The following is a 72,089-nucleotide window of genomic DNA, read 5'->3' as shown; positions in this document are numbered from 1 at the left end:
CACACCGTTTCACTTCACTGGTTCAGCCTTCATTGTCAAATTGTTTTAAATACACAGAGAGAGAGAAATAGAAAGAGTGTAAGCTGGTGGGAGAGGGTGAATGAGAGAGAATGAGAGATGAGAGAGAGAGACCAGAGCGAAAGGGAGACCAGTAGAGAGAGAGAGAGAGAGACCAGAGGGAGAGAGAAACCAGAGCAAGAGAGAGACCATAGAGAAAGAGAGACCAGAGAGAAAGAGAGACCAGAGAGAAAGAGAGACCAGAGAGAGAGAGAGACCAGAGAGAGAGACCAGAGAGAGAGACCAGAGAGAGAGAGACCAGAGAGAGAGAGACCAGAGAGAGAGAGACCAGAGAGAGAGACCAGAGAGAGAGACCAGAGAGAGAGACCAGAGAGAAAGAGAGACCATAAAGAGAGAGCCTCATGTGACCCCATATCCTATAGTTTAGTAGTGACAATAGTCGATGTGACCCCATAGATGTGCAGAAGATGAATGTGCAAGTAGAGGTACTGGGGTGCAAAGGAGAGAAAATAAATAAATAACATTATGGGGATGAGGTAGTTGGACGGGCTATTTACAGATGGACTACGTACAGGTGCAATGATCTGTAACTGCTCTGATAGCTGATGCTTAAAGTTAGTGAGGGAGATGTGAGTCTCCAGCTTCAGTGATTTTTGCAATTTGTTCCAGTCATTGGCAGCAGAGAACTGTAAGGAAAGGCGGCCAAAGGAGGAATAGGCTTTGGAGGTGATCAGTGAAATATACCTGCTGGAGCACGTGCTACGGGTGGGTGCTGCTAAGGTGACCAGTGAGCTGAGATAAGGCGGGCTTTACCTGGCGAAGACTTATAGATGACCTGGAGACAGTGGGTTTGGCGACGGCCAGCCAACGAGAGCATACAGGTCGCAGTGGTGGGTAGTATATGGGGCTTTGGTGATGAAACGGATGGTACTGTGATAGACTGCATCCAATTTGCTGAGTAGAGTTATAAAATTATAAATTATAAAAGCCATGTACACAAACAGCAAGTGTGCGGTTAAAATTGGCAAAAAACACACACATTTCTTTTCACAGGGCCGTGGGGTGAGACAGGGATGCAACTTAAGCCCCACCCTCTTCAACATATATATCAGTGAATTGCCGAGGGCACTAGAACAGTCTGCAGCACCTGGCTCAAGCTACTCTAATCTGAAGTCAAATGTCTACTGTTTGCTGATGATCTGGTGCTTCTGTCCCCAACCAAGGAAAGCCTACAGCAGCACCTAGATCTCTTACAGAGATTCTGTCAGACCAGGGCCCTGACAGTAAATCTCAGTAAGACAAAAATAATGGTGTTCCAAAAAAGGTAAAGTTGCCAGGACCATAAATACAAATTCCATCTAGACACCTTTGCCCTAGAGCACACAAAAAACGTTACATACCTTGGCCTAAACATCAGCGCCTCAGGTAACTTCCACAAAGCTGTGAATGACCTGAGAGACAGGGCAACAAAAAAAAGAAACATAACATTTGACATACCAATTAGGATCTGGCTAAACATTCTTGAATCAGTTATAGAACCCATTGCCCGTTATGGTTGTGAGGTCTGAGGTCCGCTCACCAACCAAGAATTCACAAAAGATAAATACCAAATTGAGACTGCATGCAGAATTTTGCAAAGATATATTTTGTGTACAAACTATAACAACATATAAGCAGAATTCTCGCTAATTATCAAAATCCAAAGAGCCGTTAAATTCCACAACCAACTAAAAGGAAGTGATTCACAAACCTTCCATAACAAAGCCATCACCTACAGAGAGATGAACCTGGAGAAGAGTCCCCTAAGCAAGCCGGTCCTGAGGCTCTGTTCACAAACACAAACAGACCCAACAGAGCTCCAGGACTGCAACACCATTAGACCCAACCAAATCATGAGAAATCAAATAGATAATTACTTGACACATTGGAAAGAATTCATAAAAATAAACTGAGCAAACTAGAATGCTATTTGTCCCTTAACATAGAATACACAGTGTCAGAATACCTGACCACTGTGACTGACCCGAACTTAAGGAACGTTTTGACTATTGATACCTATGCAGACCAGGCTGTCAATAGAAGACAGGCTGCACTTCCTAACCTCCTGCCACATGTATGACCATATTAGAGACACATATTTCCCTCAGATTACACAGATCCACAATTTTGAAACTCCCATATCTACTGGGTGAAATAGCAGTGTGCCATCACAGCAGCAACAAACACCATTGTAAATACAACCCATATTTATGTTTGTTTATTTATTGACCCTTTTCATACTTTAACTATTTGCACATAATATAACATTTGAAATGTATTTGGTCTTGTGGACCTTTTGTGTTTACTGTTCATTTTCATTATTTAATTCACTTTGTTTATTTTCCACTTCACTTGCTTTGGCAATGTAAACACATGTTTCCCATGCCAATAAAGCCCTTGAATTGAGAGAGAGAGAGAGAGAGAGAGAGAGAGAGAGAGAGAGAGAGAGAGAGAGAGAGAGAGAGAGAGAGAGAGAGAGAGAGAGAGAGAGAGAGAGAGAGAGAGAGAGAGAGAGAGAGAGAGAGAGAGAGAGAGACAGGGAGAGAGAGAGAGAGAGAGAGAGAGAGAGAGAGCTTGTGTCTACTATAGTTGTTTCGTCCAGTTCTTAAAGGACAAAATAAACATTTGTTCACACTTTCCACGATGAAGAATCGTATCTAAAAGGACTCCACATTGATTCATGTGGATAATTCAATCACTGTCCAACAGTTCTGTGAGTCGGCACGCAGTACTCCAGGTTCTGGGGTGACAAAGAGCAGAACAAACTGTTTAAAAATGAGATTAGAGTCTCGGTTGGCTAGGTGAGACAGGGGGCTTCCCAATTATCTCTCCTTTCTCCTGAAATGTGCCTAACAGGTAGACAGGTGTGTTGTTCACTTCCATTCATGGATTTAAAGGAAAATTACTGATACAGTTGAACTCTGGAAGTTTACATACACCTTAGCCAAATACATTTAAACTCTGTTTTTCACAATTCCAGACATTTAATCCTAGTTAAAATAAAAATGTCTTAGGTCAGTTAGGATCACCACTTTATTTTATGGATGTGAAATGTCAGAATAATAGTAGAGATAATTATTTATTTCCGCTTTTATTTCTTTCACATTCCCAGAGGGTCAGAAGTTTACATACACTCAATTAGTATTTGGTAGCATTGCCTTTAAATTGTTGAACTTGGGTCAAACGTTTCAGGTAGCCTTCCACAAGCTTCCCACAGTAAGTTGGGTGAATTTTGACCCATTCCTCCTGACAGAGCTGGTGTAACCGAGTCAGGTTTGTAGGCCTCCTTGCTCGCACTCTCTTTTTCAGTTCTGCCCACAAATGTTCTATGGGCTTTGTGATGGCCACTCCAACACCTTGACTTTGTTGTCCTTAAGCGATTTTGCCACAACTTTGGAAGTATGCTTGGAGTCATTGTCCTTTTGGAAGATCCAGTTGCAGCCAAGCTTTAACTTCCTGACTGATGTCTTGAGATCTTGCTTCAATATATCCACATAATTGTCTTTCCTCATGATGCCATTTATTTGTGAAGTGCACCAGTCCCTCCTGCAGCAAAGCACCCCCACAACATGATGCGCCACCCCCTTGCTTCAAGGTTGGGATGGTGTTCTTCGGCTTACAAGGCTCCCCCTTTTTCCTCCAAACATAACAATGATCATTATGGCCAAACAGTTCTATTTTTGTTTCATCAGACCAGAGGACATTTCTCCAAAAAGTACGATTTTTGTCCCCATGTCCATTTTCAAACCGTAGTCTGGCTTTTTTTATGGCGGCTTTGGAGCAGTGGCTTCTTCCTTGCTGAGCGTCCTTTCAGGTTATGTCGATATAGGACTCGTTTTACTGTGGATAGAGATACTTTTGTACCTGTTTCTTCCAGCATCTTCACAAGGTCCTTTGCTGTTGTTCTGGGATTGATTTGCACTTTTCGCACCATAGTACATTCATCTCTAGGAGACAGAACGTGTCTCCTTCCTGAGCGGTATGACGGCTGTGTGGTCCCATGATGTTTATACTTGCTTACTGTTGTTTGTGCAGATGAACGTGGTACCTTCAGGCATTTGGAAATGGCTCCCAAGGATGACCCAGACTTGTGGAGGTCTACAACAACAAAAATTCTGAAGTCTTGGCTGATTTATTTTGATTCTCCCATGATGTCAAGCAAAGAGGCACTGAGTTTGAAGGTAGGACTTGAAATACATCTACAGGTACACCTCCAATTGACTCAAATTATGTCAATTAGCCTATCAGAAGCTTCTAAAGCCATGATGACATTTTATGGAATTTTCCAAGCTGTTTAAATGCACAGTCAACTTAGTGTATGTAAACTTCTGACCCACTGAAATTGTGATACAGTGAATTATAAGTTAAATAATCTGTTTGTAAACAATTGTTGGAAAAATGACTTGTGTCATGCACAAAGTAGATGTCCTAACCGACTTGACAAAACTATAGTTTGTTAACAAGAAATTTGTGGAGTGGTTTAAAAACAAGTTTTAATGACTCCAACCTAAGTGTATGTAAACTTCCTCCAGTAACACATCAGTGTTTCTCCTGTCCTCCAGTAACACATCAGTGTTTCTCCTGTCCTCCAGTAACACATCAGTGATTCTCCTGTCCTCCAGTAACACATCAGTGTTTCTCCTGTCCTCCAGTAACACATCAGTGATTCTCCTGTCCTCCAGTAACATATCAGTGTTTCTCCTGTCCTCCAGTAACACATCAGTGTTTCTCCAGTCCTCCAATAACACATCCGTGTTTCTCCTGTCCTCCAGTAACACATCAGTGTTTATCCTGTCCTCCAGTAACACATCAGTGTTTCTCCTGTCCTCCAGTAACACATCAGTGATTCTCTTGTCCTCCAGTAACACATCAGTGATTCTCCTGTCCTCCAGTAACACATCAGTGTTTCTCCTGTCCTCCAGTAACACATCAGTGTTTCTCCTGTCCTTCAGTAACACATCAGTGTTTCTCCTGTCCTCCAGTAACACATCAGTGATTCTCCTGTCCTCCAGTAACACATCAGTGTTTCTCCTGTCCTCCAGTAACACATCAGTGTTTCTCCTGTCCTCCAGTAACACATCAGTGTTTCTCCAGTCCTCCAATAACACATCCGTGTTTCTCCTGTCCTCCAGTAATACATCAGTGTTTCTCCTGTCCTCCAGTAACACATCAGTGTTTCTCCTGTCCTCCAGTAACACATCGGTGATTCTCTTGTCCTCCAGTAACACATCAGTGATTCTCCTGTCCTCCAGTAACACATCAGTGTTTCTCCTGTCCTCCAGTAACACATCAGTGTTTCTCCAGTCCTTCAGTAACACATCAGTGTTTCTCCTGTCCTCCAGTAACACATCAGTGATTCTCCTGTCCTCCAGTAACACATCAGTGTTTCTCCTGTCCTCCAGTAACACATCGGTGTTTCTCCTGTCCTCCAGTAACACATCAGTGTTTCTCCAGTCCTCCAATAACACATCCGTGTTTCTCCTGTCCTCCAGTAATACATCAGTGTTTCTCCTGTCCTCCAGTAACACATCAGTGTTTCTCCTGTCCTCCAGTAACACATCAGTGATTCTCCTGTCCTCCAGTAACACATCAGTGATTCTCCTGTCCTCCAGTAACACATCAGTGATTCTCCTGTCCTCCAGTAACACATCAGTGTTTCTCCTGTCCTTCAGTAACACATCAGTGTTTCTCCTGTCCTCCAGTAACACATCAGTGTTTCTCCTGTTGTTGTTCTCCAGGTCTAGTAGGGGTCTTGTCTGTCAGCGAGTGGTTGTTGTTCTCCAGGTCTAGTAGGGGTCTTGTTTATCAGCTAGTGGTTGTTGTTCTCTAGGTCTAGTAGGGGTCTTGTTTATCAGCTAGTGGTGGTTGTTCTCCAGGTCTAGTAGGGGTCTTGTTTATCAGCTAGTGGGTGTTGTTCTCCAGGTCTAGTAGGGGTCTTGTCTGTCAGCTAGTGGTTGTTGTTCTCCAGGTCTAGTAGGGGTCTTGTCTGTCAGATAGTGGTGGTTGTTCTCCAGGTCTAATAGGGGTCTTGTCTGTCAGCTAGTGGTGGTTGTTCTCCAGGTCTAGTAGGGGTCTTGTCTGTCAGCTAGTGGTTGTTGTTCTCCAGGTCTAGTAGGGGTCTTGTCTGTCAGATAGTGGTGGTTGTTCTCCAGGTCTAGTAGGTGTCTTGTCTGTCAGATAGTGGTGGTTGTTCTCCAGGTCTAGTAGGGGTCTTGTCTGTCAGCTAGTGGTGGTTGTTCTCCAGGTCTAGTAGGGGTCTTCTCTGTCAGCTAGTGGTTGTTGTTCTCCAGGTCTAGTAGGGGTCTTGTCTGTCAGTTAGTGGTTGTTGTTCTCCAGGTCTAGTAGGGGTCTTGTCTGTCAGCTAGTGGTTGTTGTTCTCCAGGTCTAGTAGGGGTATTGTCTGTCAGCTAGTGGTTGTTGTTCTCCAGGTCTAGTAGGGGTCTTGTTTATCAGCTAGTGGTGGTTGTTCTCCAGGTCTAGTAGGGGTCTTGTCTGTCAACTAGTGGTTGTTGTTCTCCAGGTCTAGTAGTGGTCTTGTCTGTCAGCTAGTGGTGGTTGTTCTCCAGGTCTAGTAGGGGTCTTGTCTGTCAGCTAGTGGTTGTTGTTCTCCAGGTCTAGTAGGGGTCTTGTCTGTCAGCTAGTGGTTGTGGTTCTCCAGGTCTAGTAGTGGTCTTGTCTGTCAGATAGTGGTGGTTGTTCTCCAGGTCTAATAGGGGTCTTGTTTATCAGCTAGTGGTTGTTGTTCTCCAGGTCTAGTAGGGGTCTTGTTTATCAGCTAGTGGTGGTTGTTCTCCAGGTCTAGTAGGGGTCTTGTTTATCAGCTAGTGGTTGTTGTTCTCCAGGTCTAGTAGGGGTCTTGTCTGTCAGCTAGTGGTTGTTGTTCTCCAGGTCTAGTAGGTAGTGGTCTTGTCTGTCAGCTAGTGGTGGTTGTTCTCCAGGTCTAGTAGGGGTCTTGTCTGTCAGCTAGTGGTTGTGGTTCTCCAGGTCTAGTAGTGGTCTTGTCTGTCAGATAGTGGTGGTTGTTCTCCAGGTCTAATAGGGGTCTTGTTTATCAGCTAGTGGTTGTTGTTCTCCAGGTCTAGTAGGGGTCTTGTTTATCAGCTAGTGGTGGTTGTTCTCCAGGTCTAGTAGGGGTCTTGTTTATCAGCTAGTGGTTGTTGTTCTCCAGGTCTAGTAGGGGTCTTGTCTGTCAGCTAGTGGTGGTTGTTCTCCAGGTCTAGTAGGGGTCTTGTCTGTCAGCTAGTGGTTGTGGTTCTCCAGGTCTAGTAGTGGTCTTGTCTGTCAGATAGTGGTGGTTGTTCTCCAGGTCTAATAGGGGTCTTGTTTATCAGCTAGTGGTTGTTGTTCTCCAGGTCTAGTAGGGGTCTTGTTTATCAGCTAGTGGTGGTTGTTCTCCAGGTCTAGTAGGGGTCTTGTTTATCAGCTAGTGTTTGTTGTTCTCCAGGTCTAGTAGGGGTCTTGTCTGTCAGCTAGTGGTTGTTGTTCTCCAGGTCTAGTAGTGGTCTTGTCTGTCAGATAGTGGTGGTTGTTCTCCAGGTCTAGTAGGGGTCTTGTCTGTCACTTGTTTGTGAAATATCTCACCTCTTCCTCTCTCTCTGTGTGTGTGTGTGTGTGTGTGTGTGTGTGTGTGTGTGTGTGTGTGTGTGTGTGTGTGTGTGTGTGTGTGTGTGCGTGTGTGCGTGCGCGTGTGCGTGTGCGCGTGCGCGTGCGTGTGCGTGCGTTTCATCCCTAGTGTGTGGTGATTGGTGACCGCCCCCCCCCCCTCCACTCCTCCTATATTTAACTGGTACCAGAGCAGAGTGTTGATCAGTAAATTGGGTTACTGAGATGTGAAAGCAATTCCAGTCTGGAAATTACCAGAAGAAACACAGCAGAGAAAGTCAATAGAATTAAAGGATACTGATGATTCATCTAATAACAGAGCAAATTCACACACAGTTATTCAGAAGGAAATCAAATGTTTTTAAATAAATTTTAAAAATCAGAGGAAATGATGAAGCGTTCACCTGTGTCTCTAGGCTATTCTCAGCATGAAAATAGTTTAATCTTTGATGTCTTTTTTTTTTAGTAAACGTCGTATTTATTTATGTATTCGTTTGAAAAACTTAGAAATGATTGATGGCAAGAAAAAAAAACAGAAAAGCAACAGAACAGACTTTGACAAAAGGGAAAGAAATGACAGAAAAAATCCAGACAGATTGTAAAACGTTTAACTTGTTCAGTAAAAGCGTTTGGCTTGGATGCACCTGTAGCTAGATTACCTGTAGACCTCCATTGCTTGGGGAGGAACTTGAGGAGTTCAGTCGGCTTCCTGTTTGTTCATTGATGCCTTTTTATGGGATAGAATGAATGAGATTTAGCTGAGAGGAAAGCAGCAAAGAGGAGGCAGGTGAAAGTTTAGCTAATAACACACACACACACACACACACACACACACACACACACACACGCAGAGAAATACACGCACACAGACGTATATATACACACACAGAAATACACAAACACACACAAATACACACACACACAGATGCATATACACAAACACAGAAACAAACACACACACACACAGGCAGAAATACACACACAGACACAGGCAGAAATACACACACACACACACACGCACGCACGCACGCACGCACACACACACACACACACACACACACACACACACACACACACACACACACACACACACACACACACACACACACACACACACACACACACACACACACACAGAGATATCTGTCTGAAGAACAGAAGCAGTGGAACACAGGGATTGTTTAATTAAACAACAACTGCAGGATCACATGAATATGTTTTATAGATGTTACCATGACAACAACAGTAACATGGAGCAATCAACTGCAACATCAGTAGTACTATTACGATCCAATTAAATTGACCTGCAACTATGGTTGGTCTGGGCTAGTAGCCAGTGGCCACACTGTTAGCAGTGAGACAGTGGAGGCTCCTCAGAGGGGGAAGGGGAGGACCATCCTTCTCAGTGAATTTCTAAAAATAAAAAATGGTGAAAAAATTGAAAAACTAGACTAAATATATTCACGTCACCAAATAATTGATTACAGTTTTTTTCAACTGCTTACACTGGCAGTCACCAGTGCTAAGCTACGCTACGCTACGCTACGCTACGCTACACATAGCTCTCCCTCCCTCCGCTGAGAAAAGGGGACACCGTCCCTCCGCTGAGAAACGGGGACACCGTCTTCCAGCTGATGGTGAAACTCAAGTCACACTGCATTATTTCTGCCTCATGGATCAATTCATGGTGTTACTCCTATGACCAGAGAAAGTGAAATATTCCTGGATATTAAAAAAGACACAACAATGCAAGCTTTAATATCGTAACACTTTGCTACACTCATTCATTGCAACTGCAGTGCTGGTTATAGTGTGAGTGGAAGTAGGGAGGACGTGCATTTTATGGCTTAGAAAAGTTTGGAGCAAAGGGCTGACAGGGCTGAATAACAACTTAGACAGGAACTTTCTCACAAAAACAGCAGCTCTTTCCTGTATTCGTTGAGTCTTTCTCTAGTCATGGTTTTAAACGTTTTGAAATCTCACAGTATCAACTTTGCTGTGATGATTCTTTTTACAATCTATGGCTCGAATAAACTGTCATCTGAGCTATCTGATAGGCCAGCGGCAGGCCTATAGGTGCACTTGATTTGTTTTCTGGGCCTGCCGGGTAGGCGGAGTTCTACCTTCAGACACATGAAATAGCTCATCATGGGAACACTTTGCCTTCCCGGCGCTAGAGCAGCTGAATCAAGTGCACCTACCGCCAACAGCGCAAAAACAAAACAATGCTTAGAAAAATGTTTGATGATCGACTAGGAATGCCTTGGAGATGAACCAGTCGACCGGTTGGTGACAGCTGCCTTTGTCATGACATGTTCAGCTTGACAATGACACAGGAGTAGGTAAAAGCACAAACTGTTCTGTGACAACTGCCTACACAGTTGGATGTGTGTAAATAATTCATACCTTACCATCTCATCATTTCTGCAGTGTCTTTGGCTCATCCACCCCTACCAGATAAAGGGGTGTGGACCCTACCAACTAAAGGGGTGTGGACCCTACCAACTAAAGAGATGTGGACCGTACCAACTAAAGGGGTGTGGACCCTACCAGATATAGGGATGAGGACCCTACCAACTAAAGGGGTGTGGACTCTACCAACTAAAGGGGTGTGGACTCTACCAACTAAAGGGATGTGGACCCTACCAACTAAAGGGATGTGGACCCTACCAGATAAAGGGGTGTGGACCCTACCAACTAAAGGGATGTGGATCGTACCAACTAAAGGGATGTGGACCCTACCAGATAAAGGGGTGTGGACCCTACCAACTAAAGGGATGTGGACCCTACCAACTAAAGGGGTGTGGACCCTACCACATAAAGGGGTGTGGACCCTACCAACTAAAGGGATGTGGACACTACCAGGTAAAGGGGTGTGGACCCTACCAACTAAAGGGGTGTGGACCCTACCAACTAAAGGGATGTGGACCCTACCAGATAAAGGGGTGTGGACCCTACCAACTAAAGGGATGTGGACCCTACCAGATAAAGGGATGTGGACCCTACCAACTAAAGGGGTGTGGACCCTACCAACTAAAGGGATGTGGACCCTACCAGATAAAGGGGTGTGGACCCTACCAACTAAAGGGATGTGGACCCTACCAGATAAAGGGGTGTGGACCCTACCAACTAAAGGGATGTGGACCCTACCAGATAAAGGGGTGTGGACCCTACCAACTAAAGAGGTGTGGACCCTACCAGATAAAGGGGTGTGGACCCTACCAACTAAAGGGATGTGGACCCTACCAGATAAAGGGGTGTGGACCCTACCAGATAAAGGGGTGTGGACCCTACCAGATAAAGGGATGTGGACCCTACCAACTAAAGGGATGTGGACCCTACCAACTAAAGGGATGTGGTCTCTACCAACTAAAGGGGTGTGGACCCTACCAACTAAAGGGATGTGGACCCTACCAACTAAAGGGATGTGGACCCTGCCAGATAAAGGGGTGTGGACCCTACCAACTAAAGGGGTGTGGACCCTACCAACTAAAGGGATGTGGACCCTACCAGATAAAGGGGTGTGTACCCTACCAGATAAAGGGGTGTGGACCCTACCAACTGGAGGGGTGTGGACCCTACCAACTAGAGGGGTGTGGAGCGTGAAAAACCTCAATCAGGATAATGTCTGATACTCTGTAGTCTGGTCGTAACTATTCACACACGTCATTTCCATACTATATTGCTTGATTGCTCTTTCTCTCATAAGCAATCATACTCTTCTTCATAGCATGACTTCCCTCAAGATGTTCTCTCATAAGATATCATGCCCTTCTTCATAGCGTGACTTCCCTCAAGATGTTCTCTCATGTGGGAACAGGATGGGAGAGTTCACATCCAGTCAAACTGAAGTGATGCTTTATCTCTCTCCATCTCTGGCTTTCTCTTTTTAACATATTCATCTCTTTCTCTATGTGACAAACACATACTTATTTAATTCCTATTCCATCTGGTGTGTCTCAGGGTGTCTTCATTCCTATTCCATCTGGTGTGTGTCAGGGTGTCTTCATTCCTATACCATCTGGTGTGTGTCAGGGTGTCTTAATTCCTATTCCCTCTGGAGTGTCTCAGGGTGTCTTCATTTCTATACCATCTGGTGTGTGTCAGGGTGTCTTAATTCCTATTCCCTCTGGAGTGTCTCAGGGTGTCTTCATTTCTATACCATCTGGTGTGTGTCAGGGTGTCTTCATTCCTATACCATCTGGTGTGTGTCAGGGTGTCTTCATTCCTATACCATCTGGTGTGTGTCAGGGTGTCTTCATTCCTATTCCATCTGGTGTGTGTCAGGGTGTCTTCATTCCTATTCCCTCTGGAGTGTCTCAGGGTGTCTTCATTTCTATACCATCTGGTGTGTGTCAGGGTGTCTTCATTCCTATACCATCTGGTGTGTGTCAGGGTGGCTTCATTCCTATACCGTCTGGTGTGGGTCAGTGTGTCATTAGAGGACATACAGTGCCTTGCGAAAGTATTCGGCCCCCTTGAACTTTGCAACCTTTTGCCACATTTCAGGCTTCAAACATAAAGATATAAAACTGTATTTTTTTGTGAAGAATCAACAACAACAACTTAAGTCGCTTGGGGTATGTTTCTATCAGTTTTGCACATCGAGAGACTGAAATTCTTTCCCATTCCTCCTTGCAAAACAGCTCAAAAAAACAAAACAGAGAGATACACTCTCTCTCACACACCGATTTGAACCTCCACATTCTGTAGCATTGTTTGGCTGTTTCTATGGTAACCTGAGCAGAGTGTACCTCCTTACTTGGGACAAATCAATCATCAATGACAAATCACATCAATGACCCTACAAAGGTGTAAAAAAAACATTATCCTAAGGAATAACCCACCTGGGGCTCTGAAGGTCCTGTAGTAGTGATAACTAACGCCTCATTTAAAAGGGAAGATTTAAATCCAAGAGGACAGTTTTTAAAAACAATGTATTTCCTCTTTACTTATACAGGTAATTCAATTACAATTATTTACAGTGACAACCTGTCCCATCCCCAAAACAATGTACAACACTGTTCACAACACTACTGCTTGGAAACTACTCCTGACTACCAAGTGCAAGACGTGTGTGTGTGTGTGTGTGTGTGTGTTAGAAACCCAGTGGAACACCCCCCCCCCCTACACACACACACACACACACACACTCATACTCACACACACACACACACACACACACACACACACACACACACACACTCATACACACACACACACACACACACACACTCATACACACACACACACACACACACACACACACACACACACACGCACACTCCCCATGCCTCTATTCCTCAAGGGCCAAGAGAGAAGGAAAACAATCCCCACTAACCTCTCCCTTCCGTTCCCTAATAGAGGGAAGCACATTGGGCTGGTAACGACAGTGGTTAGAGCTGGGAGGCAGGCGACAGCAGAACACAGACATAGAGTCCATACATAGACAGGTGTCTTTGGGCCACACAGCCAATTGCAGTTAAAGGTACAATCTGTGATATGTGAATATGTTCCATGGTTATTTTCATTTGAAACGGCAATGTTTCCACTGGGGGGACATGTGTAGCAGTGGAGGGAAAAGGTGGCCTCCACCCCTTTAGCTGTATACGAAAACATGTGGAGCTGCCGTTTTGTTGAAAGATCAAAATCTGGGATTGTAGCTTTAACCCCCATTATTATAACCTTTATGTGAATGTAATCATTCATAGTGAATGTGCTGGTCTCTCCTGTTCCGTGTTCAATCACATTAATACATTTCCTCCACCTGGATTGAATTGGCCCCAGGGACACAATATGACGAGACAAAGGAAATGAGGTAAATTGCTAGTTATTAATGTGCCGACAAACATCGCCCCACCTGGTTATGTGTTAATGTGTTGAGGTCATTCCCCCAGGCACATGCTAAGTATATGCAGACTCTAATGGCTCACCATTCACTATACATTATAGCGCACTACTTTTGACCAGGGTGTACTATAAAACTATTGCACAATATAGGGAATAGGGAGAGGTTGGAGACAAAAACAGGCAGAGGGGAAAAGGGAGACTCCCCCAACAGGTTATAACCCCCCCTAACAGGTTATAACCCCCTAACAGGTTTTAAACCCTAACAGGTTTTAACCCCCAACAGGTTTTAACCCCCTTACAGGTTATAACCCCCTAACAGGTTTTAACCCCCTAACAGGTTTTAACCCCTAACACGTTTTAACCCCCTAACAGGTTTTAACCCCTAACAGGTTTTAACCCCTAACAGGTTTTAACCCCCTAACAGGTTTTAACCCCCTAACAGGTTTTAACCCCCTAACAGGTTTTAACCCCTAACAGGTTATAACCCCCTAACAGGTTTTAACCCCCTAACAGGTTATAACCCCCTAACCGGTTATAACCCCCTAACAGGTTATAACCCCCTACATCACGGTGGGCATCCACACGGAGTACTCCCAGCTCAGCTCAAGAGACTCTCTTGTATCTCTCAATGACTTTGTACGATACTTTATGATGTGTCGCTCTAGTTTATAAGTGTCAATCCTGAGCCCCAATTCCCTATTTTTAGGTTCCTGCGGTGAGTGGCCTGTCATACAAGTCCTTTTGGATAGTCTCTGATGGGTGGGGTTGAACTGTCAGCTGTCAGCTAACATCTAGTTCCATGTAGAAGGGTAATACGTCAAGAGCAGAGATACAGGCAGAGCAAGTCTCATCTTTTTTATATATATATATATATATATAATATGTTTATTATTTTACAATAAAAAATCTAATAAAAAAGACAGCAATACTAACAATGACATTCATTGTACTGTTGAATGGGATGGCCAATTTAGAGGACAAAACCAAACTTAACTCACAGACACACATAATAAAACTAAATCCTATTAGGTGGTACATGTATAGGAAGACAGCATATAGTCATTACAAGCAGTGTAGTTAAGCCAAAAATAAATATTGAGTGGAGTACAGCACAGAGTAGCAGCAGATCGTCAACCCAGTTATGAAGCGGCACTAGACCATTTATCCAGTATCGGCTGACATATTTTGTAAAACGTTGGACTTCTATTGGAGGTATTGTATTGAATCTTTTCCATATGTATTACATTCCCTAAATCCCGTAACCACATTTCAAAGGTAGGTTCAGTCTCCAGTTTCCAAAATTGTAATATGAGCCCCTTGGCTAATAGAATACAAAGAGAGACAGCTTTCCCTTCGTGGTTATTCCCATCAACTGTACCAAACAGAGCGGTCAATGGGTCCGGGGGCAAGTATCATCTTTGATACAAGACGAGGAGAAAAGTAAGAGAGGACTGCTGAAAGAACAGACGTAGTATCATCTTTGATACAAGACAAGGAGAAAAGTAAGAGAGGACTGCTGAAAGAACAGACGTAGTCGTCCTTAGATCTTCACTCATTGCAGTTTAATTTTAAGAGGTTCAACTTCTCGGAAAGCCGATCACATCAGTGTTGCCCTCTGGATAGAAAATCAGTCCTCGGAAACACTTATGGGAAATTAAAACTACACTGAGCGAGATGATCAGTGGTTTTATTGCCAGCGTAGCACAGCTTTTGGCGTCATCTTCAGCCTAATATACTTGCTCCTCTTCTCCAGAAGAAGAATAGCCAACAACACTGTCGAGGAAGCATGTTGTTTGAATACGTGTAGCTAGAGGATGTACTCTTTAAAACGACCACATTCAGACTAAATAGGGAATACAGACTTGTGTGATGGTTGAAAATGAATCGAGGCCTCCTCTTTATAAAAAAGAGGGGCACTGTATTCACAACGGGTGGTCCAAAACGACACCCGTTTACCTATATAGTGCACCTTATTCCCTTTATAGTGAACCTTAATCCCTATATAGTGAACATTATTCCCTATATAGTGAACCTTATTCCCTATATAGTGAACCTTATTCCCTATATAGTGAACCTTATTCCCTATATAGTGCACCCTATTCCCTATATAGTGAACCTTATTCCCTATATAGTGAACCTTATTCCCTATATAGTGAACCTTATTCCCTTTATAGTGAACATTATTCCCTATATAGTGAACCTTATTCCCTTTATAGTGAACATTATTCCCTATATAGTGAACCTTATTCCCTATATAGTGAACCTTATTCCCTATATAGTGAACCTTATTCCCTATATAGTGAACCTTATTCCCTTTATAGTGAACCTTATTCCCTATATAGTGAACCTTATTCCCTATATAGTGAACCTTATTCCCTATATAGTGAACCTTATTCCCTATATAGTGCACCCTATTCCCTATATAGTGAACCTTATTCCCTATATATTGCACCCTATTCCCTATATAGTGAACCTTATTCCTTATATAGTGCACCCTATTCCCTATATAGTGCACCCTATTCCCTATATAGTGAACCTTATTCCCTATATAGTGCACCCTATTCCCTATATAGTGTAGCTTATTCCCTATATAGTGAACCTTATTCCCTGTATAGTGAACCTTATTCCCTATATAGTGCACCCTATTCCCTATATCGTGCACCCTATTCCCTATATAGTGCACCCTATTCCCAATATAGTGCACCCTATTCCCTGTATAGTGCACCCTATTCCCTATATAGTGCACTACTTTTAACCAGGGCCCATAGGGGATAGGGTGCAACTGGTAATTGTCCCACATTCTCAAGCTCATATCTCTTCATGTTTTAATGTTTTATGTCTGTGTTGTGCTGGGTGACTTGGACCCTAGCAGGGTAGGAGGTTTCATATTTCCACAGAGCAACACACACACAGACAGATACACAGGGTAGGAGGTTTCATATTTCCACAGAGCAACACACACACAGACAGATACACAGGGTAGGAGGTTTCATATTTCCACAGAGCAACACACACACAGACAGGCACACAGGGTAGGAGGTTTCATATTTCCACAGAGCAACACACACACAGACAGACACACAGGGTAGGAGGTTTCATATTTCCACAGAGCAACACACACACAGACAGACACACAGGGTAGGAGGTTTCATATTTCCACAGAACAACACACACACAGACAGACACACAGGGTAGGAGGTTTCATATTTCCACAGAGCAACACACACACAGACAGGCACACAGGGTAGGAGGTTTCATATTTCCACAGAGCAACACACACACAGACAGACCCTAGCAGGGTAGGATGTTTCATATTTCCACAGAGCAACACACACAGACAGACACACAGGGTAGGAGGTTTCATATTTCCACAGAGCAACACACACACAGACAGACCCTAGCAGGGTAGGATGTTTCATATTTCCACAGAGCAAAACACACAGACAGACACACAGGGTAGGAGGTTTCATATTTCCACAGAGCAACACACACACTGTTGAGTTGACGTATAGTCTTTCCACAGGTCATCCATCGACTAGCCCAGTCCCACCACACACATGTCCCCAGTATTCTCCATAACCCAGTCCCACCACACACATGTCCCCAGTATTCTCCATAACCCAGTCCCATCACACACATTTCCCCAGTATTCTCCATAACCCAGTCCCATCACACACATTTCCCCAGTATTCTCCATAACCCAGTCCCATCACACACATGTCCCCAGTATTCTCCATAACCCAGTCCCACCACACACATGTCCCCAGTATTCTCCATAACCCAGTCCCATCACACACATTTCCCCAGTATTCTCCATAACCCAGTCCCATCACACACATTTCCCTAGTATTCTCCATAACCCAGTCCCATCACACACATTTCCCCAGTATTCTCCATAACCCAGTCCCATCACACACATTTCCCCAGTATTCTCCATAACCCAGTCCCATCGCACACATTTCCCCAGTATTCTCCATAACCCAGTCCCATCACACACATTTCCCTAGTATTCCCCATCACCCAGTCCCATCACACACATTTCCCCAGTATTCTCCATAACCCAGTCCCATCACACACATTTCCCCAGTATTCTCCATAACCCAGTCCCATCACACACATTTCCCCAGTATTCTCCATAACCCAGTCCCAAAGCGAATGCTATCGTCTTTGATTTACGGTTTGATGATGTAATAAAAGGTCATTGCTTGGAACGAGGGGAGAATCATCTGTAAGAGTGAAATATGAAACCTCCAACCCTTTATACTAGAGAACGCAGCAATAGCAGCAAAGATATAGAGAAATATACATGAAAACCTGGTAATTTACAGTCCTCAACAGGATGTGGGGGGTTCAGACTAAGAGATATAACCTGGTAATTTACAGTCCTCAACAGGATGTGGAGAGTTCAGACTAAGAGATATAGAGATATAACCTGGTAATATACAGTCCTCAACAGGATGTGGAGAGTTCAGACTAAGAGATATAGAGATATAACCTGGTAATATACAGTCCTCAACAGGATGTGGAGAGTTCAGACTAAGAGATATAGAGATATAACCTGGTAATATACAGTCCTCAACAGGATGTGGAGAGTTCAGACTAAGAGATATAGAGATATAACCTGGTAATTTACAGTCCTCAACAGGATGTGGAGAGTTCAGACTAAGAGATATAGAGATATAACCTGGTAATTTACAGTCCTCAACAGGATGTGGAGAGTTCAGACTAAGAGATATAGAGATATAACCTGGTAATATACAGTCCTCAACAGGATGTGGAGAGTTCAGACTAAGAGATATAGAGATATAACCTGGTAATTTACAGTCCTCAACAGGATGTGGAGAGTTCAGACTAAGAGATATACATCTATATAACCTGGTAATTGTACAGTCCTCAACAGGTTGTAGAGAGTTCAGACTAAGAGATATAGAGATATAACCTGGTAATTTACAGTCCTCAACAGGTTGTAGAGAGTTCAGACTAAGAGATATAGAGATATAACCTGGTAATTGTACAGTCCTCAACAGGATGTGGAGAGTTCAGACTAAGAGATATAGAGATATAACCTGGTAATTTACAGTCCTCAACAGGATGTGGCGAGTTCAGACTAAGAGATATAGAGATATAACCTGGTAATTTACAGTCCTCAACAGGATGTGGAGAGTTCAGACTAAGAGATATAGAGATATAACCTGGTAATATACAGTCCTCAACAGGATGTGGAGAGTTCAGACTAAGAGATATAGAGATATAACCTGGTAATATACAGTCCTCAACAGGATGTGGAGAGTTCAGACTAAGAGATATAACCTGGTAATTTACAGTCCTCAACAGGTTGTAGAGAGTTCAGACTAAGAGATATAGAGATATAACCTGGTAATATACAGTCCTCAACAGGATGTGGAGAGTTCAGACTAAGAGATATAACCTGGTAATTTACAGTCCTCAACAGGTTGTAGAGAGTTCAGACTAAGAGATATAGAGATATAACCTGGTAATATACAGTCCTCAACAGGATGTGGAGAGTTCAGACTAAGAGATATAGAGATATAACCTGGTAATTTACAGTCCTCAACAGGATGTGGAGAGTTCAGACTAAGAGATATAGAGATATAACCTGGTAATTTACAGTCCTCAACAGGATGTGGAGAGTTCAGACTAAGAGATATAGAGATATAACCTGGTAATATACAGTCCTCAACAGGATGTGGAGAGTTCAGACTAAGAGATATAGAGATATAACCTGGTAATTTACAGTCCTCAACAGGATGTGGAGAGTTCAGACTAAGAGATATAACCTGGTAATATACAGTCCTCAACAGGATGTGGAGAGTTCAGACTAAGAGATATAGAGATATAACCTGGTAATATACAGTCCTCAACAGGATGTGGAGAGTTCAGACTAAGAGATATAGAGATATAACCTGGTAATTTACAGTCCTCAACAGGATGTGGAGAGTTCAGACTAAGAGATATAGAGATATAACCTGGTAATTTACAGTCCTCAACAGGATGTGGAGAGTTCAGACTAAGAGATATAGAGATATAACCTGGTAATTTACAGTCCTCAACAGGATGTGGAGAGTTCAGACTAAGAGATATACATCTATATAACCTGGTAATATACAGTCCTCAACAGGATGTGGAGAGTTCAGACTAAGAGATATAGAGATATAACCTGGTAATTTACAGTCCTCAGAGTTCAGACTAAGAACTGCACTCTGCACCTTCCAGGACTCCAGTATTGTTTTACACACTGCTCTACTTAATGTGTTTTGACATCTGTTGTGAAATGTAATGTCATGTTTTATTTGTTTATAACTGACTTTGTTTTGTTGGACGCCAAGAAGAGTAGCTGCTGCCTTGGCAGGAACTAATGGGGATCCATAATAAACCCCAGGAAGAGTAGCTGCTGCCTTGGCTGGAACTAATGGGGATCCATAATAAACCCCAGGAAGGGTAGCTGCTGCCTTGGCTGGAACTAATGGGGATCCATAATAAACCCCAGGAAGAGTAGCTGCTGCCTTGGCTGGAACTAATGGGGATCCATAATAAACCCCAGGAAGAGTAGCTGCTGCCTTGGCAGGAACTAATGGGGATCCTTAATAAACCCCAGGAAGAGTAGCTGCTGCCTTGGCTGGAACTAATGGGGATCCATAATAAACCCCAGGAAGAGTAGCTGCTGCCTTGGCAGGAACTAATGGGGATCCATAATAAACCCCAGGAAGAGTAGCTGCTGCCTTGGCAGGAACTAATGGGGATCCTTAATAAACCCCAGGAAGAGTAGCTGCTGCCTTGGCTGGAACTAATGGGGATCCATAATAAACCCCAGGAAGAGTAGCTGCTGCCTTGGCTGGAACTAATGGGGATCCTTAATAAACCCCAGTAAGAGTAGCTGCTGCCTTGGCAGGAACTAATGGGGATCCTTAATAAACCCCAGTAAGAGTAGCTGCTGCCTTGGCAGGAACTAATGGGGATCCTTAATAAACCCCAGGAAGAGTAGCTGCTGCCTTGGTAGGAATTAATGGGGATCCTTAATAAACCCCAGGAAGAGTAGCTGCTGCCTTGGCTGGAACTAATGGGGATCCTTAATAAACCCCAGGAAGAGTAGCTGCTGCCTTGGCTGGAACTAATGGGGATCCTTAATAAGTACAAATACACACATGCACAGACACACACACACACACACACGTACACACACGCACAGACAGACACACACACACGCACAGACACACACACGTACAGACCCACACACGCACACGTACAGACACACGCACAGACACACACACACACACACGCACACGTACAGACACACACGCGTACAGACCCACACACACACACACACACACACACACACACACACACACACGTACAGACTCACGCACACATACATTATTTAATTCTCAACTGTCAGTTCATGTGCAGTTACCTACTGTCTATTGAACCTTGTATGACGTCATAAATGCACAGACAGGAGTACATACCAAAACCTTCCAACCTAAGCCAGCCTCCCACCGTCGGTTAGCTGACCCCTGTGATGACTCGATGACCCCCAGGTCCTGAACTCAGACATCCTCATCGAGTAAGAATTATATTATTCAAAAACGTGCGTCTCACAATTATTGGCACCTCTAGAAATTCTTCTGAATAGAATCTAATTTGATGTGTATTTCCAGATTAAGAATTTACTTTTAAAAGTTACTTTTAAGAGTCTTTGGGAACTCTTAAGTGGTTATCCATCACTGGGGTATAAACATGAGGTGACACACAGGCTAAACTCCCTTAGTCACCCTTCAACATGGGAAAGACCAGAGAACACACAGATGAATATGAGACAAAGGGTTGTTGACCTTCACAAATCAGGCAATGGCTATAAAATATATATCTACATGGCTGAGAATTACCCATCTCCACCATTAGTGCAGTAATGAAGAAACGTCAACCAGCTGGATCTGTGACGACCCGGCCTAGAAGAAGACCCAGGTGTATTTTGCCTCCAGGCACAGACCAGAAGGATGGTTCACGTGGCAACAAAAACAAATATCCAAGGATCACAGTTGGAGAACTGCAGTAGTGGGTTACATCTTGGGTTCTCCAGAACTACAGATAGACTCCATCTCCATGACAACAAGTTATACGGAAGGGTTGCCAGGAGAAACCTGTCTGCCTCTACCTGTCTGCCTCTACCAGGGGAAACCTGTCTGCCTCTACCAGGAGAAACCTGTCTGCCTCTACCTGTCTGCCTCTACCAGGAGAAACCTGTCTGCCTCTACCAGGAGAAACCTGTCTGCCTCTACCAGGAGAAACCTGTCTGCCTCTACCTGTCTGCCTCTACCAGGGGAAACCTATCTGCCTCTACCAGGAGAAACCTGTCTGCCTCTACCAGGAGAAACCTGTCTGCCTCTACCAGGAGAAACCTGTCTGCCTCTACCAGGAGAAACCTGTCTGCCTCTACCAGGAGAAACCTGTCTGCCTCTACCAGGAGGAACCTGTCTGCCTCTACCAGGAGGAACCTGTCTGCCTCTACCAGGAGAAACCTGTCTGCCTCTACCTGTCTGTCTCTACCAGGAGAAACCTGTCTGCCTCTACCAGGAGAAACCTGTCTGCCTCTACCAGGAGAAACCTGTCTGCCTCTACCAGGAGAAACCTGTCTGCTTCTACCTGTCTGCCTCTACCAGGAGAAACCTGTCTGCCTCTACCAGGAGAAACCTGTCTGCCTCTACCTGTCTGCCTCTACCAGGAGAAACCTGTCTGCCTCTACCAGGAGAAACCTGTCTGCCTCTCCTAGGAGAAACCTGTCTGCCTCTACCAGGAGGAACCTGTCTGCCTCTACCAGGAGAAACCTGTCTGCCTCTACCTGTCTGCCTCTACCAGGAGAAACCTGTCTGTCTCTACCAGGAGAAACCTGTCTGCCTCTACCAGGGGAAACCTGTCTGCCTCTACCAGGAGAAACCTGTCTGCCTCTACCAGGAGAAACCTGTCTGCCTCTACCAGGAGAAACCTGTCTGCCTCTACCAGGAGAAACCTGTCTGCCTCTACCAGGAGAAACCTGTCTGCCTCTACCAGGAGAAACCTGTCTGTCTCTACCAGGAGAAACCTGTCTGCCTCTACCAGGAGAAACCTGTCTGCCTCTACCAGGAGAAACCTGTCTGTCTCTACCAGGAGAAACCTGTCTGCCTCTACCAGGAGAAACCTGTCTGCCTACCAGGATAAACCTGTCTGCCTCTACCAGGAGGCTAAAACTGGGTCGTTGTTAAATCATTCAGCAGGACAGTGATCCAAAGCATACCTCCAAATCCACATGAAAATGGTTCACTGACCATAGAATTAAGCTTTTGCAATGGCCAATGTGTTCTCCCACCTCATCAAACATTATAGGAGGCGACTCAGAGCTGTTATCTAGGTGATAGGAGGGTGTGTCCTCCCACCTCATCAGACATTATAGGAGGCGACTCAGAGCTGTTATCTAGGTGATAGGAGGGTGTGTTCTCCCACCTCATCAGACATTATAGGAGGCGACTCAGAGCTGTTATCTAGGTGATAGGAGGGTGTGTTCTCCCACCTCATCAGACAATATAGGAGGCGACTCAGAGCTGTTATCTAGGTGATAGGAGGGTGTGTCCTCCCACCTCATCAGACATTATAGGAGGCAACTCAGAGCTGTTATCTAGGTGATAGGAGGGTGTGTCCTCCCACCTCATCAGACATTATAGGAGGCGACTCAGAGCTGTTATCTAGGTGATAGGAGGGTGTGTCCTCCCACCTCATCAAACATTATAGGAGGCGACTCAGAGCTGTTATCTAGGTGATAGGAGGGTGTGTTCTCCCACCTCATCAAACATTATAGGAGGCGACTCAGAGCTGTTATCTAGGTGATAGGAGGGTGTGTCCTCCCACCTCATCAGACATTATAGGAGGCGACTCAGAGCTGTTATCTAGGTGATAGGAGGGTGTGTTCTCCTACCTCATCAAACATTATAGGAGGCGACTCAGAGCTGTTATCTAGGTGATAGGAGGGTGTGTCCTCCCACCTCATCAAACATTATAGGAGGCGACTCAGAGCTGTTATCTAGGTGATAGGAGGGTGTGTCCTCCCACCTCATCAGACATTATAGGAGGCGACTCAGAGCTGTTATCTAGGTGATAGGAGGGTGTGTTCTCCCACCTCATCAGACATTATAGGAGGCGACTCAGAGCTGTTATCTAGGTGATAGGAGGGTGTGTTCTCCCACCTCATCAAACATTATAGGAGGCGACTCAGAGCTGTTATCTAGGTGATAGGAGGGTGTGTCCTCCCACCTCATCAGACATTATAGGAGGCGACTCAGAGCTGTTATCACATTATAGGAGGCGACTCAGAGCTGTTATCTAGGTGATAGGAGGGTGTGTCCTCCCACCTCATCAGACATTATAGGAGGCGACTCAGAGCTGTTATCTAGGTGATAGGAGGGTGTGTTCTCCCACCTCATCAGACATTATAGGAGGCGACTCAGAGCTGTTATCTAGGTGATAGGAGGGTGTGTCCTCCCACCTCATCAGACATTATAGGAGGCGACTCAGAGCTGTTATCTAGGTGATAGGAGGGTGTGTCCTCCCACCTCATCAGACATTATAGGAGGCGACTCAGAGCTGTTATCTAGGTGATAGGAGGGTGTGTCCTCCCACCTCATCAGACATTATAGGAGGCGACTCAGAGCTGTTATATTGGCAAAGGGAGGGTGCAGAATGCACTAAAGAGGTGCCAATAATTGTGACATGAATGTTTTACAATAAAATAATTATTTCTTGATGGCCATTTTCTTTTTTTAAAGTTAACTCAATCAAAGGTTAGATTCATATGATATTTTGATTGTCACATTAAGCTGATAAACAACAATGACATTTTTTCACAGACTGTGTTCACATATACCCAGGGTGACAATAATCAGGAGGGCACTGTACATCCTTTCAACGATAACACCTCAACTTGGGTAAAACTAGGATTAACTAAAAACTTTAACCTTATTTCATTCACCTTGTTTTAAAAAGATTATCTTTAAAAGCAGTTTATTTAACTGTTTATTTAACAGGAAAATCCCTTGAGGTTGTTTGTACTTCCATAGATGTGAACCAGTGTGGGATTGAAAGTATTTTAGCATCTGTGTAGGTCGGTGGTGAAGGGAAGGTATGCTGCTACAGATGTAGGATCTTAATTTGACCTATGTTGTCAAAGCAACAAAAGAATCCTGCTGCCACAGGATTTGAAACTGCAGTCAATAATGTTGATCGGTGTTTAGACTATTACCTGCAGCTGGCCAAAAGCAGGCTATGTAAAAAAAGTGCAATACTGTGTTAGTGTGGGTTTCTTTTCGGAGAATTGATGTAAATCACGTAGCTCATCTGCATTTCTCTGCAACAAAAGGGTGATCAAATTAAGATCCAACATCTGTATGTGCTTTTGTTAGGAAACCAATAGCCTACATGCCTAATGCTGCTCGTGTTATGTCTAGAGGGGCTTCTTAGGCCTAGTTAACTGGTCTGTAACCTGATTTAAGATGCACAACCACGTGAGAAATCAGAGTACGAGCCTAGGTGTTGAATGTATGTACCCAGGAGACAGCTACCTCACCTTAGGGCTCTGTCTTGACCCCTTTGAGGTGGTGAGCCCAAGCAGATAACTATGTTCAGATGGTGCCAGGAACAAATATATACAACAAGGAGAGAGACAGGCCTCAACTAAAAGATTCACAATCCAAACGAAAGGCCTCAGGGACAGGGAAATAAAACCAACAACCTCACGGCTCTGCCAGCTGGGACACTCACTGATGATCACCTAATTGGCAGCACCTGTCTCCTTATCAACTAGGCTCAGCATTTGGACAAGGTCGCTACTGCCCCCTGGGGGATGGATTGTGTAAGTGGTAGTGAGCTGCAGTGTGCTGTCTAAACGACCTAACCTATTCCATAACACTTTCAACAATAACACTTATTATCTTTAAAAAACAAACATAATTTCATCTGATAGAGGGCTGGATATAGATATATAACTAATTCCTGCTTACCTGTCCTTGTTCTGTAGATCTTATTTTGTATTATTAATTGTTTTACTCGGTCTGCTTTTTTAAGTTTATATCAGAATTGCATACTTGTCTTTTCTACAATAAAAAAAATATGAGGTTTAATCAAACCTTTTCTTCCAGGAAAATTCCTTGCGGTTGTTTGTACTTTCATAGACGTGAACCAGCAAGGCAATGGGAGTATTTTAGCATCTGTAGGTCAGTGGTGAAGGGACGGTTTCCTGTTGGAGCAGAACACCAGTTTCACCACATCTACCACAGGACACAGAGAGGGAGTGAGGAGAGGAGGCCAGAGGACTCACAGCTAAGGAAGGTTGTGTCACAAATGGAACCCTATTCCTTATGGACCCTGGTTAAAAGTAGTGAACTCAATAGGAAATTGGGTGCAATTTGGGACACAGCCCCTTAAGAACAGCTAGTTCTCTGCAGGAGCCATAGAAAAACAGCCATGAAATAGCAGCATGAAATCTGTGAAACAGCATAAAATGTATTTGAAAAGCAGCATGCAATCTGTGATAACAGCATGAAATGTATTGGAACAGTAGGCATGACATCAAGATCAAATTTCACATTTTTAACACTTAAAAGGGGATTTCAATTAAACCTTTGAGCCCTGGTCTAAAGTAGGGCCCGATATAGGTAATAGGGCTCTGGTCTAAAGTAGGGCCCTATATAGGGAATAGGGCTCTGGTCTAAAGTAGGGCCCTATATAGGGAATAGGGCTCTGGTCTAAAGTAGGGACCTATATAGGTAAAAGGGCTCTGGTCTAAAGTAGGGCCCTATATAGGGAATAGGGCTCTGGTCTAAAGTAGGGCCCTATATAGGGAATAGGGCTCTGGTCTAAAGTAGGGCCCGATATAGGGAATAGGGCTCTGGTCCAAAGTAGGGCCCTATATAGGGAATAACTGTACACTGCTGGCACCAACACCCTAATTAATAACATGAAATAGTTCAACTCTAAAGTCAGATAATGTAATGAAAAAATGACAGAGTAAAAATAAAAGGAAAACACACAACAATGGGCGGCAGGTAGCCTAGCGGTTAGAGGGGCGGCAGGTAGCCTAGCGGTTAGAGGGGCGGCAGGTAGTTCAGACTAAGAGATATAGAGATATAACCTGGTAATATACAGTCCTCAACAGGATGTGGAGAGTTCAGACTAAGAGATATAGAGATATAACCTGGTAATTTACAGTCCTCAACAGGATGTGGAGAGTTCAGACTAAGAGATATAGAGATATAACCTGGTAATTTACAGTCCTCAACAGGATGTGGAGAGTTCAGACTAAGAGATATAGAGATATAACCAGGTAATTTACAGTCCTCAACAGGATGTGGAGAGTTCAGACTAAGAGATATACATCTATATAACCTGGTAATATACAGTCCTCAACAGGATGTGGAGAGTTCAGACTAAGAGATATAGAGATATAACCTGGTAATTTACAGTCCTCAGAGTTCAGACTAAGAACTGCACTCTGCACCTTCCAGGACTCCAGTATTGTTTTACACACTGCTCTACTTAATGTGTTTTGACATCTGTTGTGAAATGTAATGTCATGTTTTATTTGTTTATAACTGACTTTGTTTTGTTGGACGCCAAGAAGAGTAGCTGCTGCCTTGGCAGGAACTAATGGGGATCCATAATAAACCCCAGGAAGAGTAGCTGCTGCCTTGGCTGGAACTAATGGGGATCCATAATAAACCCCAGGAAGGGTAGCTGCTGCCTTGGCTGGAACTAATGGGGATCCATAATAAACCCCAGGAAGAGTAGCTGCTGCCTTGGCTGGAACTAATGGGGATCCATAATAAACCCCAGGAAGAGTAGCTGCTGCCTTGGCAGGAACTAATGGGGATCCTTAATAAACCCCAGGAAGAGTAGCTGCTGCCTTGGCTGGAACTAATGGGGATCCATAATAAACCCCAGGAAGAGTAGCTGCTGCCTTGGCAGGAACTAATGGGGATCCATAATAAACCCCAGGAAGAGTAGCTGCTGCCTTGGCAGGAACTAATGGGGATCCTTAATAAACCCCAGGAAGAGTAGCTGCTGCCTTGGCTGGAACTAATGGGGATCCATAATAAACCCCAGGAAGAGTAGCTGCTGCCTTGGCTGGAACTAATGGGGATCCTTAATAAACCCCAGTAAGAGTAGCTGCTGCCTTGGCAGGAACTAATGGGGATCCTTAATAAACCCCAGTAAGAGTAGCTGCTGCCTTGGCAGGAACTAATGGGGATCCTTAATAAACCCCAGGAAGAGTAGCTGCTGCCTTGGTAGGAATTAATGGGGATCCTTAATAAACCCCAGGAAGAGTAGCTGCTGCCTTGGCTGGAACTAATGGGGATCCTTAATAAACCCCAGGAAGAGTAGCTGCTGCCTTGGCTGGAACTAATGGGGATCCTTAATAAGTACAAATACACACATGCACAGACACACACACACACACACACGTACACACACGCACAGACAGACACACACACACGCACAGACACACACACGTACAGACCCACACACGCACACGTACAGACACACGCACAGACACACACACACACACACGCACACGTACAGACACACACGCGTACAGACCCACACACACACACACACACACACACACACACACACACACACACACACACACACACACACGTACAGACTCACGCACACATACATTATTTAATTCTCAACTGTCAGTTCATGTGCAGTTACCTACTGTCTATTGAACCTTGTATGACGTCATAAATGCACAGACAGGAGTACATACCAAAACCTTCCAACCTAAGCCAGCCTCCCACCGTCGGTTAGCTGACCCCTGTGATGACTCGATGACCCCCAGGTCCTGAACTCAGACATCCTCATCGAGTAAGAATTATATTATTCAAAAACGTGCGTCTCACAATTATTGGCACCTCTAGAAATTCTTCTGAATAGAATCTAATTTGATGTGTATTTCCAGATTAAGAATTTACTTTTAAAAGTTACTTTTAAGAGTCTTTGGGAACTCTTAAGTGGTTATCCATCACTGGGGTATAAACATGAGGTGACACACAGGCTAAACTCCCTTAGTCACCCTTCAACATGGGAAAGACCAGAGAACACACAGATGAATATGAGACAAAGGGTTGTTGACCTTCACAAATCAGGCAATGGCTATAAAATATATATCTACATGGCTGAGAATTACCCATCTCCACCATTAGTGCAGTAATGAAGAAACGTCAACCAGCTGGATCTGTGACGACCCGGCCTAGAAGAAGACCCAGGTGTATTTTGCCTCCAGGCACAGACCAGAAGGATGGTTCACGTGGCAACAAAAACAAATATCCAAGGATCACAGTTGGAGAACTGCAGTAGTGGGTTACATCTTGGGTTCTCCAGAACTACAGATAGACTCCATCTCCATGACAACAAGTTATACGGAAGGGTTGCCAGGAGAAACCTGTCTGCCTCTACCTGTCTGCCTCTACCAGGGGAAACCTGTCTGCCTCTACCAGGAGAAACCTGTCTGCCTCTACCTGTCTGCCTCTACCAGGAGAAACCTGTCTGCCTCTACCAGGAGAAACCTGTCTGCCTCTACCAGGAGAAACCTGTCTGCCTCTACCTGTCTGCCTCTACCAGGGGAAACCTATCTGCCTCTACCAGGTGAAACCTGTCTGCCTCTACCAGGAGAAACCTGTCTGCCTCTACCAGGAGAAACCTGTCTGCCTCTACCAGGAGAAACCTGTCTGCCTCTACCAGGAGAAACCTGTCTGCCTCTACCAGGAGGAACCTGTCTGCCTCTACCAGGAGGAACCTGTCTGCCTCTACCAGGAGAAACCTGTCTGCCTCTACCTGTCTGTCTCTACCAGGAGAAACCTGTCTGCCTCTACCAGGAGAAACCTGTCTGCCTCTACCAGGAGAAACCTGTCTGCCTCTACCAGGAGAAACCTGTCTGCCTCTACCTGTCTGCCTCTACCAGGAGAAACCTGTCTGCCTCTACCAGGAGAAACCTGTCTGCCTCTACCTGTCTGCCTCTACCAGGAGAAACCTGTCTGCCTCTACCAGGAGAAACCTGTCTGCCTCTCCTAGGAGAAACCTGTCTGCCTCTACCAGGAGGAACCTGTCTGCCTCTACCAGGAGAAACCTGTCTGCCTCTACCTGTCTGCCTCTACCAGGAGAAACCTGTCTGTCTCTACCAGGAGAAACCTGTCTGCCTCTACCAGGGGAAACCTGTCTGCCTCTACCAGGAGAAACCTGTCTGCCTCTACCAGGAGAAACCTGTCTGCCTCTACCAGGAGAAACCTGTCTGCCTCTACCAGGAGAAACCTGTCTGCCTCTACCAGGAGAAACCTGTCTGCCTCTACCAGGAGAAACCTGTCTGTCTCTACCAGGAGAAACCTGTCTGCCTCTACCAGGAGAAACCTGTCTGCCTCTACCAGGAGAAACCTGTCTGTCTCTACCAGGAGAAACCTGTCTGCCTCTACCAGGAGAAACCTGTCTGCCTACCAGGATAAACCTGTCTGCCTCTACCAGGAGGCTAAAACTGGGTCGTTGTTAAATCATTCAGCAGGACAGTGATCCAAAGCATACCTCCAAATCCACATGAAAATGGTTCACTGACCATAGAATTAAGCTTTTGCAATGGCCAATGTGTTCTCCCACCTCATCAAACATTATAGGAGGCGACTCAGAGCTGTTATCTAGGTGATAGGAGGGTGTGTCCTCCCACCTCATCAGACATTATAGGAGGCGACTCAGAGCTGTTATCTAGGTGATAGGAGGGTGTGTTCTCCCACCTCATCAGACATTATAGGAGGCGACTCAGAGCTGTTATCTAGGTGATAGGAGGGTGTGTTCTCCCACCTCATCAGACAATATAGGAGGCGACTCAGAGCTGTTATCTAGGTGATAGGAGGGTGTGTCCTCCCACCTCATCAGACATTATAGGAGGCAACTCAGAGCTGTTATCTAGGTGATAGGAGGGTGTGTCCTCCCACCTCATCAGACATTATAGGAGGCGACTCAGAGCTGTTATCTAGGTGATAGGAGGGTGTGTCCTCCCACCTCATCAAACATTATAGGAGGCGACTCAGAGCTGTTATCTAGGTGATAGGAGGGTGTGTTCTCCCACCTCATCAAACATTATAGGAGGCGACTCAGAGCTGTTATCTAGGTGATAGGAGGGTGTGTCCTCCCACCTCATCAGACATTATAGGAGGCGACTCAGAGCTGTTATCTAGGTGATAGGAGGGTGTGTTCTCCTACCTCATCAAACATTATAGGAGGCGACTCAGAGCTGTTATCTAGGTGATAGGAGGGTGTGTCCTCCCACCTCATCAAACATTATAGGAGGCGACTCAGAGCTGTTATCTAGGTGATAGGAGGGTGTGTCCTCCCACCTCATCAGACATTATAGGAGGCGACTCAGAGCTGTTATCTAGGTGATAGGAGGGTGTGTTCTCCCACCTCATCAGACATTATAGGAGGCGACTCAGAGCTGTTATCTAGGTGATAGGAGGGTGTGTTCTCCCACCTCATCAAACATTATAGGAGGCGACTCAGAGCTGTTATCTAGGTGATAGGAGGGTGTGTCCTCCCACCTCATCAGACATTATAGGAGGCGACTCAGAGCTGTTATCACATTATAGGAGGCGACTCAGAGCTGTTATCTAGGTGATAGGAGGGTGTGTCCTCCCACCTCATCAGACATTATAGGAGGCGACTCAGAGCTGTTATCTAGGTGATAGGAGGGTGTGTTCTCCCACCTCATCAGACATTATAGGAGGCGACTCAGAGCTGTTATCTAGGTGATAGGAGGGTGTGTCCTCCCACCTCATCAGACATTATAGGAGGCGACTCAGAGCTGTTATCTAGGTGATAGGAGGGTGTGTCCTCCCACCTCATCAGACATTATAGGAGGCGACTCAGAGCTGTTATCTAGGTGATAGGAGGGTGTGTCCTCCCACCTCATCAGACATTATAGGAGGCGACTCAGAGCTGTTATATTGGCAAAGGGAGGGTGCAGAATGCACTAAAGAGGTGCCAATAATTGTGACATGAATGTTTTACAATAAAATAATTATTTCTTGATGGCCATTTTCTTTTTTTAAAGTTAACTCAATCAAAGGTTAGATTCATATGATATTTTGATTGTCACATTAAGCTGATAAACAACAATGACATTTTTTCACAGACTGTGTTCACATATACCCAGGGTGACAATAATCAGGAGGGCACTGTACATCCTTTCAACGATAACACCTCAACTTGGGTAAAACTAGGATTAACTAAAAACTTTAACCATATTTCATTCACCTTGTTTTAAAAAGATTATCTTTAAAAGCAGTTTATTTAACTGTTTATTTAACAGGAAAATCCCTTGAGGTTGTTTGTACTTCCATAGATGTGAACCAGTGTGGGATTGAAAGTATTTTAGCATCTGTGTAGGTCGGTGGTGAAGGGAAGGTATGCTGCTACAGATGTAGGATCTTAATTTGACCTATGTTGTCAAAGCAACAAAAGAATCCTGCTGCCACAGGATTTGAAACTGCAGTCAATAATGTTGATCGGTGTTTAGACTATTACCTGCAGCTGGCCAAAAGCAGGCTATGTAAAAAAAGTGCAATACTGTGTTAGTGTGGGTTTCTTTTCGGAGAATTGATGTAAATCACGTAGCTCATCTGCATTTCTCTGCAACAAAAAGGGTGATCAAATTAAGATCCAACATCTGTATGTGCTTTTGTTAGGAAACCAATAGCCTACATGCCTAATGCTGCTCGTGTTATGTCTAGAGGGGCTTCTTCGGCCTAGTTAACTGGTCTGTAACCTGATTTAAGATGCACAACCACGTGAGAAATCAGAGTACGAGCCTAGGTGTTGAATGTATGTACCCAGGAGACAGCTACCTCACCTTAGGGCTCTGTCTTGACCCCTTTGAGGTGGTGAGCCCAAGCAGATAACTATGTTCAGATGGTGCCAGGAACAAATATATACAACAAGGAGAGAGACAGGCCTCAACTAAAAGATTCACAATCCAAACGAAAGGCCTCAGGGACAGGGAAATAAAAACCAACAACCTCACGGCTCTGCCAGCTGGGACACTCACTGATGATCACCTAATTGGCAGCACCTGTCTCCTTATCAACTAGGCTCAGCATTTGGACAAGGTCGCTACTGCCCCCTGGGGGATGGATTGTGTAAGTGGTAGTGAGCTGCAGTGTGCTGTCTAAACGACCTAACCTATTCCATAACACTTTCAACAATAACACTTATTATCTTTAAAAAACAAACATAATTTCATCTGATAGAGGGCAGGATATAGATATATAACTTATTCCTGCTTACCTGTCCTTGTTCTGTAGATCTTGTTTTGTATTATTAATTGTTTTACTCGGTCTGCTCTTTTAAGTTTATATCAGAATTGCATACTTGTCTTTTCTACAATAAAAAAAATATTAGGTTTAATCAAACCTTTTCTTCCAGGAAAATCCCTTGCGGTTGTTTGTACTTTCATAGACGTGAACCAGCAAGGCAATGAGAGTATTTTAGCATCTGTAGGTCAGTGGTGAAGGGACGGTTTCCTGTTGGAGCAGAACACCAGTTTCACCACATCTACCACAGGACACAGAGAGGGAGTGAGGAGAGGAGGCCAGAGGACTCACAGCTAAGGAAGGTTGTGTCACAAATGGAACCCTATTCCTTATGGACCCTGGTTAAAAGTAGTGAACTCAATAGGAAATTGGGTGCAATTTGGGACACAGCCCCTTAAGAACAGCTAGTTCTCTGCAGGAGCCATAGAAAAACAGCCATGAAATAGCAGCATGAAATCTGTGAAACAGCATAAAATGTATTTGAAAAGCAGCATGCAATCTGTGATAACAGCATGAAATGTATTGGAACAGTAGGCATGACATCAAGATCAAATTTCACATTTTTAACACTTAAAAGGGGATTTCAATTAAACCTTTGAGCCCTGGTCTAAAGTAGGGCCCGATATAGGGAATAGGGCTCTGGTCTAAAGTAGGGCCCGATATAGGTAATAGGGCTCTGGTCTAAAGTAGGGACCTATATAGGGAATAGGGCTCTGGTCTAAAGTAGGGCCCGATATAGGGAATAGGGCTCTGGTCTAAAGTAGGGCCCGATATAGGTAATAGGGCTCTGGTCTAAAGTAGGGCCCGATATAGGGAATAGGGCTCTGGTCTAAAGTAGGGCCCGATATAGGGAATAGGGCTCTGGTCTAAAGTAGGGCGCTATATAGGGAATAGGGCTCTGGTCTAAAGTAGGGCCCGATATAGGTAATAGGGCTCTGGTCTAAAGTAGGGACCTATATAGGGAATAGGGCTCTGGTCTAAAGTAGGGCCCTATATAGGGAATAGGGCTCTGGTCTAAAGTAGGGACCTATATAGGGAATAGGGCTCTGGTCTAAAGTAGGGCGCTATATAGGGAATAGGGCTCTGGTCTAAAGTAGGGCCCGATATAGGTAATAGGGCTCTGGTCTAAAGTAGGGCGCTATATAGGGAATAGGGCTCTGGTCTAAAGTAGGGCGCTATATAGGGAATAGGGCTCTGGTCTAAAGTAGGGCGCTATATAGGGAATAGGGCTCTGGTCTAAAGTAGGGCGCTATATAGGGAATAGGGCTCTGGTCTAAAGTAGGGCCCTATATAGGTAATAGGGCTCTGGTCTAAAGTAGGGCCCGATATAGGTAATAGGGCTCTGGTCTAAAGTAGGGCCCGATATAGGTAATAGGGCTCTGGTCTAAAGTAGGGCCCTATATAGGGAATAGGGCTCTGGTCTAAAGTAGGGCCCTATATAGGTAATAGGGCTCTGGTCTAAAGTAGGGCCCTATATAGGTAATAGGGCTCTGGTCTAAAGTAGGGCCCGATATAGGTAATAGGGCTCTGGTCTAAAGTAGGGCCCGATATAGGGAATAGGGCTCTGGTCTAAAGTAGGGCCCGATATAGGTAATAGGGCTCTGGTCTAAAGTAGGGCACTATATAGGGAATATGGCTCTGGTCTAAAGTAGGGCGCTATATAGGGAATAGGGCTCTGGACTAAAGTAGGGCCAGATATAGGTAATAGGGCTCTGGTCTAAAGTATGGCCCGATATAGGGAATAGGGCTCTGGTCTAAAGTAGGGCGCTATGTAGGGAATAGGGCTCTGGTCTAAAGTAGGTCACTATATAGGGAATAGGGCTCTGGTCTAAAGTAGGGCCCGATATAGGTAATAGGGCTCTGGTCTAAAGTAGGGCCCGATATAGGGAATAGGGCTCTGGTCTAAAGTAGGGCCCGATATAGGTAATAGGGCTCTGGTCTAAAGTAGGGCCCTATATAGGTAATAGGGCTCTGGTCTAAAGTAGGGCCCTATATAGGGAATAGGGCTCTGGTCTAAAGTAGGGCCCTATATAGGTAATAGGGCTCTGGTCTAAAGTAGGGCCCTATATAGGTAATAGGGCTCTGGTCTAAAGTAGGGCCCGATATAGGTAATAGGGCTCTGGTCTAAAGTAGGGCCCGATATAGGGAATAGGGCTCTGGTCTAAAGTAGGGCCCGATATAGGTAATAGGGCTCTGGTCTAAAGTAGGGCACTATATAGGGAATATGGCTCTGGTCTAAAGTAGGGCGCTATATAGGGAATAGGGCTCTGGACTAAAGTAGGGCCCGATATAGGTAATAGGGCTCTGGTCTAAAGTATGGCCCGATATAGGGAATAGGGCTCTGGTCTAAAGTAGGGCGCTATGTAGGGAATAGGGCTCTGGTCTAAAGTAGGGCCCGATATAGGTAATAGGGCTCTGGTCTAAAGTAGGGCGCTATATAGGGAATAGGGCTCTGGTCTAAAGTAGGGCCCAATATAGGTATTAGGGCTCTGGTCTAAAGTAGGGCACTATATAGGGAATAGGGCTCTGGTCTAAAGTAGGGCCCGATATAGGGAATAGGGCTCTGGTCTAAAGTAGGGCCCGATATAGGTAATAGGGCTCTGGTCTAAAGTAGGGCCCTATATAGGGAATATGGTGCCATTTTGGATGTCGCCCATTTTTCCAGAAATGTGTGAGATGAATTGTTATGACCAGTTGTGTATCGAATGTCCTTTTAACCGAGGTGATCAGATACGAGCCATTTACTGTAAAGTACACACGTTTTCAAGGACAAAGGCTATGCACCCAATGGCACCCTATTCCTTATGTGGTGCACTACTTTAGACCAGGACCCAATGGCGCCCTATTCCCTATGTAGTGCACTACTTTACACCAGGACCCAATGGCACCCTATTCCCTATGTAGTGCACTACTTTAGACCATGACCCAATGGCGCCCTATTCCCTATGTAGTGCACTACTTTAGACCAGGACCCAATGGCGCCCTATTCCCTATGTAGTGCACTACTTTAGACCAGGACCCAATGGTGCCCTATTCCCTATGTAGTGCACTACTTTTGCTCAGGGCCCGGTCAAAAGTAGTGCACTACATAGGGGAAAGGGTACCATTTGAGAAGTGACCTATAATTACTCCACTGTTAAAGGGCTAAACATCAATGTCCACTGACTGTCTATAGGAATATGGCTCGTAATTCAATTCAATTTATTTTTTATTTCACTTTTATTTAACTAGGCAAGTCAGTTAAGAACAAATTATTATTTACAATGACGGCCTACCAGAAGGCAAAAGGCCTCCCTGTGGGGTACGGGCTGCTAGGATTATCTGTTGAAAAGGTTGAACGCAGGACATTTGCAGAGCTGCCAAAGGACTGTGTTGTGAATCAGTGTTGAAGTGCTGTAGCTGGTACAATGTTCTCTCTGGGGTGATAAAGGGGGCAGCCATACGTGAAAGAGGAGTAGAGGAGGATATCGCCTGCGGTCTGAAATAAACCCGATGCACAGAGCACCTCATCTAGGAGACGGCAGATGTGCATGAACGAACTATCATCAACTAAAACTCAGTTTTAACACGACAGTCGCAGCCAAAAGTTTTGAGGATGACACAAATATTAATTTTCTGCTTCAGTGTCTTTAGATATTTTTGTCAGATGTTACTATGGAATACTGAAGTATAATTAGAAGCATTTCATAAGTGTCAAAGGCTTTTACTGACAATTACATGAAGTTAATGCAAAGAGTCAATATTTGCAGTGTTGACCCTTCTTTTTCAAGACCTCTGCAATCCACCCTGGCATGTTGTCAATTAACTTCTGGGCCACATCCTGACTGATGGCAGCCCATTCTTGCATAATCAATGCTTGGAGTTTGTCAGAATTTGTGGGTTTTTGTTTGTCCACCCGCCTCTTGAGGATTGACCACAAGTTCTCAATGGGATTAAGGTCTGGGGAGTTTCCTGGCCATGGACCCAAAATATCGATGTTTTGTTCACCAAGCCACTTAGTTATCACTTTTGCCTTGTGGCAAGGTGCTCCATCATACTGGAAAAGGCCTTGTTCGTCACCAAACTGTTCCTGGATGGTTGGGAGAAGTTGCTCTCAGAGGATGTGTTGGTACCATTCTGTGTTCTTAGGCAAAATTGTGAGTGAGCCCACTCCCTTGGCTGAGAAGCAACCCCACACATGAATGGTCTCAGAATGCTTTACTGTTGGCATGACACAGGACTGATGGTAGCGCTCACCTTGTCTTCTCTGGACAAACTTTTTTCCGGATGCCCCCAGCAATCGGAAAGGGGATTCATCAGAGAAAATTACTTTACCCCAGTCCTCAGCAGTCCAATCCCTGTACCTTTTGCAGAATATCAGTCTGTCCCAGATGTTTTTCCTGGAGAGAAGTGGCTTCTTTGCTGCCCTTCTTGACACCAGACCATCCTCCAAAAGTCTTCATCTCACTCTGCCTGCTGCCATTCCTGAGCAAGCTCTGTACTGGTGGTGCCCTGATCCCGCAGCTGAATCAACTTTAGGAGACGGTCCTGGCGCTTGCTGGACTTTCTTGGGCGCCCTGAAGCCTTCTTCACAACAATTGAACCGCTCTCCTTGAAGTTCTTGATGATCAGATAAATGGCTGATTTAGGTGCAATCTTACTGGCAGCAATATCCTTGCCTGTGAAGCCATTTTTGTGCAAAGCAATGATTATGGCACGTGTTTCCTTGCAGGTAACCATGGTTGACATAGGAAGAACAATGATTCCAAGCACCACCATCCTTTTGAAGCTTCCAGTCTGTTATTCAACTCAATCAGTATGACAGAGTGAACCCCAGCCTTGTCCTCATCAACACTCACACCTGTGTTAACGAGAGAATCACTGACATGATGTCAGTATATGGAGTATATGGAGTATATGGAGTATATGCAAATTGCCATCATACAAATTGAGGGCGCAGACTTTGTGAAAATTAATATTTGTGTCATTCTCAAAACTTTTGGCCACAACTGTACACTGCTGGCACCAATACCCTAATTAATAACATGAAATAGTTCAACTCTAAAGTCAGATAATGTAATGAAAAAATGACAGAGTAAAAATAAAAGGAAAACACACAACAATGGGCGGCAGGTAGCCTAGCGGTTAGAGGGGCGGCAGGTAGCCTAGCGGTTAGAGGGGCGGCAGGTAGCCTAGCGGTTAGAGGGACGGCAGGTAGCCTAGCGGTTAGAGGGACGGCAGGTAGCCTAGCGGTTAGAGGGGCGGCAGGTAGCCTAGCGGTTAGAGGGGCGGCAGGTAGCCTAGCGGTTAGAGGGGCGGCAGGTAGCCTAGCGGTTAGAGGGGCGGCAGGTAGCCTAGCGGTTAGAGGGGCGGCAGGTAGCCTAGTGGTTAGAGGGGCGGCAGGTAGCCTAGTGGTTAGAGGTGCGGCAGGTAGCCTAGTAGTTAAAGCATTGGGCCAGTAACTGAAAGGTTGCTGGATCGAATCCCTGAGCTGACAAGGTAAAAATCTGTTGTTCTGCCCCTGAACAAGGCAGTTAACCCACTGTTGTAAAATAAGAATTTGTTCTTAACTGACTTGCCTGGTTAAATATATTTATTTTAAGTCATTTTGTTTCAGGTATTGTTGTCACCCTCACGTCACCTATATTGAGTGTTTAGTGCTTCACTGTATCCTGTGGTGTAACGTCCAATTACCCTGGTCTGTCTACTAATGGATCCCTGTCTCTCTGAGGCTGCGTTCCAAATGGCTCTGGACGCCCAGAGGGGTTCTGATCAATAGTAAAGGGGAAGGGAAAGTGGGGGATACCTAGTCAGTTGTACAACTGAATGCATTCAACTGAAATGTGTCTTTGTGCACTATAAAGGAAATAGAGGGCTATTTGGGACGTAGCCTAAATGTCCAGTGATATCACTGATGCCTAGATGATCAGCGCCAGTCGTGTCAGACTCAGTGGTCGTTATGCTGTTGAAACTATTAAAAACGTTCAAATGGGCTGAAATTGGAGCTGGCTGACTAATGTTACCACTGACTGACTGACGTTGTCGTACAGCGGAAATGGACCTGGAACATTCTGGAACATCTACTTTATTTATTTATTCATTTTCTTAGGAGGTTTTTGTTCTTGTTGTTGTTGTTTTTCCAACAACCACACGACACACATTTCCATTTCCAGAATTGCGAGAGCCCATTGTCGAATTTCAAAATAGCCAAATAAGCAACAACTGTTGTTAGGGCGTTAGGTACACCTATCCAAACGCTCCTGCAGGTCCAGCATAACTTCAAAAAGTTATATTACAGGTCTTAGAAACATTTCAAACTAAGTATAGAATCAATCTTTAGGATGTTTTTATCATAAATCTTCAATAACGTTCCAACCGGAGAATTCCTTTGTGTGTAGAGACGCCATGGAACGCAGGTCGCTAATCATGTGAAATGCGCGTGACCAGGAAATGGCTCTCTGTCAGTAACCTGACTCATTCCTCTCTCATTCAGCCTCACATCACAGTAGAAGCCTCATTCAAGTTTCTAAAGACATTTGACATCTAGTGGAAGCCCTATGAAGTGCAACTTCCTCCATACCCCACTGTGAATTCAATAGGGTCTGGGTTGAAAATCGACCAACCTCAGATTTCTCACTTCCTGTTTGGATTTCTTCTCAGGTTTCTGCCTGCCATATGAGTTCTGTTATACTCACAGACTTCATTCAAACAGTTTTAGAAACTTCTGTGTTTTCTATCCAATACGAATAATAATATGCATATATTAGCAACTGGGACTGAGGAGCTGGCCGTTTACTCTGGGCACCTTTCATCCAAGCTACTCAATACTGCCTGTGCAGCCATAAGAAGTTAATGTCCGTTTTGTGAAGAGGACGGCTGACAAGGCTAGCTGCAGTATAGCTTAATGTCAACATTAAATACAGTGTAATGAAGATCAAATTAGTTGGCATCTGTCTCACGGATCACCAAAACGACAATCACATTGTAATGGAGCAGTACAGATGAGAACATCCAGTGACATCCTGAAGAGTTGGAGTAACAGAGGGATGAGAGAGAGATGAGAGAGGGATGAGAGAGAGGGATGAGAGAGGGATGAGAGAGAAGGATGAGAGAGGGATGAGAGAAGGATGAGAGAGATGGATGAGAGAGGGATGAGAGAGGGATGAGAGAGGGATTAGAGAGGGATGAGAGAGGAATGAGAGAGAGATGAGAAAGAGGGATGAGAGAGAGGGGTGAGAGAGGGATGAGAGAGAGGGATGAGAGAGAGGGATGAGAGAAGGATGAGAGAGAGGGATGAGAGAGGGATGAGAGAGAGGGATGAGAGAGAGGGATGAGAGAGGGATGCGAGAGGGATGAGAGAGACAGAGACAGAGACAAGAGACAGAGAGAGATCAAATCTTCAACTCCCCATCCCCCAAAAAGGGCCCTGTCAAATGGAACAATCTAATTATATTTGGCACATGCTTCATAAACAACAGGTTTAGACAAACAGTGAAATGCTGGCTTACGGGCCCTTCCAAACAATGCAGAGAAAAAGCTAAAATAACCAACAGCTCTAGCCTTCAACCTCTGACCATCCAGCTCCACAGTTCACAGTGTGACTGGACACAACCTGTCTGCTTCATTACCTCTGACCATCCAGCCCCACAGTTCACAATGTGACTGGACACAACCTGTCTGCTTCATTACCTCTGACCATCCAGCCCCACAGTTCACAGTGTGACTGGACACAACCTGTCTGCTTCATTACCTCTGACCATCCAGCCCCACAGTTCACAATGTGACTGGACACAACCTGTCTGCTTCATTACCTCTGACCATCCAGCCCCACAGTTCACAATGTGACTGGACACAACCTGTCTGCTTCATTATCTCTGACCATCCAGCCCCACAGTTCACAGTGTGACTAGACACAACCTGTCTGCTTCATTACCTCTGACCATCCAGCCCCACAGTTCACAGTGTGACTAGACACAACCTGTCTGCTTCATTACCTCTGACCATCCAGCCCCACAGTTCACAGTGTGACTAGACACAACCTGTCTGCTTCATTACCTCTGACCATCCAGCCCCACAGTTCACAGTGTGACTAGACACAACCTGTCTGCTTCATTACCTCTGACCATCCAGCCCCACAGTTCACAGTGTGACTAGACACAACCTGTCTGCTTCATTACCTCTGACCATCCAGCCCCACAGTTCACAGTGTGACTAGACACAACCTGTCTGCTTCATTACCTCTGACCATCCAGCCCCACAGTTTACAGTGTGACTAGACACAACCTGTCTGCTTCATTGCCTCCCTCTGTGTCTCTTTGTCTTCACGGTGGTATATCTGCTCTCCTGTCCAGTGTGACTGATGAAAAGTATTCTCTCGTCATCGTCTGATGTGGTGTCAGACTGACTCAGACATTAGTGGAAATATGAGGTCTGATGTAGTGTCAGATTGACTCAGAAATTAGTGGAAATATGAGATCTGATCTAGTGTCAGATTGACTCAGACATTAGTGGAAATATGGGATAACTACTAACTTCAAAGTGGGCACAACACAGGAGGAGGAGCAGGGGAGGAGGACAGGAGGACGAGCAGGGCAGGAGGAGACAGACAGAAGGACAGAAGCAGGAGGACAGGAGGAGGAGCAGGCCAGGAGGACAGGAGGAGGAGCAGGAGGACAGGAAGAGGAGCAGGCCAGGAGGACAGGAGCAGGCCAGGAGGACAGGAGGAGGATCAGGAGAACAGGAGGAGGAACAGGCCAGCAGGACAGGAGGAGGAGCAGGAGGACAGAAAGAGGAGCAGGCCAGGAGGACAGGAGGAGGAGCAGGAGGACAGAAAGAGGAGCAGGCCAGGGGGACAGGAGCAGGAGGACAGGAGGAGGAGCAGGAGGACAGGAGGAGGAGCAGGAGGACAGGAAGAGGAGCAGGCCAGGGGGACAGGAGCAGGAGGACAGGAGGAGGAGCAGGAGGACAGGAGGAGGAGCAGGCCAGGAGGACAGGAGGAGGAGGAGGAGGGGCAGGTAGGCAGGAAGAAGAGCAGGAGGACAGGAGGTTAAGCAGGACAGTAGGGTTAGTGGAGCTGAGCACTTTCAATCTGCATTAGTGTAACATATATTTAGTCAAATTCAAAACATACCTTGGTACAAAAATTGTTTCCCTCAAAGATGCACAATGGCACAGCAACACCGCAAAAACTCTACACAGGACCTACATGTGACAAAAGCACTCATCTGCATCAGTCTAAGGGATGTTTTCATCCATTCTGACATGGGAAACAATGATCAACACTATGGTTCCTACCCTGTCTGGTTATTAGGGTGCAACTCCATTACTACTGTCCATGGAACGTGGTCTATGAAGGTCAAAGGCCTGACTACATGGAACGTGGTCTATGAAGGTCAAAGGCCTGACTACATGGAACGTGGTCTATGAAGGTCAAAGGCCTGACTACATGGAACGTGGTCTAGAAAGGTCAAATGCCTGACTACATGGAACGTGGTCTAGAAAGGTCAAAGGCCTGACTACATGGAATGTGGTCTAGAAAGGTCAAAGGCCTGACTACATGGAACGTGGTCTAGAAAGGTCAAAGGCCTGACTACATGGAACGTGGTCTATGAAGGTCAAAGGCCTGACTACATGGAACGTGGTCTATGAAGGTCAAAGGCCTGACTACATGGAACATGGTCTATGAAGGTCAAAGGCCTGACTACATGGAACGTGGTCTATGAAGGTCAAAGGCCTGACTACATGGAACGTGGTCTATGAAGGTAAAAGGCCTGACTACATGGAACATGGTCTATGAAGGTAAAAGGCCTGACTACATGGAACATGGTCTATGACTTCATGTTGTCCCCAGTGATCACACATGAATGCTTTTTTCATGTTGTCAGTGATCAGTGTAGTGGTGGCTCATTGTGTTGGCTGGTGGGCAGGAAGGACGTGGAATGGGTAGGTGTGTGTGTGTGTGTGTGTGTGTGTGTGTGTGCGTGCGTGCGTGCGTGAGAGAGCGTCGCTCTCCACACTCAGAGAAAGAAAGCATCCTGGCTCCTATCCTCCATCCCACAAGGTTTTCCACGATATGAGAGAGAACCATCACTCACCAGAACTCTGATGTTCTGCCAAGGAGAGATCACCTCTACCGCCACCCACTATGCAGCAGAGAAAGACAAACAGACAGACAGAGTTGGAGAGAGAGAGAGAGCCACTGAGAGATGCTGTAGAGATTACAACATGGTACGTGGTTAGTTGTATTTAATTGAATGCATGAGAAGTATGGCTACTTTTGGTCTCTTTCTCTGCTCGACCACAGGAAGACTAATATCAGCAGACACTGATGTTTTCTGTTTGGAGGATAACATTAGGAGAAACTATCAGAACCTACAGATACAACTGAAGGGGATGACAACAGAATAGAACAAAGCAGATCAGAGCTGAACAGAACATAACAGAGAAGAACAGAACAGAGAAGAACAGAACAACGCAGAACAGAACAGAGCAGAACAGAACAGAGAAGAACAGAACAGAGCAGAACAGAACATAATAGACCAGAACAGAGCAGAACAGAACAGAGAAGAACAGAACAGAGCAGAACAGAACATAATAGACCAGAACAGAGCAGAACAGAACAAAAGCAGATCAGAGCAGAACAGAACAGAGAAGAACAGAGCAGAACAGAGAAGAACAGAACAGAGTAGAACAGAACAGAGAAGAACGGAGCAGAACAGAGAAGAACAGAGCAGAGCAGAACAGAACAGAGAAGAACAGAACAATGCAGAACAGAACAGAGCAGAACATAGCAGAACAGAACAGAGAAGAACAGAACAGAGCAGAACAGAACAGAACAGAGCAGAACAGAACAGAGCAGAACATAACAGAGCAGAACAGAACAGAGAAGAACAGAACAGAGCAGAACAGAACAAAAGCAGATCAGAGCAGAACAGAACAGAGAAGAACAGAGAAGAACAGAGCAGAACAGAACAGAGCAGAACAGAGCAGAACAGAACAGAGCAGAACAGAGCAGAACAGAACAGAGAAGAACAGATCAGAGAAGAACAGAACAACGCAGAACAGAACAGAGCAGAACATAGCAGAACAGAACAGAGAAGAACAGAACAGAGCAGAACAGAACAGAATAGACCAGAACAGAGCAGAACAGAACAAAAGCAGATCAGAGCAGAACAGAACAGAGAAGAACAGAGCAGAACAGAGAAGAACAGAACAGAGTAGAACAGAACAGAGAAGAACAGAGCAGAACAGAACAGAGCAGAACAGAGCAGAACAGAACAGAGAAGAACAGATCAGAGAAGAACAGAACAACGCAGAACAGAACAGAGCAGAACATAGCAGAACAGAACAGAGAAGAACAGAACAGAGCAGAACAGAACAGAATAGACCAGAACAGAGCAGAACAGAACAAAAGCAGATCAGAGCAGAACAGAACAGAGAAGAACAGAGCAGAACAGAGAAGAACAGAACAGAGTAGAACAGAACAGAGAAGAACAGAGCAGAACAGAACAGAGCAGAACAGAGCAGAACAGAACAGAGAAGAACAGATCAGAGAAGAACAGAACAACGCAGAGCAGAACATAGCAGAACAGAACAGAGAAGAACAGAACAGAGCAGAACAGAACAGAATAGACCAGAACAGAGCAGAACAGAACAAAAGCAGATCAGAGCAGAACAGAACAGAGAAGAACAGAGCAGAACAGAGAAGAACAGAACAGAGTAGAACAGAACAGAGAAGAACAGAGCAGAACAGAGAAGAACAGAGCAGAGCAGTGATAGCTGTGATGATGTCACAGACCAAAACAGCTAGATGCTGAGGGACAGCATGACATATTGACTTCTATACCAACCTACTGAGAGAGGATGCTGAGAGGATGCTGAGGGACAGCATTACATACTGACTTCTATACCAACCTACTGATAGAGGATGCTGAGAGGATGCTGAGAGGGACAGCATTACATACTGACTTCTATACCAACCTACTGATAGAGGATGCTGAGAGGATGCTGAGGGACAGCATTACATACTGACTTCTATACCAACCTACTGAGAGAGGATGCTGAGAGGATGCTGAGGGACAGCATTACATACTGACTTCTATACCAACCTACTGAGAGGATGCTGAGAGGATGCTGAGGGACAGCATTACATACTGACTTCTATACCAACCTACTGATAGAGGATGCTGAGAGGATGCTGAGAGGGACAGCATTACATACTGACTTCTATACCAACCTACTGATAGAGGATGCTGAGAGGATGCTGAGAGGGACAGCATTACATACTGACTTCTATACCAACCTACTGATAGAGGATGCTGAGAGGATGCTGAGAGGGACAGCATTACATACTGACTTCTATACCAACCTACTGATAGAGGATGCTGAGAGGATGCTGAGAGGGACAGCATTACATACTGACTTCTATACCAACCTACTGATAGAGGATGCTGAGAGGATGCTGAGAGGGACAGCATTACATACTGACTTCTATACCAACCTACTGAGAGAGGATGCTGAGGGACAGAATTACTTACTGACTTCTATACTTACCTACTGAGAGAGGATGCTGAGAGGATGCTGAGGGACAGCATGACATATTGACTTCTATACCAACCTACTGAGAGAGGATGCTGAGAGGATGCTGAGAGGGACAGCATTACATACTGACTTCTATACCAACCTACTGATAGAGGATGCTGAGAGGATGCTGAGAGGGACAGCATTACATACTGACTTCTATACCAACCTACTGATAGAGGATGCTGAGAGGATGCTGAGGGACAGCATTACATACTGACTTCTATACTTACCTACTGAGAGGATGCTGAGAGGATGCTGAGAGGATGCTGAGGGACAGCATGACATATTGACTTCTATACCAACCTACTGAGAGAGGATGCTGAGGGACAGCATTACATACTGACTTCTATACTTACCTACTGAGAGAGGATGCTGAGGGACAGCATTATATACTGACTTCTATACCAACCTACTGAGAGAGGATGCTGAGAGGATGCTGAGAGGGACAGCATTACATACTGACTTCTATACCAACCTACTGAGAGAGGATGCTGAGGGACAGCATTACATACTGACTTCTATACTTACCTACTGAGAGAGGATATTGAGAGGATGCTGAGAGGATGCTGAGGGACAGCATGACATATTGACTTCTATACCAACCTACTGAGAGAGGATGCTGAGAGGATGCTGAGGGACAGCATTACTTACTGGCTTCTATACCAACCTACTGAGAGAGGATGCTGAGGGACAGCAATACATATTGACTTCTATACCAACCTACTGAGAGAGGATGCTGAGGGACAGCATTATATACTGACTTCTATACCAACCTACTGAGAGGATGCTGAGAGGATGCTGAGGGACAGCATGACATATTGACTTCTATACCAACCTACTGAGAGAGGATGCTGAGAGGATGCTGAGGGACAGCATTACATACTGACTTCTATACCAACCTACTGATAGAGGATGCTGAGAGGATGCTGAGAGGGACAGCATTACATACTGACTTCTATACCAACCTACTGATAGAGGATGCTGAGAGGATGCTGAGGGACAGCATTACATACTGACTTCTATACCAACCTACTGAGAGAGGATGCTGAGAGGATGCTGAGGGACAGCATTACATACTGACTTCTATACCAACCTACTGAGAGGATGCTGAGAGGATGCTGAGGGACAGCATTACATACTGACTTCTATACCAACCTACTGATAGAGGATGCTGAGAGGATGCTGAGAGGGACAGCATTACATACTGACTTCTATACCAACCTACTGATAGAGGATGCTGAGAGGATGCTGAGAGGGACAGCATTACATACTGACTTCTATACCAACCTACTGATAGAGGATGCTGAGAGGATGCTGAGAGGGACAGCATTACATACTGACTTCTATACCAACCTACTGATAGAGGATGCTGAGAGGATGCTGAGAGGGACAGCATTACATACTGACTTCTATACCAACCTACTGATAGAGGATGCTGAGAGGATGCTGAGAGGGACAGCATTACATACTGACTTCTATACCAACCTACTGAGAGAGGATGCTGAGGGACAGAATTACTTACTGACTTCTATACTTACCTACTGAGAGAGGATGCTGAGAGGATGCTGAGGGACAGCATGACATATTGACTTCTATACCAACCTACTGAGAGAGGATGCTGAGAGGATGCTGAGAGGGACAGCATTACATACTGACTTCTATACCAACCTACTGATAGAGGATGCTGAGAGGATGCTGAGAGGGACAGCATTACATACTGACTTCTATACCAACCTACTGATAGAGGATGCTGAGAGGATGCTGAGGGACAGCATTACATACTGACTTCTATACTTACCTACTGAGAGGATGCTGAGAGGATGCTGAGAGGATGCTGAGGGACAGCATGACATATTGACTTCTATACCAACCTACTGAGAGAGGATGCTGAGGGACAGCATTACATACTGACTTCTATACTTACCTACTGAGAGAGGATGCTGAGGGACAGCATTATATACTGACTTCTATACCAACCTACTGAGAGAGGATGCTGAGAGGATGCTGAGAGGGACAGCATTACATACTGACTTCTATACCAACCTACTGAGAGAGGATGCTGAGGGACAGCATTACATACTGACTTCTATACTTACCTACTGAGAGAGGATGCTGAGAGGATGCTGAGAGGATGCTGAGGGACAGCATGACATATTGACTTCTATACCAACCTACTGAGAGAGGATGCTGAGAGGATGCTGAGGGACAGCATTACTTACTGGCTTCTATACCAACCTACTGAGAGAGGATGCTGAGGGACAGCAATACATATTGACTTCTATACCAACCTACTGAGAGAGGATGCTGAGGGACAGCATTATATACTGACTTCTATACCAACCTACTGAGAGGATGCTGAGAGGATGCTGAGGGACAGCATGACATATTGACTTCTATACCAACCTACTGAGAGAGGATGCTGAGAGGATGCTGAGAGGGACAGCATTACATACTGACTTCTATACCAACCTACTGAGAGAGGATGCTGAGAGGATGCTGAGGGACAGCATTACTTACTGGCTTCTATACCAACCTACTGAGAGAGGATGCTGAGGGACAGCATTATATACTGACTTCTATACCAACCTACTGATAGAGGATGCTGAGAGGATGCTGAGAGGGACAGCATTACATACTGACTTCTATACCAACCTACTGAGAGAGGATGCTGAGGGACAGAATTACTTACTGACTTCTATACTTACCTACTGAGAGAGGATGCTGAGAGGATGCTGAGGGACAGCATGACATATTGACTTCTATACCAACCTACTGAGAGAGGATGCTGAGAGGATGCTGAGAGGGACAGCATTACATACTGACTTCTATACCAACCTACTGATAGAGGATGCTGAGAGGATGCTGAGAGGGACAGCATTACATACTGACTTCTATACCAACCTACTGATAGAGGATGCTGAGAGGATGCTGAGGGACAGCATTACATACTGACTTCTATACTTACCTACTGAGAGGATGCTGAGAGGATGCTGAGAGGATGCTGAGGGACAGCATGACATATTGACTTCTATACCAACCTACTGAGAGAGGATGCTGAGGGACAGCATTACATACTGACTTCTATACTTACCTACTGAGAGAGGATGCTGAGGGACAGCATTATATACTGACTTCTATACCAACCTACTGAGAGAGGATGCTGAGAGGATGCTGAGAGGGACAGCATTACATACTGACTTCTATACCAACCTACTGAGAGAGGATGCTGAGGGACAGCATTACATACTGACTTCTATACTTACCTACTGAGAGAGGATGCTGAGAGGATGCTGAGAGGATGCTGAGGGACAGCATGACATATTGACTTCTATACCAACCTACTGAGAGAGGATGCTGAGAGGATGCTGAGGGACAGCATTACTTACTGGCTTCTATACCAACCTACTGAGAGAGGATGCTGAGGGACAGCAATACATATTGACTTCTATACCAACCTACTGAGAGAGGATGCTGAGGGACAGCATTATATACTGACTTCTATACCAACCTACTGAGAGAGGATGCTGAGAGGATGCTGAGGGACAGCATTATATACTGACTTCTATACCAACCTACTGAGAGGATGCTGAGAGGATGCTGAGGGACAGCATGACATATTGACTTCTATACCAACCTACTGAGAGAGGATGCTGAGAGGATGCTGAGAGGGACAGCATTACATACTGACTTCTATACCAACCTACTGAGAGAGGATGCTGAGAGGATGCTGAGGGACAGCATTACTTACTGACTTCTATACCAACCTACTGAGAGAGGATGCTGAGGGACAGCATTACATACTGACTTCTATACTTACCTACTGAGAGAGGATGCTGAGGGACAGCATTATATACTGACTTCTATACCAACCTACTGAGAGAGGATGCTGAGAGGATGCTGAGAGGGACAGCATTACATACTGACTTCTATACCAACCTACTGATAGAGGATGCTGAGAGGATGCTGAGAGGGACAGCATTACATACTGACTTCTATACCAACCTACTGAGAGAGGATGCTGAGGGACAGCATTATATACTGACTTCTATACCAACCTACTGATAGAGGATGCTGAGAGGATGCTGAGAGGGACAGCATTACATACTGACTTCTATACCAACCTACTGAGAGAGGATGCTGAGGGACAGAATTACTTACTGACTTCTATACTTACCTACTGAGAGAGGATGCTGAGAGGATGCTGAGGGACAGCATGACATATTGACTTCTATACCAACCTACTGAGAGAGGATGCTGAGAGGATGCTGAGAGGGACAGCATTACATACTGACTTCTATACCAACCTACTGATAGAGGATGCTGAGAGGATGCTGAGAGGGACAGCATTACATACTGACTTCTATACCAACCTACTGATAGAGGATGCTGAGAGGATGCTGAGGGACAGCATTACATACTGACTTCTATACTTACCTACTGAGAGGATGCTGAGAGGATGCTGAGAGGATGCTGAGGGACAGCATGACATATTGACTTCTATACCAACCTACTGAGAGAGGATGCTGAGGGACAGCATTACATACTGACTTCTATACTTACCTACTGAGAGAGGATGCTGAGGGACAGCATTATATACTGACTTCTATACCAACCTACTGAGAGAGGATGCTGAGAGGATGCTGAGAGGGACAGCATTACATACTGACTTCTATACCAACCTACTGAGAGAGGATGCTGAGGGACAGCATTACATACTGACTTCTATACTTACCTACTGAGAGAGGATGCTGAGAGGATGCTGAGAGGATGCTGAGGGACAGCATGACATATTGACTTCTATACCAACCTACTGAGAGAGGATGCTGAGAGGATGCTGAGGGACAGCATTACTTACTGGCTTCTATACCAACCTACTGAGAGAGGATGCTGAGGGACAGCAATACATATTGACTTCTATACCAACCTACTGAGAGAGGATGCTGAGGGACAGCATTATATACTGACTTCTATACCAACCTACTGAGAGAGGATGCTGAGAGGATGCTGAGGGACAGCATTATATACTGACTTCTATACCAACCTACTGAGAGGATGCTGAGAGGATGCTGAGGGACAGCATGACATATTGACTTCTATACCAACCTACTGAGAGAGGATGCTGAGAGGATGCTGAGAGGGACAGCATTACATACTGACTTCTATACCAACCTACTGAGAGAGGATGCTGAGAGGATGCTGAGGGACAGCATTACTTACTGACTTCTATACCAACCTACTGAGAGAGGATGCTGAGGGACAGCATTACATACTGACTTCTATACTTACCTACTGAGAGAGGATGCTGAGGGACAGCATTATATACTGACTTCTATACCAACCTACTGAGAGAGGATGCTGAGAGGATGCTGAGAGGATGCTGAGGGACAGCATGACATATTGACTTCTATACCAACCTACTGAGAGAGGATGCTGAGGGACAGCATTACATACTGACTTCTATACTTACCTACTGAGAGAGGATGCTGAGGGACAGCATTATATACTGACTTCTATACCAACCTACTGAGAGAGGATGCTGAGAGGATGCTGAGAGGGACAGCATTACATACTGACTTCTATACCAACCTACTGAGAGAGGATGCTGAGGGACAGCATTACATACTGACTTCTATACTTACCTACTGAGAGAGGATGCTGAGAGGATGCTGAGAGGATGCTGAGGGACAGCATGACATATTGACTTCTATACCAACCTACTGAGAGAGGATGCTGAGAGGATGCTGAGGGACAGCATTACTTACTGGCTTCTATACCAACCTACTGAGAGAGGATGCTGAGGGACAGCAATACATATTGACTTCTATACCAACCTACTGAGAGAGGATGCTGAGGGACAGCATTATATACTGACTTCTATACCAACCTACTGAGAGAGGATGCTGAGAGGATGCTGAGGGACAGCATTATATACTGACTTCTATACCAACCTACTGAGAGGATGCTGAGAGGATGCTGAGGGACAGCATGACATATTGACTTCTATACCAACCTACTGAGAGAGGATGCTGAGAGGATGCTGAGAGGGACAGCATTACATACTGACTTCTATACCAACCTACTGAGAGAGGATGCTGAGAGGATGCTGAGGGACAGCATTACTTACTGACTTCTATACCAACCTACTGAGAGAGGATGCTGAGGGACAGCATTACATACTGACTTCTATACTTACCTACTGAGAGAGGATGCTGAGGGACAGCATTATATACTGACTTCTATACCAACCTACTGAGAGAGGATGCTGAGAGGATGCTGAGAGGGACAGCATTACATACTGACTTCTATACCAACCTACTGATAGAGGATGCTGAGAGGATGCTGAGAGGGACAGCATTACATACTGACTTCTATACCAACCTACTGAGAGAGGATGCTGAGGGACAGCATTATATACTGACTTCTATACCAACCTACTGATAGAGGATGCTGAGAGGATGCTGAGAGGGACAGCATTACATACTGACTTCTATACCAACCTACTGAGAGAGGATGCTGAGGGACAGAATTACTTACTGACTTCTATACTTACCTACTGAGAGAGGATGCTGAGAGGATGCTGAGGGACAGCATGACATATTGACTTCTATACCAACCTACTGAGAGAGGATGCTGAGAGGATGCTGAGAGGGACAGCATTACATACTGACTTCTATACCAACCTACTGATAGAGGATGCTGAGAGGATGCTGAGAGGGACAGCATTACATACTGACTTCTATACCTACTGATAGAGGATGCTGAGAGGATGCTGAGGGACAGCATTACATACTGACTTCTATACTTACCTACTGAGAGGATGCTGAGAGGATGCTGAGAGGATGCTGAGGGACAGCATGACATATTGACTTCTATACCAACCTACTGAGAGAGGATGCTGAGGGACAGCATTACATACTGACTTCTATACTTACCTACTGAGAGAGGATGCTGAGGGACAGCATTATATACTGACTTCTATACCAACCTACTGAGAGAGGATGCTGAGAGGATGCTGAGAGGGACAGCATTACATACTGACTTCTATACCAACCTACTGAGAGAGGATGCTGAGGGACAGCATTACATACTGACTTCTATACTTACCTACTGAGAGAGGATGCTGAGAGGATGCTGAGAGGATGCTGAGGGACAGCATGACATATTGACTTCTATACCAACCTACTGAGAGAGGATGCTGAGAGGATGCTGAGGGACAGCATTACTTACTGGCTTCTATACCAACCTACTGAGAGAGGATGCTGAGGGACAGCAATACATATTGACTTCTATACCAACCTACTGAGAGAGGATGCTGAGGGACAGCATTATATACTGACTTCTATACCAACCTACTGAGAGAGGATGCTGAGAGGATGCTGAGGGACAGCATTATATACTGACTTCTATACCAACCTACTGAGAGGATGCTGAGAGGATGCTGAGGGACAGCATGACATATTGACTTCTATACCAACCTACTGAGAGAGGATGCTGAGAGGATGCTGAGAGGGACAGCATTACATACTGACTTCTATACCAACCTACTGAGAGAGGATGCTGAGAGGATGCTGAGGGACAGCATTACTTACTGACTTCTATACCAACCTACTGAGAGAGGATGCTGAGGGACAGCATTACATACTGACTTCTATACTTACCTACTGAGAGAGGATGCTGAGGGACAGCATTATATACTGACTTCTATACCAACCTACTGAGAGAGGATGCTGAGAGGATGCTGAGAGGGACAGCATTACATACTGACTTCTATACCAACCTACTGAGAGAGGATGCTGAGGGACAGCATTACATACTGACTTCTATACTTACCTACTGAGAGAGGATGCTGAGAGGATGCTGAGAGGATGCTGAGGGACAGCATGACATATTGACTTCTATACCAACCTACTGAGAGAGGATGCTGAGAGGATGCTGAGGGACAGCATTACTTACTGGCTTCTATACCAACCTACTGAGAGAGGATGCTGAGGGACAGCAATACATATTGACTTCTATACCAACCTACTGAGAGAGGATGCTGAGGGACAGCATTATATACTGACTTCTATACCAACCTACTGAGAGAGGATGCTGAGAGGATGCTGAGGGACAGCATTATATACTGACTTCTATACCAACCTACTGAGAGGATGCTGAGAGGATGCTGAGGGACAGCATGACATATTGACTTCTATACCAACCTACTGAGAGAGGATGCTGAGAGGATGCTGAGAGGGACAGCATTACATACTGACTTCTATACCAACCTACTGAGAGAGGATGCTGAGAGGATGCTGAGGGACAGCATTACTTACTGGCTTCTATACCAACCTACTGAGAGAGGATGCTGAGGGACAGCATTATATACTGACTTCTATACCAACCTACTCATAGAGGATGCTGAGAGGATGCTGAGAGGGACAGCATTACATACTGACTTCTATTGCAACCTATTGAGAGAGGATGCTGAGGGACAGCATTACATACTGACTCTATACCAACCTACTGAGAGAGGATGCTGAGAGGATGCTGAGGGACAGCATTACTTACTGGCTTCTATACCAACCTACTGAGAGAGGATGCTGAGGGACAGCAATACATATTGACTTCTATACCAACCTACTGAGAGAGGATGCTGAGGGACAGCATTATATACTGACTTCTATACCAACCTACTGAGAGAGGATGCTGAGAGGATGCTGAGGGACAGCATTATATACTGACTTCTATACCAACCTACTGAGAGGATGCTGAGAGGATGCTGAGGGACAGCATGACATATTGACTTCTATACCAACCTACTGAGAGAGGATGCTGAGAGGATGCTGAGAGGGACAGCATTACATACTGACTTCTATACCAACCTACTGAGAGAGGATGCTGAGAGGATGCTGAGGGACAGCATTACTTACTGGCTTCTATACCAACCTACTGCGAGAGGATGCTGAGGGACAGCATTATATACTGACTTCTATACCAACCTACTCATAGAGGATGCTGAGAGGATGCTGAGAGGGACAGCATTACATACTGACTTCTATTGCAACCTATTGAGAGAGGATGCTGAGGGACAGCATTACATACTGACTCTATACCAACCTACTGAGAGAGGATGCTGAGAGGATGCTGAGGGACAGCATTACATACTGACTTCTATACCAACCTACTGATAGAGGATGCTGAGAGGATGCTGAGAGGATGCTGAGGGACAGCATGACATATTGACTTCTATACCAACCTACTGAGAGAGGATGCTGAGAGGATGCTGAGGGACAGCATTACATATTGACTTCTATACCAACCTACTGAGAGAGGATGCTGAGGGACAGCATTATATACTGACTTCTATACCAACCTACTGAGAGGATGCTGAGAGGATGCTGAGGGACAGCATGACATATTGACTTCTATACCAACCTACTGAGAGAGGATGCTGAGAGGATGCTGAGGGACAGCATTACTTACTGGCTTCTATACCAACCTACTGAGAAAGGATGCTGAGGGACAGCATTATATACTGACTTCTATACCAACCTACTGATAGAGGATGCTGAGAGGATGCTGAGAGGGACAGCATTACATAATGACTTCTATAGCAACCTATTGAGAGAGGATGCTGAGGGACAGCATTACATACTGACTTCTATACTTACCTACTGAGAGAGGATGCTGAGAGGATGCTGAGAGGATGCTGAGGGACAGCATGACATATTGACTTCTATACCAACCTACTGAGAGAGGATGCTGAGGGACAGCATTACTTACTGGCTTCTATACCAACCTACTAAGAGAGGATGCTGAGGGACAGCATTAAATATAGACTTTTATACCAACCTACTGAGAGAGGATGCTGAGAGGATGCTGAGGGACAGCATTACTTACTGGCTTCTATACCAACCTACTGAGAGAGGATGCTGAGGGACAGCATTAAATATAGACTTTTATACCAACCTAATGAGAGAGGATGCTGAGAGGATGCTGAGGGACAGCAATACATATTGACTTCTATACCAACCTACTGATAGAGGATGCTGAGAGGATGCTGAGAGGGACAGCATTACATACTGACTTCTATTGCAACCTATTGAGAGAGGATGCTGAGGGACAGCATTATATACTGACTTCTATACCAACCTACTGAGAGAGGATGCTGAGAGGATGCTGAGAGGATGCTGAGAGGATGCTGAGAGGATGCTGAGGGACAGCATGACATATTGACTTCTATACCAACCTACTGAGAGAGGATGCTGAGAGGATGCTGAGAGGATGCTGAGAGGATGCTGAGGGACAGCATTACATATTTACTTCTATACCAACCTACTGAGAGAGGATGCTGAGAGGTTGCTGAGGGACAGCATTACATACTGACTTCTATACCAACCTACTGAGAGAGGATGCTGAGAGGATGCTGAGAGGATGCTGAGAGGATGCTGAGGGACAGCATGACATATTGACTTCTATACCAACCTACTGATAGAGGATGCTGAGAGGATGCTGAGGGACAGCATTACTTACTGGCTTCTATACCAACCTACTGAGAGAGGATGCTGATGGACAGCATTATATACTGACTTCTATACCAACCTACTGATAGAGGATGCTGAGAGGATGCTGAGGGACAGCATTACATACTGACTTCTATACCAACCTACTGATAGAGGATGCTGAGAGGATGCTGAGAGGGACAGCATTACATACTGACTTCTATTGCAACCTATTGAGAGAGGATGCTGAGGGACAGCATTACATACTGACTCTATACCAACCTACTGAGAGAGGATGCTGAGAGGATGCTGAGGGACAGCATTACATACTGACTTCTATACCAACCTACTGATAGAGGATGCTGAGAGGATGCTGAGAGGATGCTGAGGGACAGCATGACATATTGACTTCTATACCAACCTACTGAGAGAGGATGCTGAGAGGATGCTGAGGGACAGCATTACATATTGACTTCTATACCAACCTACTGAGAGATGATGCTGAGAGGATGCTGAGGGACAGCATTACTTACTGGCTTCTATACCAACATACTGAGAGAGGATGCTGAGGGACAGCAATACATATTGACTTCTATACCAACCTACTGAGAGAGGATGCTGAGGGACAGCATTATATACTGACTTCTATACCAACCTACTGAGAGGATGCTGAGAGGATGCTGAGGGACAGCATGACATATTGACTTCTATACCAACCTACTGAGAGAGGATGCTGAGAGGATGCTGAGGGACAGCATTACTTACTGGCTTCTATACCAACCTACTGAGAAAGGATGCTGAGGGACAGCATTATATACTGACTTCTATACCAACCTACTGATAGAGGATGCTGAGAGGATGCTGAGAGGGACAGCATTACATAATGACTTCTATAGCAACCTATTGAGAGAGGATGCTGAGGGACAGCATTACATACTGACTTCTATACTTACCTACTGAGAGAGGATGCTGAGAGGATGCTGAGAGGATGCTGAGGGACAGCATGACATATTGACTTCTATACCAACCTACTGAGAGAGGATGCTGAGGGACAGCATTACTTACTGGCTTCTATACCAACCTACTAAGAGAGGATGCTGAGGGACAGCATTAAATATAGACTTTTATACCAACCTACTGAGAGAGGATGCTGAGAGGATGCTGAGGGACAGCATTACTTACTGGCTTCTATACCAACCTACTGAGAGAGGATGCTGAGGGACAGCATTAAATATAGACTTTTATACCAACCTACTGAGAGAGGATGCTGAGAGGATGCTGAGGGACAGCAATACATATTGACTTCTATACCAACCTACTGAGAGAGGATGCTGAGGGACAGCATTATATACTGACTTCTATACCAACCTACTGAGAGGATGCTGAGAGGATGCTGAGGGACAGCATTACATATTTACTTCTATACCAACCTACTGAGAGAGGATGCTGAGAGGTTGCTGAGGGACAGCATTACATACTGACTTCTATACCAACCTACTGAGAGAGGATGCTGAGAGGATGCTGAGAGGATGCTGAGAGGATGCTGAGGGACAGCATGACATATTGACTTCTATACCAACCTACTGATAGAGGATGCTGAGAGGATGCTGAGGGACAGCATTACTTACTGGCTTCTATACCAACCTACTGAGAGAGGATGCTGATGGACAGCATTATATACTGACTTCTATACCAACCTACTGATAGAGGATGCTGAGAGGATGCTGAGGGACAGCATTACATACTGACTTCTATACCAACCTACTGATAGAGGATGCTGAGTGGATGCTGAGAGGGACAGCATTACATACTGACTTCTATTGCAACCTATTGAGAGAGGATGCTGAGGGACAGCATTACATACTGACTTCTATACCAACCTACTGAGAGAGGATGCTGAGAGGATGCTGAGGGACAGCATTACATACTGACTTCTATACCAACCTACTGATAGAGGATGCTGAGAGGATGCTGAGAGGGACAGCATTACATACTGACTTCTATACCAACCTACTGAGAGAGGATGCTGAGAGGATGCTGAGGGACAGCATTACATACTGACTTCTATACCAACCTACTGAGAGGATGCTGAGAGGATGCTGAGGGACAGCATTACATACTGACTTCTATACCAACCTACTGAGAGAGGATGCTGAGAGGATGCTGAGGGACAGCATTACATACTGACTTCTATACCAACCTACTGATAGAGGATGCTGAGAGGATGCTGAGGGACAGCATTACATACTGACTTCTATACCAACCTACTGAGAGAGGATGCTGAGAGGATGCTGAGGGACAGCATTACATATTAACTTCTTTACACACAGATGAGATCACTCCCTCTAACACTGTCGCAAACGTGAAAAAGTAAATACTCAGACTTAATTTACAAACTAAGCGTTTGTGTTTCGTGAGTCCTCTAGATCAGAGGCAGTAGGGATGACCAGGGATGTTCTCTTGATAAGTGCATGAATTTGAAAATGTTCCTGTCCTGCTAAGCATTCAAAATGTAACGAGTACTTTTGAGTGTCAGGGAAAATGTACAGGGTAAAAAGTACATTATTTTCTTTAGGAATGTAGTGAAGTAAAAGTTGTCAAAAATATAAATAGTAAAGTGCAGGTAACAACAAAAACTACTGAAGTAGTACTTTAAGGTATTTAAAGAGCTTGAGAGGATCTGCAGAGAAGAATGGGAGAAGTTTGTAGCGTCATACCCAAGAAGACTCAAGGCTGTAATCGCTGCCAAAGGTGCTTCAACAAAGTACTGAGTAAAGGGTCTGAATACTCATGTAAATGTGATATTTCCATTTTTTATTTGTAATAAATTTGCCAAAATTTCAAAAAAACAGTTTTTGCTTTGTCATTCTGGGGTATTGTGATGTCATTATGGGGTATCGTGATGTCATTCTGGGGTATTGTGATGTCATTATGGGGTATTGTGATGTCATTCTGGGGTATTGTGATGTCATCATGGGGTGTTTGTGTGTAGAATAAGGCTGTAACGTAACAACATGTGGAAAAAGTGAAGGGGTCTGAATACCTTCTGAATGAACTGTAAGTACTTCACACCCCTGAAAAGATGAAGTACCTGCGGCCCTCCAGGACCAGGGCTGCAGAGGATGTCTGGCAAGCAATGTTAATCACAATCACAGACAACTATTTGATTGGTAGCCTATTCGGGGTATTCCGTCGTTCGTACTTTCTGTGGTTGCAGAGAGCGTTGAGCCTCAAGGAACTTTTTCAACTTCTGTGTTTGAAGTGGACAAAAATAAACAACTTAAACTGCCAAAGAGTTTGGCTTGAAGCGTAATAAAACGGAACCATAAAACTATGGAACCATGAAAAAGCTTTATTTTTTTTAATGCTCGAAGGGTCTTTTAGGGAAGAGCTATTCTACCGTAGCGCAATAAAACTTGTCGTCATGGAGATGCATTATTTACCCGTTAATGAATAGGCACTTTGAGAGAGATGGAGAAGGAAGTAGAAGAACTAGCTATTACACCAACTTGTGTTCTGTTTTCAGAGTGTCTGGGGGCTACTTCTATTCAAAACTTAAGACTGTTCACTAAATTACAAGGTTTTATTGTTTCTCTTCTCAGGTTAAAACCTGAGCTAAGGACAGGAAACATTTCAGAGTGTGTTCCACTTGCTATGTTTCAAAGCTTGAAGCCGACACAAAACGATCAGTCAAGGGGTGGGACAAGGTGGAGAAGACCGCCCAGAACAGAGTGTGATTGATGGACAGTCCGGATGGCCTATATGCTCCCTGGCCAGTGATCAACCAATCAATCAAATACATTTATGAAGCCCTTCTTACATCAGCTGATGTCACAAAGTGCTGTACAGACACCCAGCCTAAAACCAGAAACAGCAAGCAATGCAGGTGTAGAAGCAGGGTGGCTAAGAAATACTCCCTAGAAAGGCCGGAACATAGGAAGAAACCTAGAGAGGAACCAGGCTATGTGGGGTGGCCAGTCCTCTTCTGGCTGTGCTGGGTGGAGATTATAACATAACATGGCCAAGATGTTCAAATGTTCATAGATGACCAGCATGGTCAAATAATAATAATCACAGTGGTTGTAGAGGGTGCAACAGATCAGCACCTCAGGAGTAAATGTCAGTTATCTTTTCATAGCCGATCATTCAGAGTATCTCTACCACTCCTGCTGTCTCTAGAGAGAAGACCTGAAAACAGCAGGTCTGTGACAGGTAGCATGTCCGGTGAACAGGTCAGGGTTTTATAGTCGCAGGCAGAACAGTTGAAACTGGAGCAGCAGCACAACCAGGTGGACTGGGGACAGCAAGGAGTCATCAGGCCAGGTAGTCCTGAGGCATGGTCCTAGGGCTCAGGTCCTCCTCCGAGAGAGAGAAAGAAAGAAAGACAAAAAGAGAGAATTAGAGAGAGCACACTTAAATTCACACATGACACCGGATAAGACAGAAGAAATACTCCAGATAAAGCAGACTGACCCTAGCCCCCCGACACATAAACTACTGCAGCATAAATACTGGAGGCTGAGACAGGAGGGGTCAGGAGACACTGTGGCCCTGTCCGACGATACCCCCGGACAGGGCCAAACAGGCAGGATATAACCCCACCCACTTTGCTAAAGCAAAGCTCCCACACCACTAGAGGGATATCTTCAACCACCAACTTACCATCCTGAGGCAAGGCCGAGTATAGCCCACAAAGATCTCCCCCACGGTACAAACCCAAGGGGGCGCCAACCAGGTCAGGAAGATCACGTCATGGGCCTGGCTGAGTAAGGAAGTCATTTTTCAAATCTGGGTTTCTCTCACATCAATAACAATCTAGGAAGACAAGACACACAATGGCCTTTAGGGGAGTTGTTGAGTGCATCGTTGAAGGCACACATATTTATACCCAGCATTCCGTGCAACAGGGATTGACCTAGGAGACCACTCTTCTTCCATCAAGAAGGATCAGAGACTCTGTAGACCTAGAATGACCCACTCAATAGTGAGATAGACTGGGGGAAGAGAGGCTGTGTGTTTAAAAAAGAGATGTGGAGAGGAGGAACGAGTCTAAATGGAAGGTGAAAGACTTCTCAGTGTTCTTCTCACATCAACAACAACACAAGAAGACACAATGACTTATTGGGAAAATATTGATCATCAATGACAAAGACACACACACAATGACATATTTCTACCTAACCTCATCCCCACTAGTGTTTCAACCTAACCTCATCCCCACTAGTGTTTCTACCTAACCTCATCCCCAATAGTGTTTCTACCTCCTCCTCACTAGTGTTTCTACCTCATCCTCATCCTCACTAGTGTTTCTACCTCATCCTCACTAGTGGTTCTACCTCATCCTCACTAGTGGTTCTACCTCATCCTCACTAGTAGTTCTACCTCATCCTTACTAGTGTTTCTACCTCATCCTCACTAGTGTTTCTACCTCATCCTCACTAGTGTTTCTACCTCATCCACACTAGTGGTTCTACCTCAAACTTACTAGTGTTTCTAACCAAACCTCATCCTCATTAGTGTTTCTACCTCATCCTCACTAGTGTTTCTACCTAACCTCATCCTCACTTGCGAGGACCAACTGGCAAGTGTCTTCCCTGACATTTTCAACCTCTCCCTGACCGAGTCTGTAATACAAACATGTTTCAAGCAGAACACCATAGTCCCTGTGCCCAAGGAAGCGAATGGTAACCTTCCTAAATGATTACCGCCCCGTGGCACTCACATCGGTAGCCATGAAGTGCTTTGAAAGGCTGGTCATGGCTCACATCAACAGCATCCTCCCGGACACCCTAGACCCACTCGATTCGCATTCCGCCCCAACAGATCCACAGATGATGCAATCTCAATCGCACTCCACACTGCCATTTCTCACCTGTACAAAAGGAACACCTATGTGAGAATGCTGTTCATTGACTACAGCTCAGCGTTCAACACCATAGTGCCCACGTCTGCCACACTGATCCTTAACACTGGGGCCTCTCAGGGGTGTGTACTTAGTCCCCTCCTGTACTCCCTGTTCACCCACAACTGCGCGGCCAAAAACAAATCCAACACCATCATTAAGTTTACTGACGACACAACAGTGGTAGGCCTGATCACAGACAACGATGAGATGGCCTATATGGAGGAGGTCAGAGAACTGGCAGTGTGGTGCCAGGACAACGACCTCTCACTCTGTGAGCAAGACTAAGGAGCTGATCGTGGACTACAGGAAAAGGCAGGCCGAACAGGCCCCCATTAACATCGACGGGGCTGTAGTGGAGCGGGTTGAGAGTTTCAAGTTCATTGGTGTCCACATCACCAACGATCTATCATGGTCCAAACACACCAAGACAGTCGTGAAGAGGGCACGACAAAAACCTATTCCCCCTCAGGAGACTGAAAAGATTTGGCATGGGTTCTCAGATCCTCAAAAGGTTCTACAGCTGGACCATCGAGAGCATCCTGACAGGTTGCATCACCGCCTGTTATGGCAACTGCTCGGCATCTGACCGTAAGGCGCTACAGAGGGTAGTGCATATGGCCCAGTACATCACTGGGGCCAAGCTTCCTGCCATCCAGGACCTATATAATAGGCGGTGTCAGAGGAAAGACCATAAAATTGTTAGAGACTCCAATCACCCAAGTTATGGACTGTTCTCTCTGCCTCCGCACGGCAAGCAGAACCAGAGCACCAAGTCTAGGACCAAGAGGCTCCTCAACAGCTTCTACCCCCCAAGCCATAAGACTGCTGAACAATTCATAAAATCGCCACCGGACAATTTACATTGACCGCCCCCTATTTGTACACTGCTGCTACTTGCTGTTTATTGTCTATGCATAGTCACTTCACCCCCACCTACATGTACAAATGACCTCAACTAACCTGTACCCCTGCACACTGACTAGGTACCGGTAGCCCTGCACACTGACTAGGTACCTCAAATCAAATCAAATTTATTTATATAGCCCTTCTTACATCAGCTGATATCTCAAAGTGCTGTCCAGAAACCCAGCCTAAAACCCCAAATAGCAAGCAATGCAGGTGTAGAAGCAGGGTGGCTAGGAAAAACTCCCTAGAAAGGCCAAAACCTAGGAAGAAACCTAGAGAGGAATCAGGCTATGTGGGGTGGCCAGTCCTCTTCTGGCTGTGCCGGGTGGAGATTATAACAGAACATGGCCAAGATGTTCAAATGTTCATAAATGACCCGCATGGTCCAATAATAATAAGGCAGAACAGTTGAAACTGGAGCAGCAGCACAGCCAGGTGGAATGGGGACAGCAAGGAGTCATCATGTCAGGTAGTCCTGAGGCATGGTCCTAGGGCTCAGGTCTTCCGAGAGAGAGAAAGAGAGAGAGAAAGAGAGAATTAGAGAGAGCACACTTAAATTCACACAGGACACCGAATAGGACAGGAGAAGTACTCCAGATATAACAAACTGACCCTAGCCCCCCGACACATAAACTACTGCAGCATAAATACTGGAGGCTGAGACAGGAGGGGTCAGGAGACACTGTGGCCCCATCCGAGGACACCAGCGGACAGGGCCAAACAGGAAGGATATAACCCCAACCACTTTGCCAAAGCACAGCCCCCACTGTACCTGTAGCCCTGCACACTGACTAGGTACCGGTAGCCCTGCACACTGACTAGGTAGCGGAAGCCCTGCACACTGACTAAGTACCTGTACCCCTGCACACTGACTAGGTACCGGTAGCCCTGCACACTGACTAGGTACCGGTAGCCCTGCACACTGACTAGGTACCGGTAGCCCTGCACACTGACTAGGTACCGGTAGCCCTGCACACTGACTAGGTACCGGTAGCCCTGCACACTGACTAGGTACCGGTAGCCCTGCACACTGACTAGGTACCGGTAGCCCTGCACACTGACTAGGTACCGGTAGCCCTGCACACTGACTAGGTACCGGTAGCCCTGCACACTGACTAGGTACCGGTAGCCCTGCACACTGACTAGGTACCGGTAGCCCTGCACACTGACTAGGTACCGGTAGCCCTGTACACTGACTAGGTACCGGTAGCCCTGCACACTGACTAGGTACCGGTAGCCCTGCACACTGACTAGGTACCGGTAGCCCTGCACACTGACTAGGTACCGGTAGCCCTGCACACTGACTAGGTACCGGTAGCCCTGCACACTGACTAGGTACCGGTAGCCCTGCACACTGACTAGGTACCGGTAGCCCTGCACACTGACTAGGTACCGGTAGCCCTGCACACTGACTAGGTACCGGTAGCCCTGTACACTGACTAGGTACCGGTAGCCCTGTACACTGGCTAGGTACCGGTAGCCCTGCACACTGACTAGGTACCGGTAGCCCTGCACACTGACTAGGTACCGGTAGCCCCTGTACACTGACTAGGTACCGGTAGCCCTGCACACTGACTAGGTACCAGTAGCCCTGCACACTGACTAGGTACCGGTAGCCCTGCACACTGACTAGGGACCGGTAGCCCTGCACACTGACTAGGTACCGGTAGCCCTGTGCACTGACTAGGTACCGGTAGCCCTGTACACTGGCTAGGTACCGGTAGCCCTGCACACTGACTAGGTACCGGTAGCCCTGCACACTGACTAGGTACCGGTAGCCCTGCACACTGACTAGGTACTGGTAGCCCTGCACACTGACTAGGTACCGGTAGCCCTGCACACTGACTAGGTACCGGTAGCCCCTGTACACTGACTAGGTACCGGTAGCCCTGCACACTGACTAGGTACCGGTAGCCCTGCACTCTGACTAGGTACCGGTAGCCCTGCACACTGACTAGGTACCGGTAGCCCTGCACACTGACTAGGTACCGGTAGCCCTGCACACTGACTAGGTACCGGTAGCCCTGCACTCTGACTAGGTACCGGTAGCCCTGCACACTGACTAGGTACCGGTAGCCCTGCACACTGACTAGGTACCGGTAGCCCTGCACACTGACTAGGTACCGGTAGCCCTGTACACTGACTAGGTACCGGTAGCCCTGTACACTGGCTAGGTACCGGTAGCCCTGCACACTGACTAGGTACCGGTAGCCCTGCACACTGACTAGGTACCGGTAGCCCCTGTACACTGACTAGGTACCGGTAGCCCTGCACACTGACTAGGTACCGGTAGCCCTGCACACTGACTAGGTACCGGTAGCCCTGCACACTGACTAGGTACCGGTAGCCCTGCACACTGACTAGGTACCGGTAGCCCTGTACACTGACTAGGTACCGGTAGCCCTGTACACTGGCTAGGTACCGGTAGCCCTGCACACTGACTAGGTACTGGTAGCCCTGCACACTGACTAGGTACCGGTAGCCCTGCACACTGACTAGGTACTGGTAGCCCTGCACACTGACTAGGTACCGGTAGCCCTGCACACTGACTAGGTACCGGTAGCCCCTGTACACTGACTAGGTACCGGTAGCCCTGCACACTGACTAGGTACCGGTAGCCCTGCACTCTGACTAGGTACCGGTAGCCCTGCACACTGACTAGGTACCGGTAGCCCTGCACACTGACTAGGTACCGGTAGCCCTGCACACTGACTAGGTACCGGTAACCCTGCACTCTGACTAGGTACCGGTAGCCCTGCACACTGACTAGGTACCGGTAGCCCTGCACACTGACTAGGTACCGGTAGCCCTGCACACTGACTAGGTACCGGTAGCCCTGCACACTGACTAGGTACCGGTAGCCCTGCACTCTGACTAGGTACCGGTAGCCCCTGTACATCATTTCATTATTGTTATTCTAATTGTGTTACTTTTTAATTATAACTTTTAATTTAGTTTATTTGGTGAATATTTTCTTAACTCTTCTTGAACTGCACTGTTGGTTAAGGGCTTGTAAGTAAGCATTTCATGGTAAGGTCTACACTGTTGGTTAAGGGCTTGTAAGTAAGCATTTCACTGTAAAGTCTACACTGTTGGTTAAGGGCTTGTAAGTAAGCATTTCACTGTAAAGTCTACACTGTTGGTTAAGGGCTTGTAAGTAAGCATTTCACTGTAAAGTCTACACTTGTATTAAGGCACATGTGACAAATAAAGTTTGATTTGATTTGAATAGAAAAAAGTGCCTGTGTCTTTTACAGTGGAACATAGAGATTGATAGAGGGCACATCAGCATCACCATAAAGCTTGATAGAGGGTATAACTGCTCCATAGGGACCAATAGAGGGAGCATCTGTCACAAAGCTCCTCCTTCTGTCTCTCCACATCCCAGAATTCAGAACACTTCCTTTGTTTTCATTTGAACTGAATTTTCATTTTAACTGTTGCTATTTCTTAAAACATTCATAGCCTTCGCATATGCGAAGCTGTGTGTTTCTCCTCAAACAGTTTCTTTCTTTCTGTGTGTTCTGTGGATTGGCTGTGTGAGAGAAATGTGTTGGAAACGACAATTGACAAACACAGTCTGCTTAAAACTAATAACACACAAACAATTATACATTTTCATGACTTTATTGAACACACCATGTAAACAATCACAGTGCAGGGTGGGAAAAGTATGTGAACCCCTAGGCTAATGACTTCCCCAAAAGCTAATAATAATGTGATTACCCTCCAGTCTGGGGTTAATATTAATGTGATTACCCTCCAGTCTGGGGTTAATATTAATGTGATTACCCTCCAGTCTGGGGTTAATACTAATGTGATTACCCTCCAGTCTGGGGTTAATATTAATGTGATTACCCTCCAGTCTGGGGTTAATACTAATGTGATTACCCTCCAGTCTGGGGTTAATATTAATGTGATTACCCTCCAGTCTGGGGTTAATATTAATGTGATTGCCCTCCAGTCTGGGGTTAATATTAATGTGATTACCCTCCAGTCTGGGGTCAATATTAATGTGATTACCCTCCAGTCTGGGGTCAATATTAATGTGATTACCCTCCAGTCTGGGGTTAATATTAATGTGATTACCCTCCAGTCTGGGGTTAATATTAATGTGATTACCCTCCAGTCTGGGGTTAATATTAATGTGATTACCCTCCAGTCTGGGGTTAATATTAATGTGATTACCCTCCAGTCTGGGGTTAATACCAATGTGATTACCCTCCAGTCTGGGGTTAATATTAATGTGATTACCCTCCAGTCTGGGGTTAATATTAATGTGATTACCCTCCAGTCTGGGGTTAATATTAATGTGATTACCCTCCAGTCTGGGGTTAATATTAATGTGATTACCCTCCAGTCTGGGGTTAATATTAATGTGATTACCCTCCAGTCTGGGGTTAATATTAATGTGATTACCCTCCAGTCTGGGGTTAATACTAATGTGATTACCTTCCAGTCTGGGGTTAATATTAATGTGATTACCCTCCAGTCTGGGGTTAATATTAATGTGATTACCCTCCAGTCTGGGTTTAATATTCATGTGATTACCCTCCAGTCTGGGGTTAATACTAATGTGATTACCCTCCAGTCTGGGGTTAATACTAATGTGATTACCCTCCAGTCTGGGGTTAATACTAATGTGATTACCCTCCAGTCTGGGGTTAATACTAATGTGATTACCCTCCAGTCTGGGGTTAATATTAATGTGATTACCCTCCAGTCTGGGGTTAATATTAACGTGATTACCCTCCAGTCTGGGGGTTAATATTAATGTGATTACCCTCCAGTCTGGGGTTAATACTAATGTGATTACCCTCCAGTCTGGGGTTAATACTAATGTGATTGTGCTCCCATGTATTATCTCTGAATTGTGAAGACCAGACCACACACCACGAACATAGAGAGATAGAGGTTCTCTCTGTTACGGTGCGTGAATGAGGACCCAAAAGCGAATTAACGTAAACAGAGCTTCTTTAATAACAAAACATAGGTAGGCTCAGATGGACCGGCAGATTCCGACAGGACAGGACAAGGTTGCAGCAAACATGACGATAGTCTGGTTCAGGCATGAATAACACAAACAAGAATCCGACAAAGACAGAAACAAAAACAGAGAGAGATATAGAGGACTAATCAGAGGGAAAAAGGGAACAGGTGGGAAAAGGGGTGACGAGGTAGTTAGGAGGAGACAAGGAACAGCTGGGGGAAAGAGGGGGAGAAAAGGTAACCTAAAACGACCAGCAGAGGGAGACAGGGTGAAGAGAAAGGACAGAAACAAGACACAACATGACAATACATGACAGTACCCCCCCACTCACCGAGCGCCTCCTGGCGCACTCGAGGAGGAAACCTGGCGGCAACGGAGGAAATCATCGATCAGCGCACGGTCTAGCACGTCCCGAGAGGGAACCCAACTCCTCTCCTCAGGACCGTACCCCTCCCAATCTACTAGGTACTGATGACCACGGCCCCGAGGACGCATGTCCAAAATCCTACGGACCCTGTAGATGGGTGCGCCCTCGACAAGGATGGGGGGGGGGGGGGGGGGGGAAGACGAGCGGGGGTGCGAAGAACGGGCTTGACACAGGAGACATGGAAGACCGGGTGGACGCGACGAAGATATCGCGGAAGAAGAAGTCGCACTGCGACAGGATTAATGATCTGAGAAATGCGGAAAGGACCAATGAACCGCGGGGTCAACTTGCGAGAAGCGGTCTTGAGGGGAAGGTTCTGAGTGGAGAGCCAAACTCTCTGACCGCGACAATATCTAGGACTCTTAGTTCTACGCTTATTAGCAGCCCTCACAGTCTGCGCCCTATAACGGCAAAGTGCAGACCTGACCCTCTTCCAGGTGCGCTCGCAACGTTGGACAAAAGCCTGAGCGGAGGGGACGCTGGACTCGGCGAACTGAGATGAGAACAGCGGAGGCTGGTACCCGAGGCTACTCTGAAAAGGAGATAACTCGCTTCCTTCGTCTGCGACCGGGCTGTGGGCGTATTCTGCCCAGGGGAGCTGTTCTGACCAAGACGCAGGGTTGCGAAAAGAAAGACTGCGTAAGATGCGACCAATAGTCTGATTGGCCCGTTCTGCTTGACCGTTAGACTGGGGGTGAAAGCCGGAAGAGAGACTGACGGAAGCCCCAATCAAACGGCAAAACTCCCTCCAAAATTGAGACGTGAATTGCGGACCTCTGTCCGAAACGACGTCTGACGGAAGGCCATGAATTCTGAAAACATTCTCGATGATGATTTGTGCCGTCTCTTTAGCAGAAGGAAGCTTAGCAAGGGGAATAAAATGAGCCGCCTTAGAGAACCTGTCGACAACCGTAAGAATAACAGTCTTCCCCGCTGACGAAGGCAGTCCGGTGACAAAATCTAAGGCGATGTGAGACCACGGTCGAGAGGGAATGGGAAGCGGCCTGAGACGGCCGGCAGGAGGAGAGTTACCGGACTTAGTCTGCGCGCAGACCGAACAAGCAGCCACGAAGCGACGCGTGTCATGCTCCCGGGTGGGCCACCAAAAGCGCTGGCGAATGGAAGCAAGCGTACCCCGAACGCCAGGGTGGCCGGCTAACTTGGCAGAGTGAGCCCACTGAAGAACGGCCAGACGAGTAGGAACGGGAACGAAAAGAAGGTTCCTGGGACAAGCGCGCGGCGACGGAGTTTGAGTGAGTGCTTGCTTTACCTGCCTCTCAATTCCCCAGACAGTCAACCCGACAACACGCCCCTCAGGGAGAATCCCCTCGGGGTCAGTGGAGGCTACTGAAGAACTGAAGAGACGAGATAAAGCATCAGGCTTGGTGTTCTTAGAGCCCGGACGATAAGAAATCACGAACTCGAAACGAGCGAAAAACAGCGCCCAGCGCGCCTGACGCACATTAAGTCGTTTGGCAGAACGGATGTACTCAAGGTTCCTATGGTCGGTCCAAACGACAAAAGGAACGGTCGCCCCCTCCAACCACTGTCGCCATTCGCCTAGGGCTAAGCGGATGGCGAGCAGTTCGCGGTTTCCCACATCATAGTTACGTTCCGACGGCGACAGGCGATGAGAAAAATACGCGCAAGGGTGGACCTTGTCGTCAGAGAAGGAGCGCTGAGAAAGAATGGCTCCCACGCCCACCTCTGACGCGTCAACCTCGACAATGAACTGTCTAGAGACGTCAGGTGTAACAAGGATAGGTGCGGATGTAAAACGATTCTTGAGGAGATCAAAAGCTCCCTGGGCGGAAACGGACCACTTAAAGCACGTCTTGACAGAAGTAAGGGCTGTGAGAGGGGCTGCCACCTGACCGAAATTACGGATGAAACGACGATAGAAATTCGCGAAGCCGAGAAAGCGCTGCAACTCGACGCGTGACTTAGGGACGGGCCAATCAATGACAGCTTGGACCTTAGCGGGATCCATCTTAATGCCTTCAGCGGAAATAACAGAACCGAGAAATGTGACGGAGGAGGCATGAAAAGAGCACTTCTCAGCCTTCACAAAAAGACAATTCTCTAAAAGGCGCTGGAGGACACGTCGAACGTGCTGAACATGAATCTGGAGTGACGGTGAAAAAATCAGGATATCGTCAAGGTAAACGAAAACAAAGATGTTCAGCATGTCTCTCAGGACATCATTGACTAATGCCTGAAAGACAGCTGGAGCGTTAGCGAGGCCGAAAGGAAGAACCCGGTATTCAAAGTGCCCTAACGGAGTGTTAAACGCCGTCTTCCACTCGTCCCCCTCCCTGATGCGCACGAGATGGTAAGCGTTACGAAGGTCCAACTTAGTGAAAAACCTGGCTCCCTGCAGGATCTCGAAGGCTGAAGACATAAGAGGAAGCGGATAACGATTCTTCACTGTTATGTCATTCAGCCCTCGATAATCTATGCAGGGGCGCAGGGACCCGTCCTTCTTCTTAACAAAAAAAACCCCCGCTCCGGCGGGAGAGGAGGAGGGGACTATGGTACCGGCGGCAAGAGCTACAGACAAATAATCTTCGAGAGCCTTACGTTCGGGAGCCGACAGAGAGTATAGTCTACCCCGGGGGGGAGTGGTTCCCGGAAGGAGATCAATACTACAATCATACGACCGGTGTGGAGGAAGAGAGGCCCTGGACCGACTGAACACCGTGCGCAGATCGTGATATTCCTCCGGCACCCCTGTCAAATCACCAGGCTCCTCCTGTGAAGAAGAGACAGAGGAAACAGGAGGGATAGCAGACATTAAACATTTCACATGACAAGAGACGTTCCAGGAGAGGATAGAATTACTAGACCAATTAATGGAAGGATTATGACAAACTAGCCAGGGATGGCCCAAAACAACAGGTGTAAAAGGTGAACGAGGTCGGATTCTTCTGTTACGGTGCGTGAATGAGGACCCAAAAGCGAATTAACGTAAACAGAGCTTCTTTAATAACAAAACATAGGTAGGCTCAGATGGACCGGCAGATTCCGACAGGACAGGACAAGGTTGCAGCAAACATGACGATAGTCTGGTTCAGGCATGAATAACACAAACAAGAATCCGACAAAGACAGAAACAAAAACAGAGAGAGATATAGAGGACTAATCAGAGGGAAAAAGGGAACAGGTGGGAAAAGGGGTGACGAGGTAGTTAGGAGGAGACAAGGAACAGCTGGGGGAAAGAGGGGGAGAAAAGGTAACCTAAAACGACCAGCAGAGGGAGACAGGGTGAAGAGAAAGGACAGAAACAAGACACAACATGACAATACATGACACTCTCATTCTCCAGCCATATTTCCATGTCCAGGTCTGTATTGAAAGAAAAAAAGAGACGCAAGACCTCTGTGGTATTTTGTATCCAAATTCAACTTTGGACATTCTCATGTATTTTATTTGCCATAGAGTGCTTGATAAAATACAAACCACAAATAAGAACCTGCTTCACTGTGACTGGGATTTGGGGAATGAATGAATATAAACCCTGGGATTCAATGAATTGTGGATCGCTGATTTCAGAAGTATATTTAATTGACACAGCAGTGGTTGTGTTTAAACAGTCAGCCCAATTCTGATCTTTTGACCAATTATGAAAAAGGATACTTGTGAATTTTGCCAATGAGGCACGTTATCTACTTCCCCTGAGTCAGATGAACGTGTGAATACCATTTCTATGTCTTTGTGTCCAGTATGAAGAAAGTTAGAGGTAGTTTCGTGATCCAATGCTAACCAGAGTTAGCACAGTGACTGGAAGTCTATGTGTATCTGCTAACATGCTCAGTCAGATTTTCTCCCCTCAGATCTGAGTCACACCGTGGGACTACTGCGGGTTTCTATATCAAGCCCCCACTCCCGTAAAACACAAGCCTCAGTGGCC

This window comes from Oncorhynchus clarkii, unplaced genomic scaffold (genome assembly GCF_045791955.1).
Source record: "Oncorhynchus clarkii lewisi isolate Uvic-CL-2024 unplaced genomic scaffold, UVic_Ocla_1.0 unplaced_contig_13972_pilon_pilon, whole genome shotgun sequence".
Classification (NCBI taxonomy): Eukaryota; Metazoa; Chordata; class Actinopteri; order Salmoniformes; family Salmonidae; genus Oncorhynchus; species Oncorhynchus clarkii.
The sequence above is the reverse complement of the archived record's forward strand: the minus strand, read 5'-3'. Positions refer to the sequence as shown.